At 33.8% G+C, this 59,551-nt stretch overlaps 4 protein-coding genes across 4 annotated transcripts; 3 read left to right on the top strand and 1 right to left on the bottom strand.

The window, feature by feature from the left end:
- The first annotated feature begins 11,421 nt into the window (after positions 1-11,421).
- Positions 11,422-16,643, top strand: LOC100815453 (laccase-7). The gene is made up of 6 exons (XM_003529085.5): positions 11,422-11,739; positions 12,446-12,597; positions 14,021-14,262; positions 14,364-14,489; positions 15,208-16,182; positions 16,302-16,643. The coding sequence occupies exons 1-6, from the start codon at positions 11,653-11,655 to the stop codon at positions 16,430-16,432; spliced, it is 1,713 nt and encodes a 570-aa protein (XP_003529133.1). The 5' UTR covers positions 11,422-11,652; the 3' UTR covers positions 16,433-16,643.
- A 1,791-nt stretch (positions 16,644-18,434) lies between these two features.
- Positions 18,435-21,246, top strand: FBP (fructose-1,6-bisphosphatase). The gene is made up of 4 exons (NM_001251340.2): positions 18,435-19,057; positions 19,479-19,703; positions 20,228-20,734; positions 20,834-21,246. The coding sequence occupies exons 1-4, from the start codon at positions 18,635-18,637 to the stop codon at positions 20,903-20,905; spliced, it is 1,227 nt and encodes a 408-aa protein (NP_001238269.2). The 5' UTR covers positions 18,435-18,634; the 3' UTR covers positions 20,906-21,246.
- LOC100790984 (uncharacterized) lies at positions 21,188-24,913 on the bottom strand. Its single transcript, XM_006583546.4, has 7 exons — positions 24,578-24,913; positions 24,008-24,260; positions 23,168-23,368; positions 22,425-23,079; positions 22,249-22,337; positions 22,116-22,175; positions 21,188-22,003 (listed from the first exon to the last, which is right to left on the bottom strand). Exons 1-7 carry the CDS (start codon positions 24,752-24,754, stop codon positions 21,987-21,989), a joined length of 1,452 nt encoding a protein of 483 aa, XP_006583609.1. The 5' UTR covers positions 24,755-24,913; the 3' UTR covers positions 21,188-21,986.
- Positions 24,914-45,362: 20,449 nt separating this feature from the next.
- Positions 45,363-45,794, top strand: LOC106799246 (proline-rich receptor-like protein kinase PERK2). Its single transcript, XM_014777439.1, has one exon. It carries the CDS (start codon positions 45,363-45,365, stop codon positions 45,792-45,794), a length of 432 nt encoding a protein of 143 aa, XP_014632925.1.
- Positions 45,795-59,551: the final 13,757 nt, after the last annotated feature.

Genomic DNA, 59,551 nt, shown 5'->3' on the forward strand with positions numbered 1-59,551 from the left:
ATTTCTTTAAAGATGATCAGTGAGATCCTTCGATAAAGATTAATCATTTATAAAAACAATAAATACTTTATACCAATAATATAATAAAAATGATTTATTTGATTTAATTTAAACTGAGTGCCTATTAGTCATTATTATGAAAGCCCTTAAATGGATGAACTTGCCTTTGTTTTTTTTACAAATGTTGGTGACACTTTTTAACATACTTTTTCATACTTTTTCAATACTCTTTCTAAAAAAAATATAGATCTCATGTTTTATCTAATAAATCTCTGTTTTTATTTTTTAATTTTTAATAAATTTTGATTAAATTAATTTGTAAGTCCTCAAACTATTTAGTAATTTTATTTTGGTCCTTAAATTTTTTTATCCATGAACTTGTATTTATTTATTAATTAAGTCCTCTTAATTAAAAAATAAATACAAGTTCAGGATGCAATTGATAAAATAATAATTTAAATATCTATTTAAAAATAAAAAATAGTAAATGAACCTAATTAAAAAATTGTGAGCATGTGCAGACAAGTATTCTCATTTTTGCATACCAGTGTCTTCAGGTTCTAAACTCAACATACTAGCTTGCATAGGTTAACAATTTTTAATTATGTCCCTAAATTATGATACTTTTTAATTAAAAGTTATTAAATAATTTAAGGGTCTACAAATTAATTTAACCATAATTTTTTAGTATTTGAGTATAGCAATAGGATCATAGGAAAATATTTTCCAAAATTAAAGTGTATATGATCTCTAACGGACTTGACTTTTCTGTTATCTTTTTTTCAACTGTCCCGCGTGCTGTTTCTTGAAAATCACACAATTTTAAATTGAATCATAAAATTAAATATTAATACAAATAAAGTGGACAGCACAGGAATAATAATTGGAGAAGGAACAACAGAAAAGTCAATTTCGATCTCTAATAGGAACACAAACCTTTACAACCAAATAGGAAGAATATTCTCTCATGACTCTAGCTTCTCATGCTTCCTCATATAGAAATATCTAAAGTTTTTTTCTAAATAGGTGAAAAAAAGTCTAAACACTACAATTAATTCATGTTCTTTTTTCTTTGACTAACTCTCGACTTTAATTAAGTGACGACTATGTCAATACAAAAAATATTTCATAATTTTTTTTATTCCTATTCTAATTAATTAAATCCAACAAGAATTAATTCAAGAGGTCTTTTAAATATCGTACTTATACTTGTTAAACTTTGTGAATAATTAATTATTTATATTTGATCCCTATCCATTAAGTGAATACTAAATAATTATCTAAGGATACCCGACCTCCAATGAAAAGGAGCATGGTATATAAAATTTCATCTCATAAGGACAACGGGGACTAGTATATGTTGAGACTAGGAATGAATCTACATGTTAACTAATGGGGTAATTTCCCCCAAAAATATTTTTTTTATTTAAATATATTAAATAAATATATTTTTGTGTTATAAAAAAATTAATATTACCCATAAGATAGTGTTTTTAAAAAAGAAGGGTGTAAAAAATTGTAAAACATAAAAGAGAAGATAAGTCATGGCTATAATTTTATCTATTTTATTCTTTTAATGTTTTTATTTTTTCTTATCCCTTTTTAAAAAAGCTTGTTGGAAAAATTTCTCTACACATAATAAAATTACCATGGGATCTTACATGAAGCACGCTGTAAAATTTTTATTTTTTTGGCTCTATATATAAACTAAATAACAATACAAAATTCAAATATTATCATATCCTGTTTTTTTAAAAAAAAAAACAAATCCCCAAAATAAGTTGAAAAAAATTAATAAAATATTTAAAATCTAGATAAAATCTTAAAGATTTGAAACATAACAAATTCAAAAAAACAAATCTCTTACAATTTTCATCTGTTGCATTTGTTTTGAAGTTTGAATTGTTATCCAACAAAGTTAATATTTTTTTTTTGTTTGAAAAAATATTAGAAATTTTTTGCTCTCACTGATTTTTTTTATCGTCCCGTGATGTCACAAATAATCGCAAACTCATCCCTGTCCTACCGTGTAACCTGCCTACGACTTATGACTATTCTTACGGACACCATTCAACTGGTATAATATTCCAAACTGTTTGATAAAGTCGTAGGTTCACCTACCAAAGAAGAAAAAGTCTCTAAAAACAAGTCTACCATGCATTCTCGTTTTCCTTTACTCTACCAGTATATATAGCTCCACGCACGACGTGGGCTACTCCCAAAACTTAACTCAAACGTGGATTATCATTATAAAATAAATTAACAAAGTTTAGAATACATTCTTTAACGCGGGAACACATTCTTCAAAGTATGTTTGATAAAACTTTTTGAAAAGTTTATAAAGTAATTTGATGAAAATTTATTTGGTACATGATCGTATTTCAGTAGTTTATAAAAAATAAATTAACTTATAAGTTACTAATTTCTTTCTCAATTTTATTCTCACGGAACTATTTTAATTTATTTTATCTTTTTATTTAATTTAAAAATCAGTTTACCTATTTTAATTTTCCTACAAACCCTAGACAGAAAATTTATTTTCTTAGTTATTAAGAGACTTGGAATTCTCATTTTCTATTATTTTTTTAATGTTAAATACATTTTTATTTTTTATTTTTATTTAAAACATTTGGTCACTAAGCAAAATTTGATAAAAATAAATAAAACTATAACCAAAAAAAATATTTTTTTAAAAAAATAATATTATTAATAAAAATTAAATATTTAAAAAATAATTTTAAACAATATAAGTGTATTTTATTTAATTATATTTTAAAAAATTATTTGAAAAAATATATATTAGTTTATTCAAAAACTGCTTGTAAACAATATGAGTAAAATCAATAAATCTTTATTATTTTTTATAATACAAATTATTTCCTTACTTTTAAAGATAAAAATTTATTAAAAATAATTTTAAATATTATAATATTAGAAATATAAATATGTTCTTTTATGTTATTTGACATTCATTAGTTAATTTTTTAATTAATTTTATGAAACACTTTCAATTAAATTAATTATCTGATAAGTTTTTAGTTTTTCAACTTGTAACTTATATCTATCTTATAATCTCAGCTAATTTTTCAAACACTTGCAAGAATTACCTTCGTGGTTTCGGCAATGTGATAGCTAGCTAGTGATGTTGGCAGCATGTTGGTGGAGGCAGTGAAACTGTGGCAACTAAGTAGTGGTGGTGGTGCAGTGTAGTAATTGAGTTGTGTTGATGGTTGTAGCATGATGGCAATGGAGGCACGATGCATATGGTGGTTGTGACATTGTAGTGGGAGCCTAATGATGAAGGTAATTGGGCGATCATGGGTAAACATTGGTGTAATAGGGCGGTAGGGGCATCACAATGGAAGCAATATAGATGATAGCAACACGATGTTACTCATATTTAGATTTAACTCAGACGATAAATTGATTTTAACCCATTAATGGCATAATTAATGACTAATCATTTTGAATCACCTTTTAACTTAACATTGATTTTCGCTTATTACTAAAAAAAATAGATTTTTAACATCGATTTTTATGAACATTCAACATAAATTTTAAATTGATGTTAAAATTACCGTCCTTAAAATATTATTTTTAATATCAATTATCAAAATTGATGTTAAAATTTACTATATAATATTGATTTTTCCCAAAATCGATGTGGTATAACAAAAAAAAAAAGCAACATTAATTTTACCAAAATCAATGTTATATAATACTTATAATATCATTTTGGAAAGAACCGATATTGTATAATATTTATAACATCTATTTTTTTAAAATTGATATTATTTTTGGGACTGTACAACATTGGTTTTACTAAAATTAATTTTATTTTTTTATATTTTATCTATTTTGTTAATATTATTCAAATATAAAAATTAAAAACAAAACTAATCCAAATAATATAGTATATTATATTCAAATTATTATTAAATAAAGAAACACTAAAAGTAATATAACAATAATCTCAATATACTGCCCTAATAAAGCGTAAGATACTCTCCATTTTGAAGGAATGGATACTGAGAAAGAGAATCGGGATAAAATTTCAGGAAACACTTCATATTTCGTGAAGGTCCAAAGAAAAACAGAATATAATTAAATTTTCTCTTCCTTCATATAAGGGCAATGCCACAGTTGTCCGATACAACAACCCAAAATTAAAACAAATGGAAGGGCTAGATTTTCTCACATGACATTCTTACAATATGAAAAACAGGAAGTTGTACACAGATCCTTCAAAATCTTTAATCACACTAAAACTAGTTCATCCACTAAGTTATACACTATCATCATTAATCATGCATTTTTTATATAAATAGCACGATGGTGTCAAGAACTTTAAACACATCAATTTTATTCACTATCAATGTAAAAGCTTAAACTCCTTATAATTATATGATTGCCCAATTCATAAAACTTGAAGCATTCACTATCAAAGAGTTATATAACATTTGCATTTCCAATAATATTCATTCTAGAAGCATTTTAAACCCAATAATATTCAAATATTCAATAGCATTTTGAACCTGCATAATAAAATTAATTGACAACATAACAAACTGAATAAAACAACACTGGTGCAGGATGCAGAATATCACAAGTTCAACACATACAATTCATGGGAAATATATTTAAATAACCATCATATTTGAAAGCAAGTTCCAGAAGCATGTTCAATGAATGTTACCGATAAAGGCTCTGATGGCTGTAGAGCACTAGATAAAAAATAAAAAATGCTTCCAAGTTGTAGAGTTTTGATTTGTAGACATAAGGACCGCAAAGGTGTTCTAAAAAGCTCTAACAATTGATAATCAGTAAAAGCATCATAAACACATATGAGATAAAGATGGTAGCATTCACCAGCCTGGACACGACCAGCCCTTACTCTTCTCTAAGAAAATAAACAAAAACTTTCTAAGTGACCAGTTGATGTGAACCTGACTAGGAGTAGATTGTTTGATACAGACTACAAAGATTTGGATGACACCACTTCCAGTGAAGGAAGATAAGTCAGGGTAGACGCCACTTCCGGTGAAGGAAGATAAGTCAGAGTAGACGCCACAAAGATTACTTTGATAAGTCTGAGATTGGTTCAATAAGGAACCCAGAGAGAAGCTCTCACCAAATTTTATCAAATGCCAAAAAAATTTTTTATTGAAAGCAAAAACCAATACTTATAGTGTATCTGAACAAAAAGATAAAAATAGACAAGAGTCTTCTAAACAGTTTGGGCCAAAATTACAATAAATAAAAATTATAAATAAAAAACATATTTAACTTGGGCCTTCAACAACAATTAATAGTCTTGATAGTGTCTCTGCCTCTGAGCCTTCATCCTTCTCCACTTGGGCCTTCGTCCTTCTCCAATTGGGCCTTTAGCCTGTATTTGGCCAGCTTCAGGATTCTCATCATTCCCTCCTTCTTGGAAAACATTTGCCCTCAAATGTCCAGGATCATCACCGAGTTCAAGTACCGCTTCCTTCCTTTTCTTGTTGGCTTGCTAGGCATAACTTTCATTCTTCTTTGCAATTTACACCTTCACTTGGTCATACAATCTTTTCACATACTCAACTTTGGCATGTGCATCCTTACGTTGAGTCTCTTGGAGATTGCTTTTGTAAGTTGGCCTGTTAGGCAATGAAGCTCCGGAAAGGAGATCAACTTGATGTTCTATGCCTCTTAAAGGTGGCAGTTCATGAGGAATCTCCTTAGGAAAGACATTTTTAAATTCCTGCAATAAGGGTTGAACACTAGGAGAAATAGAAATAGTAAACTCATTAGAATTATCAGTAAAAAATTTACTGTCTTTGCAATACTGTAGATAGAGTGGTTTATGAGCAGGTAACACTTTCCTCACTTCACTCGTCTCTGTAAAATAATTAAATTTTCTCTCATGTGTATCACTCTCTCTTATGTGTATCACTCTTTCCCTCAGGTGTATCACTCTTCTTTTTCATATTCCTCTGTGGTGCCTCACTATTTTCTTTCTCTTGTTCTCTCTTTTCTCTCATTCTGATTTGGTCATCACACACTTCTCTAAAGGATAGAGGTTTAAGAATAAACAAGGAAGATTTGACTATTCGCCTGTAGAGCTCTTCATTGTTACGGTTCAATAAACGTTGCATTTGTGTAGTCATCGCGTCCAGTAATAAGCGCTGAGATCCGTCCAGTTGATGATATACACCATCATTGTCACCAGCTTCTGCCATGATTAAGGAACAAAGAATTTTGCAGTAATTTAAAAAAAGATTCAGGACCTCACCACACTCTACTCTCGTGTTTCTCTCTTTGATGATAGTTCACTCGTGTTTGATGCTCTCAATATAGGCTTTTGTGTAATGTATTCCCTCTTTCCTTTTACCACTCGTGTTCACTCTTAAGTTCCTCGATGGACCAAATTAAACACACAAGGTAATATAAAATAAAAGGAAAGACAATATAATTATCACAGACTGAGTAACAGATTTGATTTGGAATAACAATTTGGACTTGATTTGGATAACAGATTGGATTTGATTTGGATAAAAAATCATATTTGATTTGGATAATATATTAGATTTGATTTGGATAATAGATTAGATTGGAATTGGATAACAAATTAGATTTAATTTGGATAACAGATATGATAACAAATAAGATAACAGATATGACAAGTAAACTTCAAATGCTCATAACTTTTGTTACGGTTGTCCGTTTGAGGCCCACTATATATCAAAACGCTCAGAATTTAGAGGAGAATCCAGATAAGGGGATTTGATACCCGATTTTCTGCCAAAAAAAACCTCTAACTTCCTCAATTTCGTGTTCAAAGATCAAACACCCACTTTCTTTCTTTTTTTTCTTTTTTTTTAATTTCTGCAACTTTTTTTTTTGCTTACTTGAAATAGAACTCAAACAGATTTTTTTTGACACAAAGTCTGAAAGATACAAGAACAAGAACAAGAATGACACAAACAAGAACACAACAAGACGCAAACAAGAAAACAAATAACAGAACAAGGACAAAACACGAACCTGGACAATTACAAAGAAAAATAATAGGATAGGATAAAGCCTGTATCAAGAGCCGAAGCTCTGATACCATATGATGTGAACCTGACTAGGAGCAGATCGCTTGATAAAGGCTACGAAGATTTGGATGACGCCACTTTCGGTGAAGGAAGATAAGTCAGGGTAGACGCCACAAGGATTACCTTGATAAGTCTGAGACTGGTTCAACAAGGAACCCAGAGAGAAGCTCTCACCAAATTTTATCAAATGCCAAAAAAATTTTTTATTGAATGCGAAAACCAATACTTATATTGTATCTGAACAAAAAGATAAAAATAGACATGGGCCTCCTAAACAGTTTTGGCCAAAATTATAATAAATAAAAATTATAACTAAAAAACATATTTAACTTGGGCCTTCAAATTAATCTGGGCCTTCAGCAACAATTAATAGTCTTGATAGTGTCTCTACCTCTAGGCCTTCATCCTTCTCCACTTGGGCCTATAGCCTGTATTTGGTCAGTTTCAAGATTCTCATCACCAGTCCCTTTAACACTACTAAAAAAATTGTTATTTATGACGTACGTTCAACAATGGTTGTTCCAAAACTGTCGTCGTTGAGTGTGCAGTGGCATGTTTGTAAATATCACTAACATTTCAATGACGGTTTTCGCGAAACCATAGTTGAATTTGGACAATTTTAAAAATTGAAAATGATCGTTTTTCTCTTCTTGTGTGCTCTCTTCTCTTCCTAATACCTTTTCTCCTCTCATTCATCTACATGTTTAGCGCGCTATGGTTAAACAAATCGTGTCTGTCCATTCCCCAATAAACCAAAATCAAATAAAAATCTCTCTCTCCACTTGTGCACTCTAATAAAGAGATAAAGCATATGTTTGTTTGAAAGAAGATAAGGATGACAGGGAAAATGGTGGTGACCAATAATGGCGGATGCAATACTGTTGGGAAGGGTCGGAGAGGTGTCGACGACGAAGATGAGCAGAACCTTGCGGTGATTAAATTGGTGGATCTGGTGGCTCAACACCCATGCTTGCCCATCGTGGTCTGCCATAGCACGTGCGACGACCTTGACTCTTTATGCTCCTTTCTCTCCGCTCTCCCCTTTCTTTCGTCCTCTACTCTAGTCTCTCTTAAACTCATTTTCTTCCTTGTAATTTCCACACTCTATATTATTTTCCTAATTCGCTCTTGTTTCCTCCGTTTCCGTTTTTCGTGTGTCACTATAGTGACTTTGGCGAAGATGAACGCGCATTTATCTTAGAGAAATTCTAACAGGTGACATCACGATGGTACTAGGCGACTAACGGTGGAGCACCAAATGAGGATGAGCGATCTCATATGATATTTGTAACTGATGCTTGCCTTCCTCTCTTTGCTTCTGGAGAATTTCCTTTGAACACTCATCTTCTCATTAACTATGAGTTATCGACAAAGAAGGTCTTCCTCTTTTCTCTTTTCCTTTTTAAATTTTAATTTTTTGAAGTTGATGTAAACCATGGAGTGTTATGTTTACTTCCTACAGAATGTTGGACCATGAATACATGAATAAATATATGAAAACTCCATTTAGAGTTCATTATGTAAGATAAATTGCATAGACTATTGAAACTCTCTCTCTTTGATTTTCTCACCCGAGTATTCATATCTTGGTTTTATGAGCTTGATTTTATTTTGGCCATTGTGCATTGGTAAGTGATCTATTTATGTTACTTTGCAGGAGCCTTCCATAACAATTCTCAGAAAATTGCTTAGGAAGGTTGAAATAAAAAAAATGCTTTATAAGTTTGAAATGTTTTTATTTTTGTGTGTATTTCTATTTATGATTCACTGTTTTCTAAACAATATGCAAAATGATTGGAATCTTGTGAAACAAGGGTGGGATGCTCAAGTTCTTGGTGAAGTCCCTTACAAGTATCCCTCTTCTTGCTTATTTTGTTCTTGATGGTGAATGAAGGGAACTATGTAATACATAAGAAGTCACTATGTTTATATTGTTGGCCCAACCTGGTGAACAAATGTTTCTCATTTAAGTCCTTCAAACTAGGCCACTGGGGTTAATAATTAATAAGATAACAACTTTGTTATTAACCTTTTCTATTATATTATTAGAATTTTCATTTTTTTATTATTTTATTAGAATTTTAATTTTTTTTAAAATAACATTCTAAGGCTGTTATTTGAAAACGTTTTAAAATTGTCAATTTTTTTTATTTTTTATATAAAAATAATAAGAATTCTAAAATGATTTTTAAAAAACCGCCTTAGAATCCTCATTTTTTTATAAAAAAAAAAGAGGATCCATAGACATTTTTCAACATAAAACCATCTTAGTAGGGTATCATTCTAAGACATTTATTTGTTGAAAAACTGTCTTAGAATGATAATTTTTCTAAGATAATTTTTTAAGAACTGTTGTCAAAAGTCTTGATTTTCCATGACGTTGACTTCAAAGACAGTTCAAAATCATCTTTGAATGTCTTAGAAAATCGTCGTTAAATGTGTTTTTTGCAATATTGCAAATGTTTAATAGAAAAGAATAATCTTGAGAAAGAAAACATTTTGAAGCTATACATTAATAACGTCATAAACTTCATAGCCATTACAGTTACATGTGAGCAACCATTCACAATCCAATTTCACAAGTCCATCAAAAGTTCTAGCATGGGCATCTAATTTCAATTTGACACACCACTACAATATAATATATATATATATATATATATATATATATATATATATATATACTAGATAGATTACAAAGCACTATACTACACAAAAGTATATATATTTTTAAAGAACCAGATAGAAAATGTGAAAAATAAAACCTTTAAGTTGGTCATTCTCGAAGAAGTCCTTCTCAAGAACGCGATCGAACATCTTGGCCAAGGTTTTGTTGGATTCAAGCAACGAGCCATTGGGTATGTTCTTGTAGAACCTTTCACAAGCTTCCTAGTTGAATCTGGCTGGGCTGCAAACCGTAGCGTAGATTGTGAGGCACAAAATGCAATACCAAAGTCCAAACACACATCGTTTGTTCAGGACCAGAATCAACGTCATCATCATCATTTCGATGGCGAAGTAGTTATGCATGCAAGTTTGGGGTTTGTTTGGGAAATTTTGGTGGCAATGGTGGTGCCCATGGTGGTGCAGTGGCAATGAGAGAGGGCCAAACAGAAGGGTAGGGGTTTGTTTGAGAGACTAGGCGAGGGTTTCAAATTGAACTCGAGACGATGTAAGGCATGCCAAAGTTATTATTATAAGAGACCCAACAATGTGAGTTTTATTTTAAAAAAAATGATGTTAACAACGCATTCCACAACATCAATTTTCAAAAACCGATGTTGACATTGTACTAGTAACATCAGTTTCTTGAAAATTGGTGTTCAGTCTCTGTTCGTAACATTAATTTTTTAAAAATCGATGTTAATTTTCTATTAGTAACATCGATTTTTTTAAAGTCAATGTTTAAAAAATTCATTTATTTACAAAAATGACACAACAAATAATTTAACATTGATTTTTCTTGTAACCTATGTTAAATTGATGATGTTGAATATATATTTTGTAATAGTGGCTAGTGCTAAGTACTACCTCCATCTTATAAGATTGATGTTTAAGATTTTTTTCACATAAATCAAAATAACAAATATTCTAAAAGAATTAACATTTTAGGGAACAATTTTATTAAAATATTTTGATCGTTTCTCTTAATTTCAATATTTAATTTTCCAAGATTAAATTATTTATTACATGATAAATTAAAATAAATGTATTAATATCTCATTAGTCATTATTTGTTAGGTAGCGTTGGACAGATGAATGCTATCGATACTATTAGCTTTGACCAACGCAACGGTGATTCTAATTTGAAATTAGCGATAGTTCACGCCAACGGCAAAATATTAGTTTTTTTCTTTAAATTTAGGAAAAAAATTGACCTTTGCGTTAATATAGCATTAGCCATTAGTGTTGGGGCTGATGTTTGAACAGTACAAGGCACATTTCTTGTACTAGAGTACATGGTAGGGGAATGAGATGATTAAGAAATAAATATGAGCCTTTAACACTTGAAGGAGTGTATAGTCAATCTTTAATTTTATTGCTTTTTTTAATAATATCAGTTTCATGATAGAGATGCTAATTGACGGCTTCCTAACTCGATTCCAACTTTTAATATCATATTTTTGACTTCATATGCTCTTTGTAAGAATGATATTGTCTAGCTGATCAAACGTTCATTTTTTTATTAACTTGACTTGCTGGCAAAGTGTGATCGATGCAACACCAATTTAACAACTGAATTTTCAACGAAGATATATATATATATATATATATATATATAAACCTAAAATCGTAGAAACAATAAACACCACTGACTCCATATATATATATATATATATAATACGACCCATAACCTTGCATGGAAAATAAGCACACAGAAACAAGTCTCTACATGTGTGGAGTCCTTGTTGTGGTGGTGTGCAGGAAAACAAATTCAACAGTTCATTGAATAACATAACCATCTAGGTGCACCTTCACACTTTCTCACTGAAGCTTTATAGAGTCATATAGGTTGATAATTCAGAGAAAAGCTTCTATCCTACTATTTCTTTGGATTCGCCACTTCATCAACATGAAGCTTTCTGTGTTCTGGTTTGCATGGGCTTTTTCTCTTCTAATTTCCATGGCTTCTGCTGCTACAGTAGAACACACTTTCATTGTAATGGCTAATACTTTACTTCTTTACTCTACTAGTTGTGGGTTGTGTTTGTTGTTTAATCTTTCTTTCTTTCTCTGTTTCTTTCTTCAAACGAAATTGTCTAACTTACCTCAAGTAAAGTTGAGGTTGAAAAATTCCATCTTAAATTTTTGGTATAATTTATATGTACAATCGGTCATTTTGAAGTATATAAATTTCTTTTTACCAATTGTTGCGCTACTAGAAACCGAGAAAAAAAAAGTAAAAAAATACTAAAAATATAGATATAATAGGTAATATTATATGATATAATAAATTAAGAAAAATAAAAAATTAGTTAATTAGGTGTTTGAAAATTTAGAATGTTAAACAATCATAGTTATTTTTTAATTTGTTATTGATAGGTCATCCTTACACAGACATGAATTTATTATTTTGTAATCAGTACGTATGACTTCTATATAACTATTTTTTTTTATAACTCAGTATATGAGCTTATTAATCCTTACCCAACTCATCACTCAACTACTCCCCAGGTCACCTACCTTAACCACTTGCAATAAGATATTAATGTCGACCCTTTCTCATGCACACTGTATGCTGTAACACATACTAGCTAGTAAGAAACTAATATAAAATTAAACATGTTTCTGATTTCTGCACACTACTTATAATTTAATACTGATCAATGTCAATTAATAATTTGTTGAAATTTCATGTGCTGCAGGTTCAAAACAAGGCTGTCACACGCTTGTGCAAAGAGCGAGTGATTGTCACAGTGAATGGACTTTACCCTGGACCAAGGATAGATGTCCGAGAAGGGGACGCTGTGGTTGTTCACGTAATCAACAAGTCACCCTACAATATCACTATTCATTGGTAAACATTTTTGGATAATTTCAATCAATTTTTTCCTCTCCTATTCCGTTTGCGCCGTGAATCAATAGTTCAGTCAATCCTTGATGGGAGAGATGATTAATTTTCGTAAACTTGAAATAATAAAATGAGAATAAACCTTTTAGTCCTTTCAAAAATTAGAGACACTATTAAGAGATTTTTGTCACCAAGTTAATCCTATAAATATACAAAATGATCAATATAATTATTTTATATATTATTACTTTATTTTTCCACGTACAAAGATAAATATGATAATGTTTATATCTTTAATGTGGTAAGCTGATTCTTGGAGCTAGAGGTTAATTTCTTATCAGAAAATTTTAGACGATTATACCCTTAATCATTGTAGTTGAAGCAAAAGATTTGCTCGTAGAAAAAGAAAAATAATTTTTGAGTTTCTTGCCTAAAGGTACCTTGGTCTGGTACTGATGTTCCGATGGCACCATTCTAATTTCAATAATTTGAGTCTGAGTGAAATGACTATGGTATTTCTTTGCTGCTTCCCGGTCGCCTGAACGTCGTTTTCAATAATATTAAGCATTGAATAATTGTCCATTTTCAATATTTTTTTTCAGCCTTGCAGATTTTTATTTCATCTCACCGTTTGTTTCTTTTATTAATTTTATTGAGTGACTAAGCTTTGGATTAACTTTTTAATTATTACCAAAATTATTTGTGAATATTTTATGTTATTTGACACCTAATGATATAAAGAAATAATAGAGAAAAGAGGAGTATTAGCTATGCATTTTCTACCACAATTTTTAACACATATTCTTTTGGTTAAAAATTGTTAAAATTATAAAATTGAGAGATTCATTAAACAGAAAGTTAGACTCATTGAAATTTGTTATATTTAATCAATTTCAACAAATAAAAATAAAGAGTGTGTTGTTAGTATTTTTTTGTGAAGAAAAAAATATAAATATTGTAAATGATATGATTTGAAAGAAAGATGGAGATAAATAATATATATTAACAGACTATTTCTAATTAAAAGGTGTTTAAATATAATTATTCTTATTCTTATTTGTTTAGAAGATGTGTTTAGCTAGAGATGTTGAAAAGTCAAAAGCGGTCCCATAAGGCTTCAAGAAAGATGGGCGGAGAGTTCAAAGACATATATTTCTTAGCAGCTTAGCTGTTAACAAAATTTTTCCAATTACCTAATTTCGTAATTATTTATTGGTCAAAGCAACATGTTTTCTTATTATTATTACTTCAGATAAATTGTATAATTCATCAAAAGTTAGTTGTACTCAAGGGTAACTACATAATTAACCGACAGCTTACATAAGTATTAGCTAGCATTGAAGGTTACGTTGTTCAATTTTCTTCTATGTGGTACGAAACTCAATTTTCTCTCATTAGCCATATAATTGATGAACGTAAATATATGTAGGCATGGAGTATTTCAGCTCTTTAGTGCATGGGCAGATGGTCCTGAATATATAACCCAATGCAATATTCGTCCTCAAAATAGTTATACCTATAAATTCAATGTTATACAACAAGAAGGTACATTGTGGTGGCATGCTCACTCAGGAGTTTTACGTGCCACGGTTCATGGTGCTTTCATCATTCACCCTCGTTCGGGTCTGTTTCCTTTTCCCAAACCCCACAAACAAGTACCAATAATATTAGGTAAGTGCAAATCTTTGAATATAATTATAAAATTTGTAATTACATGAAAATAAATTCCATGACAAGAAAATGATTTTTTGTATTTTTTAATTAAAATATAGGTGATTGGTATGACGGTAATATTGTGGATATTTATCAGCAAGTACTCCTTCTCGGGGATGTAAGGCCATCTGCTGCCTACACCATCAATGGTTTGCCTGGTGATCTCTACAATTGCTCTAGAAATCGTATGTTCCTATTTTTACCTTCTAATATAGTATATACTAACGCATAAATATACTCTTACAAATTAACTACTTTTCATTTGTGATTCCATTAATTTTAGAATATCTAAAGTTGACCACTTAAATTCAAATGCAAACATGTGTTGAACTCATAGCTTCAAAATTTGAAATCATGGTTTTGTTATGCTTATCCCTTTATGACTAATAGTGGACCATGTTTCAAGTTATTGCATTTTATTATAATGGCGGCCGTATTTATGTACAATTTTTATAATTGCAATTAACTATATATATGTAGCTGCACGCAAATGCAACTAACCCATGTGAGTTCAACTATAATTGTAATACAGTCTTAGATTTTAAATTGTACAATTGTTATTGCAATCCTAATATTGTTGAAAATTCGAGACAATTAATAAGACTGCATTTATAAAAAATTATTAAATGGTTCATGGACACTATTTTTATGATTTCAACCAATTTCTATATTACATATATATAAGTTTCATTAATTTACAAATAAAAATAACACTAGTTATGGTTGAGTTCTTTTTCAAAACCTTATTATATTAGTTATAATTACGGTAGTGAGCATCAATTTGAAACATTGACGTCTAACATCTAAACTCATTCAAACTGGTCCATCTATCTTTGGATGTGCATGATCGATCTTTTTAATAATATATTACATGTGCCTGATTAAATTTTTAATACAATTCAGAGATGTTCAAGCTAAAGGTAAAGCCAGGGAAGACCTACTTGCTAAGAATGATCAACGCTGCATTCAATAACAACCTTTTCGTCAAGATAGCCAACCACAGCTTCACAGTTGTTGCCATGGACGCTTCCTACATCGAACCCTATGTGACCGACATCATCACCATCGCCCCTGGCCAAACTGCTGACGTGCTCTTCAAAGCCGACCAACCCATAGGCTCATATTACATGGCAGCCTCTCCTTACGTTGTGGGCCAGCCAGAAGCCCTATTCGACACCACGACAACTCGCGGCATTGTCGCTTACGAAGGCTACACGACATCATTAAAAGACTCGAAGCCCATTGTGCCACTACTTCCACCCTTCAACGCCACACCAATTGCTCACAAATTTTTTAGCAACATCACGAGCTTGGTGGGGGCCCCACATTGGGCCCCGGTCCCACTTGAGGTGGACCAGCACATGTTCATCACCATTAACATTAACCTAGAAAGGTGTCCCAAGAATGGCACGTGTCAAGGTGTATTTGGACAGAAATTCTCCGCAAGCATGAACAATGAATCATTTGTGCACCCCGTTGGAAAAGGGTACTCTATGTTGGAAGCATCGTTTTATAATGTGAGTGGTGTGTATACTACTGATTTCCCTGACAAGCCTCCAATCATATTTGATTTCACAAACCCTAAAATTGCTTTGGATACGAAGTATTTGTTTACGCCGCCAAAATCGAACAAGGTGAAGAAACTCAAGTTCAATTCGACCGTGGAGGTTGTGTTTCAAAATACACAAATTATGAATGCGCAAAGCCACCCCATGCACCTTCATGGGTTTAGTTTCCATGTTTTGGCTCAAGATTTTGGGAATTTCAATTACACCAAAGATAAATACAAGTTTAATTTGGTGAATCCAATATTTCGCAACACGATTGCTGTGCCAGCTGGAGGATGGGCTGTTATAAGATTCAAAGCTAACAATCCAGGTAAAATTCGTGATCAAAATATCTTCATTATTTTTTAACATTAGTTAGATATTTAATTTTCTAATCTTAGAATTTGATTGAGATACATGGTACACTAATATCTTCAAAAAAATTTATAGGGATGTGGTTTGTGCATTGCCATGTGGATGATCATCAGTTATGGGGACTAGACATGGTTTTCGAGGTTGAGAATGGACCAACTCCTTCAACTTCTCTCCCTCCACCACCTGCTGATCTACCTAAATGTTAGCTATATATTTTCCTGGAGAATGCAATCACAAAATCACATGTCAATATTGATTTCCCCTCTTCTTTTTCAGTGTATTTAGTAAGCCATTTTTTAAAATTTCAAGCAATAAATTAATAATAGTTTCACTTAAACACAACATCAAGCAAGATAAGTAAACCAGAATTATCTGTAAATTCTTGCTATAATTAATAAAAGGAGCTTACTAAGCGCACTCTCCCGTGTCCACCGGCCAACTCTCCTCCTTTTCATTATACTATTTGTTTTTATTTTAATAATAAATATTTCATCTGGTGAAAGTGTATTCTTCATATTTTGGAGAAATAAAAAAGATGGATATATATATATATATGAGCTTAAACTATTTTGTAACCAATAATACTTGTCTATAATATACGCTTCAATTGCGCATCTTAAAATGTGATCGACATACGATACTTAAATCTAATTCAATTCTTAAAAAATTTGTAAGGTTTTCACATAGACTAATTTTTAGCCTAAAGGAGGTGTGTTCGATATCTTACATTAACCAAAATATATTATATAAATGATATGGAACCAATATCATTTTACAAACCGTTAGTGTAATATTCATAGTAACTCATTCTAAAATGATATTAAAAGTTATTCTAGTAAGTGTGATTAGTTGTATGGTGTACTCTTGGGTTATTATCCAGTCACTTGTAGATTTTCAATTCTATAAATTTTATGTTTAATGTCAAGTTTGCAACAAAATTGTGTTAAAAATCTCACATTAGAGATATGTCCAAAATATTAAAATGTATGTGAAAGATAACTTTTATCTTATAAGTTAATTTTGTAGAGTTAAATTAGACTCATAATTTATATTGGGTAAGAATCGGGATATTATTAGAAATCATATTGTTTTATTATCATCAGCATAAAAGTATTACTTTGATAAAATAAAATAAAAACAGTAATTTTCCAGTTTTTGTTAGCCACATTTTGATTTTATTTTACTTTAGAAAGAAATTCTCAATTGAATTTTGAAAATGACTCTATCCCACACTACCACACATATAATTTTTAACAATATTTTTTTGTCTTAACATTTAATAAAATATTATTAAAATCTTTTAACAACATTAAAAAAATGTCACCAAATATGAACTGATTAAATCACGTGATCCATGCAGAAGAAGCAACTTGAAAGTGCTGGAAGCAACAACCCATCACGTATCCAGACTATCTAACCCAAGACGGGCTTGACCAATGCGGAACAATAAATCCAAAACCAATTTTAAACTTTGATCCAAGGATTTGTTATTATAAACGATAAAATAACTAAAAAAAATTAAAATGTCACAAATTACCCGTCATATCATTATTTAACGGATAGACTTAATGGCAGAAATCAAAAACTAAACAAATAATAGCTTAAGGATCAAAACCGGTTAAATAAAAGTTTAAGATTTTGAAATGTATCTAATTTCATGTAAAATGACAATGATTACTTTATTTTATTAGTCTAATTTCTATTTTTCATTTTACTTTTATCAAACCAAAAAAAATACATTTTTAATTAAGACATATAAAAAGCCTGAAGGCTGTCCACAGAACCCACAATCAAGTCCATTTACCCCAATTTAAATAGGCTCAATAAATTGATTGAGTTAAAAAATTCCACAATTTAAATAGGCTCAAAAAATTAAAACTCAAACATTGCGGACTGCGAGTGATGCGGATCCCGGGTCCAAGCCCCAATGTTTGGCTTACGAGACACATGCTTGCAATTTCAATTTTTAAATAACAGGGTGCACTTCATCTAATGAAATTGCCACCATGTTAATATCCCAATTAGTAAAAATTACCTTATTTTTAATAAATAGTATATTTTACAACATTTTAATAAATTATTTAAAAATATATAATTTGGTTAAAACCCTTCCCAAGTCCCAACCTTAGCCGCAAAATCCACATTTGGATTCGTTCAGGCCACACGAGCAACAACAATACAAGTATATCCCTCGTGGCACTGCAATTCGAATCAGCAAGTAATCACAGTCACAAAAAGGAAAACTATACGAAGAAGATAAGTGTGGGACCAACAGTATCACAAACCATTCCCTGCCTCTCAATCTCTTTGCTCTCAGTGCCTTAGAACACAATCCATGTAACCACCACTAGCACCATACCACACTGCCAAAATCAACAAACCAAAAAGGTAAACTTTTTGCAACAACCATGGTTGCAATGGCAGCAGCAACAGCATCCACCCAGTTGATTTTCTCAAAGCCTTGTTCCCCTTCACGTCTATGCCCCTTCCAACTATGTGTCTTTGACACTAAACAAGTGCTATCAAGTGGCAGGAGAAGGCATGTGGGGGGTTCTGGAGTTAGGTGCATGGCTGTGGGGGAAGCAGCAACCACTGGGACAAAGAAGAGAAGTGGATATGAGCTTCAAACACTCACTAGCTGGTTGCTGAAGCAGGAGCAAGCTGGGGTGATTGATGCAGAACTCACTATTGTGCTGTCTAGCATTTCCATGGCATGCAAACAGATTGCTTCTTTGGTGCAAAGAGCTAACATTTCCAACCTCACTGGGGTTCAAGGTGCTGTCAATGTTCAAGGGGAAGACCAGAAAAAGCTTGATGTTGTTTCAAATGAGGTCAGTGTTGCAATTGTTGTACTTTACATGTTTATAGATCGTGGTTTGCAGATGATCAGTTCATGATTCGTGATTGGTCGTGATATGATCGTTAAGGAAAACAACAATCTCTAACTCAGTGGGTTGGAGGACACTCCTGGTGGCGTGGTGTCTGACCCACAACCAAAAGTGTTGCAATTACAATATTCCATGGTTTTTTTTCTAGAATTATATATATATGTAGTTGGTTCAATTCAGTGAGCAATTAATTTTTGTTTTTGCCCAAGTTAAAATTATGAAAACATGTATGATGTATCTTGAAGAACTAGATTACAAGGGATTGTTTGTCAAAGTTTGTAAACAAATTTATGGGCTGTTGAATGTGAAGGCTTAATTAGGTAACTATGGTTGACAAGCAAGGTATTGTTTTTGCATTTATCAGGTTTTCTCAAACTGCTTGAGGTCAAGTGGGAGGACAGGGATAATAGCATCAGAGGAGGAAGATGTGCCAGTGGCAGTAGAAGAGAGTTATTCTGGAAACTACATTGTGGTGTTTGACCCACTTGATGGGTCATCCAATATTGATGCTGCAGTGTCAACTGGGTCCATTTTTGGGATATACAGCCCCAATGATGAGTGTCTTGCTGACATTGATGATGACCCCACCGTAAGTCTTCCATGGTTTATTATTTCATTTCAGTTAATCAAAGGATTGACAACGGCTCAAATAAAATGAGCCTAGAAAATCTAGTTTCAAAGGTAAGGAGGATAATTAGGTTTGACTAAAAGAAAACTGAAAATCTTGGTTTAAAAATGTGACTAATAAGGTTTAAGAAAAAAAATGGCTGTGAATCAAGTAGAATATATACATCTTACTTTAGATAAAAGTAAATTGCCATTCTTCTAATTTTCATTTTAATCTCTGTAAGATGCTAAGATAATGTAATCAGAAAGTTACTGAAAAAAAATATATTGAAGGTTGACTCAACTAGTAAAATCAAGCATGTCAACATAAAGATATTGAATTGAATTCTTACTAGTGGTTCATAACACTAATTCAGACTTGTAAAATATTATCTCCACCCTCCCCCTTATACACTATCTTAAAAAGGAAGAGTTGAAAAAAAAAATTGCAAAAACAGATTGTTAGTGAAATTCAGCGCTTAATGTTATGCATATGCTAATTTGCAGCTTGACACAACAGAACAAAGATGTATTGTGAACGTGTGCCAACCTGGAAGCAACCTTCTTGCAGCTGGTTACTGCATGTATTCTAGCTCAATAATCTTTGTTCTCACACTTGGAAATGGAGTGTTTGTGTTTACATTGGACCCGATGTATGGCGAATTCGTTTTGACTCAGGAAAACCTCCAGATACCTAGAGCAGGCAAAATCTATGCATTCAATGAAGGTAATTATCAGTTGTGGGATGAGAAGCTAAAGAAATATATTGATGATCTCAAGGACCCAGGTCCAAGCGGCAAGCCTTATTCTGCAAGGTACATTGGTAGCTTGGTAGGAGATTTCCACAGGACACTGCTATATGGTGGCATTTACGGGTACCCCAGGGACAAGAAAAGCAAGAATGGGAAACTAAGGCTCCTGTATGAATGTGCTCCTATGAGCTTCATTGTAGAACAAGCTGGTGGAAAAGGGTCAGATGGCCATCAAAGAATACTCGACATTCAACCAACAGAGGTATGTATAGATGGACCTTGTATGTCTCTAAATGCTTTAGAAGTTAAGGATGAATGTTATAATGGATAGTTTTATTCATTCCTTAACCTTTATGGACAGATTCATCAACGTGTGCCACTGTACATTGGGAGCGTTGAAGAGGTAGAGAAGGTGGAAAAGTACTTGGCTTAAACGATAAGCTAATGCAAGAGGTTTACTTGTGTATGAAAACTATGCCCAATCAAAACTTCCAAAGCAATACAATCAGGTTTTAAGGAAGAATTCTTTTTATACCCCCCTCCCCCTCCGTCCTTTTGTGCAAAGAAAAAAGTGATGCCAACAATCTTCATATCAGTTTGAACAAGAATTTTGTATAACTTTGAACATGTTTCAAATTGGATATAATTTTGTTCATTCTGGCAATATTTCTGCCAAGAGAAGCAATCATGTCAGTAAATTTCAAACCCTTCTTTCTCACTGATACCAAATCATGTGAAATGGTTCTAGATGTTAACTAAATGACTGTTACTACCTATTACTTTCGATGAGAACTTCTGGAGGACTTAAGTATTTAACGCAATCAAACTCTGGGAAATTTTTTACTGTAAGACATTTGACATGAATTTAGATTTGAGCTTATCAGATATTACCAGATGAAACTTGAAATTTATGCACCGATGTATTAGCACTACAACTAAATTAAAGCAAGTGCTGACTGATTAGGGTCGAAGAGACAATATTTAAACTAATCAGGACCAATGACTAAATATATCATTTACCAATTGGTATCTTGTTTTCCCGCAAACTGTTAACAAATACAAAACTTGGATGTTTTAAAGTAAAATAATCACCATATCCATTTAAGATTCTTGAAAAAATTTAAATCCCAGCATGTCTAGTCTTTCCCTTGCCTCTTCCATTGAAAGTTTAACTGTCACCACATAGATCCAGAAATTGCTTAAATGACTTAGACTTCATTACAAGGCTGTTAACCATAATTGCCATCAAAATGTAACCCAACTAAGATTAATCCTTACAATAAACCAAAACAAGGGAGGAAGCTATCTACAATCATTTTTTAAGCTTGACCAAATAGGCTAAGCTTGTAAGGTATAAATGAATAGCAGGTTATCATTCTAAATTCAGTGCAACAGCAGAGAGCAATTCTTTGGAACAATAGATATAAACATCTCCTGCAGTGAGCTCACGTTAATAAGTCAGGCTGAGTCATTCTTCAAATTGTCATTTATGTACAATTTTCCCAATCCACAGACTACTGGCGGTTTTTCTCTGTTGGCATATTATAGCACAAATTAATACTGTTTGATCAACAAAGAAAATTTATACGAATGAAGACTTTTTTTGAAAAAAAATTACAGAATAATTGAAAAAATAAATTTACCAGGGCTTATAACTGTTATGTTTTTTGTGACAGATTTCATTGCAGTCATACAATCAGGGCCTGCAAAAATGAAAGCTTCTCAGTATATTATGGTTTAGCCTACAAAACTAAGATACAAAATAGGTTTCATTACCTAGTATTTTCATGTCTTTCTCACATAGAACTTCTGCCACAGTTGATAATTCAGGCGTAGCATGATTACCATTGCATTCATGAGATGAGCTGTTAAATAGTGGAAAATATTATTTTCAAATACAAGAGTTGGATCAATAACAAAGTAGGACTTGCGGCAGAAAACAGAAACAATACCCTGAAGCGTTATCCATTGAAGGACTTGGTGTTGGATGGCAAGAAAAATCCATGCCTTCACAAGAAAAGTCTAGATCATTTAACATTTCTGTGAAGGAGAAGTCCGTCCCTAAGGCATCAAAGTTAGGAAACTCAATGTCAAATATGTCCAATTCCTTTTCAGACTCAGATGTAGAAATCTCATTGGGCAATGGATTGTCCAATCTCCCAGGCACATCAGCAGCATCAAAGTTCAACCTGCTTCTAACATGATCCCTCTTACTTACCTTCTCTGAATTTGTCTTGACAGGAGAAATACAATGACTCATCTCTATGTAAGCCATCTGTTTTGCAGGGCTGACCATAACTCTCTTGGTGGAAATTACAGTGCAATGACTGGGTGTAACTGCACGGTTGCAAGTTGCAACTGAAGAAACCTCAGCAGGGGATATATGTGTATCACTGTGAGAAGATTTTGTTCTAGGAGGTGTCTTTGGAACTGGCGAATTACTTGGAACAGAAGTTGTAGACCGGTTGAATAAACATTTAGCAACATTGTATCCCTGAACCTGTGACTCCCTGGGTATGCATTTCTCTGATGAAGATTGAATGGTAGAAGGCTGAGCTACCATTGTATTATTGACAGCTTTATCAGATTGTTGCAGAGCATTTTGACCTGAAAATAGAGATAAGGCAAATGTATGTGATGATTTCATGAGATTAAACAATAATTATAACAGATGCACAAGTTGAGGTAACCATACCTTGAACAACAATTTTCCTACTGGATGATCTACCACGGGGTTTTTTAGCAGCTGAAGGAGCATCCACAGCTTTAGTATCCTTTCTCTTTCTGTCACAGACATTCAGCGTTGGTGTTGAGAAGTTTCCACCCTCAACATTTGAATTGCTAGATTGAGGCAATGGCGGTGCATTCGATTTGATTTGCACAGAAGTAGGATTACCTAATACAAAAGCAGCGACAATCACAATTGCAAACTAATGGAGGAACAGTTTGGAACAATTTCCAATCAAGCATGAAAATGAAGTACATCTTATTTTACACCTCATACTTCGTTGTACCATGCAAGTGTAAACTAATTTTCGTTCCAAAATTTCAACCATCTGACTTTTCACCTACTTAACCAAGCACATCCCGGGGACAAATTCCACTTCAATTGCAACTTAATGCAAAAAGGTTTTAATCAATTATGTTTAGTTTCAGAACTTGAGGCAGTTGATAATCATTTTTCAACATATTATCGAGTATGCTCATTCCTAGCTTAAACATGTATATGAAACATACTGAAACACCACCAAGTCAATCATAGTTCTTCACTCTCCTCTACTATAGATATCAATGATTCTCCATCACTCTTCAGGACCATAATCCAGGTAAGAAACCCAAATTGGAGGCTCCTAGCATGCATATACTATTTGTTGCCTTAATTTAATGTTTATAACATAATTTGAGAATTGATTAATTGGTCAACTTGGGAATTTCTGCATCAGAGAACTTATAAAATTCTCCAAGAAGAATAATTATCAAACATAGAACCTGCACATATATTAAGGGGAAAAAAGGGAAGGGGGAGAGGTTGTACCTGGTTGAGATTTGTAACCAAATGTCGGTTGAGGAACCGTTACAACTGCAGATTTTGCAGCAGATGCGGGTGCAGGGAGGTTTCCACTAGCATTGTAAGCAGTCATTACATTATGCATGCCTTGCAACAGCATCTGAACCCGGTTCTTCTCTTGTTCTACTGCAGCCCGTTCCTGATTCAACATCACTTTCTGCTCCTTCAAGCAGATATACTCATCCAACATCTCCCCCAAAGTCAACAAAGTCTTTGGTGCCTAAAAAAACCCCAAATTTTTTCATCAATACCCAAAACCTAAAATACCCACATGAATAAATCTTCAACTAAACGGAGGAAAACAAAAGTACTAAAAAATTAAGATAAAAAAATTACGATCCAGATGGTCAAATCTTCACAATAGCCGAGAAAGCCAAAAGGGTCGGGAAAAAAATTAAAAATGAGGGACGAAAAATCCAAACTTTAGGATGAGAATCAAAGACCCAGATGATGAAATCTGTATAAAAACCGATGAAAACAAAATGTGTGGAAGAAGATACACAAGCATGCAGCAAAAACAAAAGGGTGAAGGGATACCTCATGAATGGGTGAATGGGAGATGAGAGAAGAAGCTTCGTTTCTGAAGGTGGAGCGAGTGGAGGAGAAGTTGTTGTCGCAGAGGTATCTGTCGACGATGAAAGCGATCTGAGTAGGGGTGACCTTGCCCTTCCCGAACACCTCTGGCTTTCTGGCTTTGGATTGCTTCCCCGCCATTGCTGTTACACTCAAATCAGATCAGATGAATTGGCGCTGCGTTAAAAAGGGTGCGGCAAAGGACGCGCGAGTTTTTTTGAACTGGGGCCTGAAACTAGGAGTTTTGGCGGTAATAAGCAAAACGTTCTCTGCCACAGTCAAAAGTCAAAACCTTGGACTCGGTGAGGTTAATAATAATAATAATAAATGTTTTACAATTTGAGGCCTCCTCAAGGTGTTTTGAACTTGAAGTATGTATTCTCTCTGGTGAAAATTTCCAGTAGGAGAAAAATACATGCAAAAATATAAAATGGTTGAAAAAAATTATAAGTCATTCCTTTTTGTGTACTTCTCTTTCTTATTGTAAATTTTCAGTATTGGAGAGAATTTGCATACTTAAACAGTTAAACTTGTGGGTACTTATAAGACTACCATTTTTTAAAGGAAAAAAAAAACTTATTTTGACTAAACAAGGCCGGCTCAACATATTTTTAAACCTAAAGCTAATCTTGAAAGTGAGGCCGTTTTAAAATAAATAATTATTTTTAAAAAATATTTATTATATTTTATTAAAATAATTATATTTTTATCATTGAAAATTTATTTGTCGAGCTTTTAGAGATGTAAAATTATTTATAAAACTATTGTAATCAATTTCTTTAAACATTTATTTTTGATATTAAAGTCAATTATTCAATCTTTATTGAGATATTGTTGATCTTAAATAAAATTTTATTAATTTTAATTTTAGGGTAGAGAGTGTAAAAGTGACTTTTGGATTAATTTTAGTAATAATTGATATATTTAGAGAAAAACTTTTGATGTGTCCTGTTAGACCCTAATTTTATTCAAGTAAAAAAAAAGAAAACAAAAAAATGAAAAAATAAAGAAAAGAAAAAAAAATAGAGAAAAGGAAAAAGAGAGATAAAAAAGAAAAGAAAGAAGAAGAAAAAAGAAAACAAAAGGAAAAAGGACAAGAAAGGAAAGAAGAAAGAAGAAAAAAAAAAAGCAAACGTGCAAGAAAAAAACAAAAGAAAAATATAGTATGACTTATTGGGCTCTCAAGTAGAGACCATTAGGTCAAGAAAAAGCACAATGCATAAAAGGAAAAGAGAAAAGTGTGAGACAAGAGGCACCCAAGATAGAGCAACCAATCACGTTGCGTCATTTGGCCACACCGGAAGAGAAGTGAGAGGGGTCACTAGATATCCTCTCATTCTCTCACAATTCCCTCTCCCCTTCTTTTCTCCTATTATTTCTTCCTTCTATCTTCTTTCTTTTTTCCGTGATATTGCTTCATTTTGTGCTATCTCGTTAGTGGGCACCTTGGCCGCCGGCGAGTTTCTTGCAGATTGAATCCCTTTTTTTCATTTGTTATTGCGTTTTGTTTAGTTTTTTTCACACGTTCCGCATTCACCACTGTTTCTTCTTTATTCTTATTTTGTTTGCGCCACCATGCCTCTAGCAGCGCCTCTGCCGCCATCGCATCACCACTGTCCCTATGGCAGTCTCGCATAGCCTGCCAGTGGCACCGAGGGGAGTGCGCACCACTCTCCATGGTGGTTCCTCAGTTGTCGTGTCGTTTGGAGGCTAGGTCATCTAGGTTTTTCACAACCCTGATACCTAAATGCGGTTTGGGTCGGGTTGCTCTGACCCAGTTCCAACCTAACCCTAAAAAAACGTAAAAAAAAAATAATTATTGTTTAACTACCTTTTTAATACATACATCTATTTTTGTTTTGGGTGTAGCCCATTTTTGCAGTCTCTAATAAGATGGAAATGCTATTCACACTATGTTTTTCATACATGCACATTTTTATGTTTTGAGCTAGCCCATTTCTGCGAAGTATGAAATAAAATGAACACAACTATTTACACCTTTTTCTAAACATATGCACCATTTTCATTTTGGACCCAACCTTTTTTTTTATGTTCGAAACAAAATAAAATTTATGGTTACACCCCTTTTTTTATATTTGCACCCCTATCACTTAGGATGGTGACTAGGTCCGTCATATCAGCACTCTGTTTGTGTTGACTAACTCTAAGTCAACACTTTGACTTTGGAAAAAAATAATTATACATATTAGTAAATAATTTTTTATTTTATTGTATTTCTTTATCGTCTTTATCGTTTATTTTTCAATGTGATTTTTTTATCATTGCCTAACTAGTTAGTTTAATTAATAATGCATTGTAAATATCTCGTTATGCATCTTATTTTTCCCACGTTTCCATCCCACATCCTTAAGTACTAAGTATACTCCCCACTTCTATTCTATCACTTTATATTCTCCTTATATTTATTCGATTTCCTATCACTATGTCAATTATTTGTTTATTTCTTTTTACAAATCCGCATTAGCATTATTTAGTACACGCTTATGTTCTGTGCACTCCATGTTGGGTCTCTGACTTGCTTGGTGATGTTTCAATAACATGTGAGTAAATTTTGTGAATGACATGTTAGGTCTCTGACTTACTTGAATTCACAAATTTTACCATAAAACTAAAGTCTTTTATAAAAAAGATAACGTTCTTAAATGAATAATCTTTCAATGTTATATCCACTCCATGTTGGGTCCCTGACTTGGTTGGTAGTGTTTTAATAGAGTATGAGTAAATTTTGTGAATGTTATGCTAGATTTTTTACTTTTAACTTTATAAAGTTTATCACAAAATCAAAATCTTTCAAATAATAATAATAACAACAACAACAACAATAAAATCAACCTAAATGCAATCACTTTTTTACAAAAAACTTCATAAGTCTGATTTTCTCATTGTATCTGGGATAAGTAGGAATGAGAGCAAATCTCTTGTCGACCCAAAATAAAAACTAAAAACAATCTTTTTTTTAAATTAAAGAAAAATTTGATTTCCTTTTCTAAATAAAAAATAATATAACAAAATATAATTCAAGTTTTCAAGAGAAGATAAATAATTAAATCACTTTATTTTTAACACACTCGATTAAAGGCTGTTGTCTTCATGATGGATGTGTGGGTGTTAACACATTCCTCGTGCGTAAATGACTCTCCAATCCTTTTTCTCAAATCGTAGACCATTTCTTATCCTTTTTTATTTTTTCGATATTTTTCTTAAATAAACGTTAGTAACATCTTCTCAAGTTTTTTCTTTTTTAGAAAATAATTTATCAATTTTTTTATTTTAACGTCCCATCGTGACTCACATTAGGACATATCCAATTAAAAAATAACGTTAATATATATTGTAATTAATAAGTAATTAATTTTTTAAGTGACACAAAACTATAAAAGAGATTTGAGTATCACCGTACAAATATTGTAGATTTGCAGCATCACTCTCTGTTCTACAAGAAAATTGGCTCACTACATTAGAATAACATACATTACAAATTATATAAAATATTAATTGTATAAGATATTAATTTGGGGGCTAAAGCAAGAACTTGGGCTCCTTTATGCTTTAGCCGGCCCTATGACTAAATTTGGATTCGAATTCCAATTTTTATTAACTTGTAAAAACACTCAAGGTTAGATTTGAGCCCATTCCCAAACATGTTCGGCTGCTCATTGTGTATACTAATATGTTTAATTATTCATTTTACTTTTATTTTATAAAAAAAATGGTATGCGTAAGAATTAAAAGATGATGATTTTAGATATAGAAATTGAAAGATGATGATTTTAGATATAGAAATTGAAAGACCTCTTATAGTTAGTAATTGAACCTCTTATATATATATATATATATATATATATATATATAAATAAAATGAGAGGAAACATCTTATATAAAAAAAATTAAATCTAAATCATATAATTACATATCAAGAGTTAAGATTTAATATATAAATTTAAACAATCACATGAAATTAAATATTGATTATTCATATTTGATTATCCGAGTCAAATTGAATCTTCTTACTCTCGTAAGATACATTCCTCTCATATGATATGTCATATATTTTTTTTATCTTGGTTTAATTTATGTCCCTTATTTTGAAAAAAAAAATTATGTCAAAATTGTTGTCACAATCACCACCACCATCACTTTGATTACCAACATGATCGTTGCTTCCTCTCTGTTGCCTGATAGTGGTTGCCGATCAATGATAGCAATTGTGACGGAAACAACCAAGATGGTGGTAATGATCATGTTGATGATAAGATGATATAAGTTTGGGAAATTTCTATTTAGTAAATATTTTAGAGATTTTATTGTTAAATAAAGTTTTGATTTCAATTTAAAATATTTTAATCTTATTCTTTTATTTTAATCTAACAATTGAGATTGATTATTCTCATTTTCGCATAAAATAATCATTTTCATGTTATATATATGTATATATATATATATATATATATATATATATAATGTTTTAAAAAAAATTGAGACAAATATTCCATGAATTTATTCAAACTCGTTAAATAGAAATCGAACGAATTTATATTTTTTATCCTACCTTTTGTGAATCTAATTCCAAACTCATCTTGTCTTTTGTTAGAGTTTTGTGGTCTTAGTTTCTTGTCCCACATCGCTTGGTTTGTAAAACTTGTGTCTCATTAGTGCTATATATAGAGACACCTAAGCTTCAAATGTGTGCAAAAGTGTGCAAGTAATAAAAAGTTCTCTTAGTATGGCTGTGGACGTAGGCATATACATTGTGTGCTGAACCACGTCAAACTTCTTTGTGTCTTCTCTCTTTTCTCTTTATTCCTTTCTCTTCTTCTTATTGCTCTATACTAACAACTGGTATCAAGAGCTTTTGGTTACTCCACGATATTTCCTTAATTTATAGGAATTAGTGGGAGTCTTCTCAGTTTAGAGGAGGCAATGAAAGCAGTGGTAGCAATGGCATTAGAAGAGGGAAAGGTGAAGATCGAGAAGTTCGATGACAGAGATTTCAGCTTTTGAAAGATGCAGATATAGGATTATCTATATCAGAAGAAGTTGTATCAACCCTTATCAGGGGTTAAGCCAAACGACATGAAGAAAGAAGAATGGAACTTGCTAGATCGACTGGCTTTTGGTGTGATCAAATTGACATTAGTCAAGAACGCCGCGTTCAACATCGTAAATGAGAAGACTACTACAAACTTAATGAAGGCGTTATCAGATATGTATGAGAAGCCGTCGGCAACTGACAAAGTCTACTTGGTGTGTCGGTTGTTCAACCTCAAGATGGGAGAATGTATCTTTGTAACTGATCATATTAATGAATTTAATACTATTCTTGCCCAGTTGGAGTCAGTGCACATTAAATTTGAGGATGAGGTGAATGCATTGATTCTATTGTCATCACTACCGGATAGTTAGGCTGCAACTGTTGCTACAGTCAATAGTTCTACAAGGAAGAACACATTAAAACTTAAATGACATCCGTGACTTAATCTTAAGCGAAGATGTTCGTAAGAGAGATTCAGGAGAATCTTCTAGTCATGTTTCCAATTCAGCATTGAATACTGAAGGCAGGGGAAAGACTACCCAAAAGGGTCAGAATGCTCGAGCCAGATCAAAGTCAAGAGGGAAAGGTCAGACAAAATTTCAAAGTGACATTATATGCTGGAATTGTGACAAGAGAGGTCACTTTACCAATCAGTGCAAGGCACCAGAGAAGAACAAGACTCACAAAAACAAGAAGCACAATGATGATGAATCCATAAATGCAACAATTGATGAATTTGATGATGCATTAATTTGCAGCTTGGATAGTCCTGTTGATTCATGGATTATGGACTCAAGTGTGTCGTTCCACACTACTCCCTCTAAAGATTTATTATCTAAATATATTTCAGAAAGAATTGGGAAAGTTTACCTTGCAGATGGAAAATCTCTTGACATTGTCGGAAGAGGTGATATCAACATCAAGACCTCCAGTGGATCCCCATGGACATTGCACAATGTTAGACATATTCTTGCCTTAAAGAGAAATTTAATATCTATAGGAAAGTTAGATGATGAGGGGCATTACACAACTTTTGGAGATGAAGCTTGGAAGGTAAGAAAAGGTAATCTCGTTGTGGCTCGTGGAAAGAAGTGATGAGCTCCTTACATGATTGCAGATGAGGATATGGTAGTAGTTACTGAGACTGTCAATAATTCAACCCTGTGGCATCGAAGACTTGGACCCATTAGTAAAAAAGGAATGAAGCTTATGGTGGCAACAGGTAAGCTATCAAGCTTGAAGCATGTTGATGTTGGTGTTTGTGAACACTGTATCTTTGGAAAGCAAAAAAATGTTAGCTTCTCAAGGGCAGGGAAGACAACTAAAGTTGAAAAGCTAGAATTGGTGCACACAGATGTTTGGGGGCCAACCCCAGTGAAATTTGTTGGAAACTCACGCTATTATGTCACCTTTATCGACGACTCTACCAGAAAGGTATGGGTTTATTTTCTTAAAAATAAATTTGATGTATTTTTTGTGTTTAAAAGGTGAAAAACAGAAGTTGAAAATCATATAGATCTAAAGGTTAAAAGTTTGAAATCTGACAGTGGCGGGGAATATGATAGTCAGGAGTTTAAAGACTTTTGTTCAGAACATGAGATCAGAATGATCAAGACAATACCAGGAACACCTGAGCAAAACGGTGTTGCAGAATGGATGAATAGAACCTTGAACGAGAGCGAGGTGTATACGGATCCAATCTGGCTTGCCTAAAGCATTCTGGGCAGAAGCAATAAACACAGCAACATATCTCATCAATAGAGGACCATCAGTTCCTTTGAATTATCAGTTGCCCGAAGAAGTATAGTCTTCAAAGGAGGTAAAACTTTCACATTTGAGAATTTTTGGTTGTGTTTCATATATATTGACAGACTCTAATAGTAGAGATAAATTGGATCCGAAGGCGAGGAAGTGTTATTTTATTGGTTATGGATCTGACATGTATGACTACAGGTTTTGGGATGACCAAAACAAGAAAGTTATCAGAAGCAGAAATGTCATTTTTAATGAGAACTTATTTTATTAGGACAAATTTTCTACAGAATCTACATGTGCAGGTAAACTGTCAGAAATTACTGAGAAAGCAACACTTGAAGAAATTTTAGAAAGTGATGTAGCCAATAGAAACTAGATTATAGGCATAGAGGTTGAGTCAGAACCAAAACCATCAACTCCTCCAAGAAAATCTAATAGAATTTCAGTACCACCAGATAGGTATTCCCCTTCATTGCATTATTTGTTGTTAACTGATGCTGGTGAGTCAGAATGTTTCAGTGAGGCTACGCAGGGGAATGACTCTATTGAGTGGGAGCTAGCAATAAAAGATGAGATGACATCCCTTCATAAGAACAAGACGTGGTCTTTAATTAAATTACCCGAAGGAAAGAAAGCTTTACAGAATAAGTGAGTCTATAGGCTAAAAGAAGAATCTGACGATAGAAAAAGATACAAGGTGAGACTTGTGGTGAAAGGGTTTCAACAGAAACAAGGAATTGATTTCATAGAGATCTTCTCTCCAGTTGTAAAGATGACTACCATCAGACTTATTCTAAGTATTGTAGCTGCAGAGAATCTTCACTTGGAGTAATTAGATGTTAAAACTACATTCTTGCATGGGGATTTAGAGGAAGACATCTATATGACCTAACCAGAAGGTTTTGAAGTGCCAGGCAAGGAAAATCTTGTGTGCAAGCTTCATAAAAGTTTATATGGCTTGAAACAAGCACCGAGGCAGTGGTACAAGAAGCTTAATGAGTTTATGAGCAACTCAGGATTCAACAGATGTGACATAGACCATTTTATCAAGGAGTTGATAAATGATGGAGACTTATCTTTGCTGAAGATCTTAGGATAAGAGAATCCAACTGATATGTTGACTAAAGCTGTTACAACTGATAAGCTGAGGCTTTGCATTGCCTCGGTTGGCCTTCAAGGATAATTGAAGATGAAGGCACTACCCTAGGTAAAGAGTTGATGAACTTATTGCTTACAAGGAGCTGCTAGAGTTTGGAACTTAGACCCTAAGTGGGAGAATTTTAGAGTTTTTTGGTCTTAGTTCCTTGTCCCACATTGCTTGGTTTGTAAAACTTGTGTCTCATTAGTGTTATATATAGAGATACCTTGTAAGCTTCAAATGTGTGTAAAAGTGTGAAAGTAATAAAAAGTTCTTTTCCGTGGACGTAGGCACATACATTGTATGCTGAACCACGTTAAACTTTGTGTCTTCTCTCTTTTCTCTTTATTCCTTTCTCTTCTTCTTATTGTTGTATACTAACAACCACTTGTTAGGGAGATTCGAGGGGAGGAAACACATGTGGACCACGAGCCACCACATAAGGAAACTTGACATCACACTCTAACCCAAAAACCTGACACCACACTCTAACCCAAAACCTTAAGGCTCAGGTTTATGGGTCTTCTCCTCACTTATATGGTACTCAACCTTTGCACTTTTACCCGATGTGGGACTTTACCTCACACTTGTACTCCAACACATCTCCCCCTTAAATGTGAGTATCTTCCACATGGTAGTCTCCCCCTCGAGGAGAAGTCTTTATCATCCACGAGTATAGTCATTGTGGCTAACTGTGGTACTTGCACTACCGCTCCATCTGTGGGGCATGTTGTGCCGCCATCACTCGTTTGAGCCGGTCACCAAGTCGAACCATCGACTCTGATACCAACTGTTAGGGAGATTCGAGGAGAGGAAACACCAGGGAAATTTACACCTGTGGACCACGAGCCACCACGTAAGGAAACCTAACACCACACTCTAACCCAAAACCTTAAGGCTCTGGTTTATGGGTCTTCTCCTCACTTATATGGTACTCAAACTTTCCACTTTAATCTGATGTGAGACTTCACCTCACACTTGTACTCCAACACCTTTTGTAAAAGGAAGGAGAGAGTCAAACACACTTCTTATCCATCGTGTTTTCATGCCTATCCTTAATTCATTATTGTCCCCACAAACAAATCTATCTATGTGATCTTAATAAAAACATTTCCCTCCCAATTTCACCTCCAATTATATTATTTAAATAACTATATTTCACAATGAACACAGGTTGTCGAATTGTTCATTATAAATAATAAATAACAAAATTCTATTATCTTATAAAAGAATTGGGTCTGATAATTTCTTAATTTATTATTTATTTATATTGTAAACTCAACATGGTTAGTCATATAATTTTTTTAGCACTTTGTCAAACTTCCTTATATCTTTTGTCTTTCTTTTCCCCTTGAAAAATTAAAATAAGAATGTGTTGTTTTTTTATATAAAAACAATTATAATTGATATTTTTTTTGTTAAATTATAATTTTGATCTTCCTAATTTTTCAAATCCATGATTTTTGTTTCCCTAATTTGTAATTGTAATATTTGGTCTCCTAATTTTTATAAATCGTGATTTTGGATCCCCTGATAGATTATTAATTACTAATTATGACTAATAAAGCTATTAATAACTCACACATGCATCCACCCAAGTCACAGACACTACTTTTTCCAACTTGACACCCAAGTCAAAATAAACAAGAAACAAATTAACAAAGGTTAAACTTGCAAATGAAGCTTTTTAATCCTTCACCATGTTGGAAATCAAATGCGAAAGTGAACGGTGAAATTTGATATCGGGAGTGGAGACAAAAATTTATAGAGAAGAGGAACAAAATGCTTTGGACACACTGAGGAAAGGGGGATAAATGTTCTACCCTGAATGAGCCTATTGTTGGATTGATTGGCAAGTGTACCAATACGTCCCAAGTAGTAAAGTTAAAATGGAAGTCCGAGTGTTGAATCCATAGGGACTTTGTTTATACTTAGGAAGATGAATATTTTATTAATAAAAGAACTTAAAGAAAATTGTTTTGAAAAGTTATAAGAAAAACAATAATTTAAATTGACAGAAAATTAAATCAAACAAAAGGAAAAATTAAACAAGAATTTAAATTAATTAATTAAAGACAGAAAAAGATGAGAAAATTCAATATTATTGTAGAAGAAAATTCAGAAGATGAAAATATTGAAAACTTAGGGTGTGTTTGGTTTGCATTTTCACTTTACAGAAAATTAAATCAAACAAAAGGAAAAATTAAACAAGAATTTAAATTAATTAATTAAAGACAGAAAAGATGAGAAAATTCAATATTATTGTAGAAGAAAATTCAGAAGATGAGAATATTGAAAACTTAGGATGTGTTTAGTTTGCATTTTCATTTTTTGTTTTCATTTTCTGAAAACTGTTTTCATTTTCAAAAGATTAGAATTCTGAAAACATGTTTGGTTTGACTTCTTGTTTTCTGTTTTCAGGAAATAAAAACACCGAAAATTTATGATATATTGACTTTTTGTCTTCTTGTATTTTTAGGTTTGCTTAAAATTAAATTCTTTGTCATCGCGTTTTCATTTTACCCAAAATGAGATTTCTGTTTTCAACTAAAAATGCTGAAAATGAGACTTTCTTGTTTTCATTTTCTGCTTCGTTTGGAAAAATATTTTCACTGAAAATATTTTCAAAAATCCTACCAAACACATTTTCATCACCATTTTCTATTTTCAGTGAAAATGAAAACTAGAAACAACCAAACCAAACACCCCCTTAGTCTTCCAGAGCTACTCCTGGATGTAATGTTAGTGATTCTTCTCTATTTATAATTATTTCCAATTTACACCTGCATCTACTAGTATACTCTAACTTTGGTCTCCCTTGTGAAAGAACCTAATTTATCTATTTTCTCTTCCAAATCCCTTTGGAGAGCTAAAATGGTAAATTGCATTAAGAATAGAGATGTATAACATACTAAATAAATATCAACCTATCCATAGTGATGACTTTATTTAGATACTCTTTCCCAGTTCTATTAGAAAATAGTGTTTCCCAACACTACCCCTAAAACTTACCATGAAAATGGGTGATCAAGCCACAAACAATAATATTAAGCGCAAGAAAAAATAATGCAAAATATAATATTCACAAATTTATAAGAAGATAAATTACATAGTTGGTTGCCAAGTTCCCAACAAAGGGTGTTTAGCCTTTCATTGTCATGAAGGTTTTACAATTGCAAGAGAGAAATATTTAGTAAATGGGGAAAATATAAGAAATGGAGTAGAAGGAAAGAATGACTCTCAATGTTTGCTTCTCCTTCTTCTAACATTTGTTGGAATATCTGCCAGTCTTTTCCTTTTTCTCTCTTCTTCTTTTATAGGTGCAGATTAGTGGACTTCTTGCACTAAACCCACCTTTAATTTCCTTAATTATTATGTTTTCCTTAATTATCCTTACTTTCCTTAATTAGTCTTTTTTCCCTTAATTAATCATGTTTTCCTCAATTAGTCTTCTTTCCTTAATTAACCTTGTTTTTCTCAATTAGCTTGCTTTTCTTAATTAGCTATGCTTTCCTTAATCAACTCGCTTTCCTTAATCAGTTTTATGTTACTCACTAAGCATCATAAATTCATCACTTTTAATATTTTCTGCGCAAAAACTTAAATAATATTAATTTAACAATTATTTACTCAAAAAGGAAAAATTAGGAGAGAAAAATTACAAATTCCTATATAATTTAACTCCAAAATATATTCATAATAAGCAGTTATAAGAGCCAAATCTCCCTTTTCATTTGATTTTTTTCCTTTTCTTTTCACTTTTTCTCAAACATTAAATAATAAACTAATATATTTTATATCATATAAGCGAGTGTTGAATGGATGGTTTTATTGTTAGGCAGTCTATCTATCATTACTCCAAAAATGTTTTAAGACTCATTGTAATGTTAGACTTTGCTTACTTTGATTAATGATGTGATGTCAAATATAAATTTTTCCTGAGCTACTAATTTGTCTAAAAATTCACTTTCAAAGGAAAGAAACATTCCAAATTCAATATTAAAAGTTAGTGTCTTATTCATAAAAATAAAAAAAGAAAAGCAGCATTTTTAAAGCTTTCGTAGAAGTGAGTCTATGTACATTCAACTTTCCATACGCATAAAGTCTTTGAGATAAGGAAGGCAACTTCTTTGAAGTTTGATGCCATGCCGCATTGTAACTTTGGCAATGATTGAGTCACAAAATAGTAGGTATAATCTTATATATAACCCTGAGTTCATTCTATCAAAAAACACAGACAAGAATGAAGAGTAGTAGTGTGTGCATGTTTTCAGTGATCTTGGTATTACTGGAAGTGTTGTTTTGTGAAGAGTGTTGGAAGCATCAAGCATGAGAGAGAAGCTCTGCTTCCTATCAATAGTGCCTACTTTGACAACAATTTACCTTGGGTAAACAACAACATCACCAACTATTGCGAATGGGATAGAGTCGAGTGTAATGCCACCACAAGTCGAGTGGCCAAACTTGATCTTTCTCATGCGAGTGATCCTCATGTTGGATTCAGCTGGTGTCTAAATTACTCCCATTTTCTTGTGTTTGAAGATATCAGGAATCTCAACTTGTCAAGCAATCTCATATCGGGTTGCATCGAAAAACAAGGTCATTTAATATCATAAAGTTGACAAATGAATCATTCTTCTACTATGATATCAAATTGTCAAGGACAACATGCTTACCTCGGCGAATGAAAAGCCAACCTCAAATTTTTTTTCACAAAATTTGATTCTACCCAAATATATTCTTAAAGGTTTTAGCCTCAAACATGGTGTGATACCCTCTACCTCGTCATATTATAAATAAGAAAAATATATAAAAATGCATAATTTAATTAAACCAATTTTATAAAAATTACATACACAAATTCATGTGGGTAAAAGGTCACATTCGCTTCACTATTATCAAATAAAACTAATTATAAACATATCCGACTCAAAACAAATTTGTCAAAGTTTACAAAAGAAATCTTGTGAAATAGTGAAATAAAGTAAAGTAAAATAACATCATGTACTGACATAAAAAATCATGCCCCAATGTCACATCCTATCTAAGCATTGTGTCACTGCGTCCTCTAGCACGAGGTTCTTTGAAGTCATTTACCTAATTATCTACTCTCACGAACATAAGGTTCAAGATCATCATAGGATCCAAACACAAACAACACACAGGAAGTGAATTATCACATTTCTAAATAAAATATAGATAAACAAAGACATAATCAAAATAAATTATAGAGTTATTTATAACATAGCTCAACTTACCACGTCACTTCACCACTATATCACTTACAAATTCTTTTTTCAATCACTAATCACATTACACATGAATCACACACTCGAGTCAATACGTAACAACACTCATCAATTTCATAATAAACAATTCACATGCATTATGCAACAATTATACTAAGACTCAAGCTTATATGCAATGTGCTACCATGTCAGTAAAAAATAACATTGGAGCACTTAAGAGTACATAACAAGACATGCCACATAATGGGTATGTTAGGTCACTCTCACTAAGTAAAATCATAAGGTGACCAGTCAAGGTCACTTTGTTTTGTGAGAATGTTTCAACCATATGAGATCAACATAGGTTTAAAGGAGCACTCAAACTGAGTGTCTTTAACACTAAGGCCTAGACTCTGAAGAATCCGTTAGGACCTCACCTTCCTGATTAAGGTCCAACTCCTAAAACAATTTTTGCACATAAACAATGCTCATGAATTATACAATACACACGATCTCAGTCATGTTTGAAACATGTTTAACACATTATGCTACACTTTAACACTTTAGGTTCCTAACTTGGGACCCTATATTTTTCCTTTAACACTTCGCGCATAAACATTTTTCTCAAGGTAAATACTAGTCAGGTTATTGTACAATTCACAGCTCACAACACAAGTATTGTCACATCAAGCGTTAATCACACACTTATTCAAAACCATATCCCATGTCCACCATTTAACATCTCACAATGTCACAATCCACCATCACATGTTTATGTGTATCTCAAAAATTAACACATGTTCAACTTTGCACTTATACTCAATCTCAACAACAATAATATAATCTCATTATAGCAATTTATCATGTCTCATAAATCATATACACATTACACAATAGTAATATTTGCATAACACAAGACATATATATATATATATATATATATTAAATTAAACTATATTATTTTCAATTAAAAGGAGTTTCTACAATAATTAAATTAAAATTATATCAAAAGAAATTACTACTAGGCATTAACTTTGCAACTTTCTTTAATTTATTGTTTTATTATTACAATGTATATATAACATGTTGATCATCATCGTGGGAAGACACAAAACAAAGACAATAATTTTTATAAAATAAGCAATTAAAGAGAAGATTATTTAGAGTACAATTCACATTAATTAGAAAAAAAATAATTTTTAGGATTCAGACTCAATACAAGAACACATCAATTTCACAATAATTTCTCACCAAGACATCAATGGTCCTTCAAACATCTATAATTCATAATTATAATTGTAAAGATAGAATCAAAATTTGTAGAAACACCCCTAAAACTCATTCCAATTGATCATTTAAGGATCCCTACACATGTTCTCACTACTTTCCAATTGTGAATAACTCATCTCTTACCTCTAAATGGACTCACTTGTGTAATCCGACAGTGATGGAGGAATCTTTAGAGTTTTCCTAAGATTCTCCAAGCTTTTCTTCTAGTTGCTTTGCTAGGATTTTCAAGCGTTGGAGAAGGAGAAAGGATTAGAGCCTTTATTGCACTATCTTCATGTGATAAGCATTTCTCCATCCACAGATATTAATTTACAAATCCCAATGGTGAAGACGTACCAAAATGAATTCCATATATGGTGTTCAACTTTCACGATAATCTAACAGTTAATTAGTCCAAGATCTTAGTTTTATTGAGATAAATTTAGGTGTATGCAAGAAAAATAAAGAGCTCTATGCGAGGGATATTCCCTTCACCACATACATTATTTTATAAATCTCAACGGTAAGTATGTTCAAAAATGAGTTCCAAACTTAGGGTTCAAATTTCACAATGATCCAATGATTAACGAGTCTGAAATTGTTGTTTTACTGAAAAAATGAGGGTTTTGGAAGAAGGATGAGGGAAAACGAATTTGAGAGAAATAGAGTATAGAAATGTATTCTCAATGTAAAAATTGACCTAATATATCTATTTGTAGCTAGGATACTCTCATAATAATATTTACTCTTTTTTATTTTTATTATTTTATAAACAAGAATCCTATTTTATTTACTATTAAATGAATAAATAAAATATTATTTTTATTTTCCTTCAAACCATTATTTTAATTAATAAAATTATTTCTCCTTATTTATTTAATTATAAAAATCCCATAATTTTTTAAAACTATATTTATTTTTAAATAAAATCATTTTTAATTTATTTTAAAAAAATGGATGTTACAACTAGAATCATTATGAGTTTAATGGGTAGAAAGTCCTATCCTATATTATCCAAGGCACCAATAACAAGCTAATAATAATACTTAATTCTACTATTTTAATAGAATTTTCTTGAATAATTCTAGGCTGTGTTAGCTGAACAAATAAGGTAATTTGCATACCTGAATCACGGTGTTCATGAATCGTGATCTATTACAGACCAACTTGTAACTAACAACAATGAGTTACTAGTATCGTGCCTGCATGAATCTATCTTAGTATAGTGTTTTTTTGTGTGTAAAATTTATAAGTACATAAGACTTATGCTAGCTCAAACTATAAATTCTTCTTATTTATATTGAACACCTGGAAGACCTAGACAAGCATTACCTTAGATATTGATGACTATATCAAAACCAAATCCTCTCCTACAATGGATTTACACGAAAACTATTTTTCTTATGCTCATAACATTAATTAACATCATAGTTGGTATGCACACATAATAAAACTCTCATTTTCCATAGGAAAACTAATTAATAATTATAAACCTTGAACAATAGCTATCCACGGATACTCCAATCTTTTTAATATGAACATAAAAATAAAATACCTGACAAAAATTCGAGGAAAATTGGAAAAATCAATTTTAGAAACAAAAGAAGAAGATTAGAAAATTATGGTAAGACTCCGAGAGAACAAAAGAAAATATTCTGAATCTCTGTCACCCTAAAAGCTTTTTCCCCCCTTCTATCTTGGCCACTTTCTTACCAAAGTAGGTGAAAACAAAAAATAATGTGCAAAAATGAGTAACACTTGGAAGCGCCCCTTAGAGTGACTCCTTCCACTATAGGACAAATGGTCATCACCAAACAAATCCTTCCATGGGAGCTTTTCTCTTACTAGACCTTCTTGATAATTTGTTTCAAAAACTATCTACACCACTATAAAAAAGGGCTTCAACGATGGTCCAAAGTGAGATACAACGACGTTTTTCGCCCATTTTAGAATGTAACGTCGTCAAAGGTTACAAATTACAACGACGTGTCTGAAAGCACCGTCTTAAAAAGTAAGCAACTTTCAAGGACGGTGCTTACCTCAACACCGTCTTTGAATGTCAACATTCTAAGACGGTGCTTACATCAACACTGTCTTTGAATGCCCACTTTCAAAGACGTTGTTGAGGTAAGCACCGTCTTTAAATGATGACTTTCAAAGATGTTGCTGATGTAAACACCGTCCTTGAATTCAATATTATTTTTAATTATTGATATTTTTTTGGTTCATATCCCATCAGAAAAAATATAAATAATTAAAAATAACATATATTAGTATATACTAATTATGTTAATATATTATTTGGTCTCAAATGCAACTCAAATATGTACAAAAAATTGAAAACTACTGTACCAAAAAACATGCAACTCAATTATTCATGTGAACCAGAAATAACTAATTCAATGATTCTCATTAGGCGATTAATTTGTGTGACTGAAATGGATTATGTTACATTACTCCACGTAAAATGTGGCAAATAAATATTGTAAATGACTAGAAATAGAAAATTACTACATCCTATCATCCAATTCATTAGTATGATATTGTAGCACAATGAATTCATATTAATTTACATTAACTGAACATATAAATTAAATATTTTTTTTAAAAGGTTGAATTAAATTGAGAATTGAAGAAATAGTTATAAATTTAAGGCCGGATTGTAAAAATTCATAAAGTAATACAATTAAATGCAAGAGTATCACCTCTTTACAAGGCAAAGACTACCTTCTTTCTTTCTTTCCTTTGCTGGTACCACTTCATTTGATGTTACTATGTACCTAACCAAACTCAAATGCTTTTAAGAGAGGTATGAATAGTCAAAATAAGGTTCTAAGATTTTTTTATACAAGATATATAAAGTTAAATTCTCAAACAATCTAAAATATTAATGTATTTTGCTTATTATTTATTATTGAACTAAAAAATGACCAGCACCTGTATGAATAATTGATTATTACTACAAAAAGTTCAAATGTGTTTATAAGCAAGAACAAATCACAAATCACACTTTCCCACAACATACATGTTAACAGTAAAAATAATTGATTATTACTACAAACAATATGCAAATTACCAGTGAAACATGTATTAATGCTTCATCAAGTGGAGCAGAGAAGTTACCAAACCGGTTAATACCCTTCCTATCACCAAGAGCCAGCAGCAAAGCCTGAAGATGTGGTAATGAAACCTCTTAGTTTTAATTGTGCTTAAACTCTATAATAAATTTATAGTATAATAATATAAATAATATTAACTAGAAAAAAATGAACTCCGTGAATGTCAAAAGGAATACTAGGCATTTATAGTATAATATAAATAATCTTTTCGTGTCCATTAATATTTAACAATGTCAAGCGCCAACAAATATAGAAAGCTATAGAAAAATAACAAAAAATGAAATAAAAGGAAAGGAACAACTAGTATACGTACTTGGAGACACCCATTAATATTCAACAACTTAATTTATGCTAGAAACAATGGTGTCACTAACAGATATTACCAAACTTACATGTCTCCTCCTTCACAATAGCCAGTTATAATGCATATGTAGTCATCCTACAGAACATGAAAATTCAATAAGAAAAAGAAAGACTGAATTTTACAGTCTTTTCCTTCTCCACCCAAGCATCTTTGTACTCCACAATATATGGGTAATGTAGTTTTGCTATTAGGTCCATCTGAAACGCACAGAGAGAAAGAGAGACAATATCACCATTTTTTTTCAGAACTAAGAACGTAAGAAAACAGTCATTCAAAACCATGAAGGAGAACCTCAACAATGAAGTCAGTGAAACCACTATTAATATATTACATTTGTAGAAAAAATAGCTTCATAATTCAGATGGAATTAACTTCAAATAAAATGCCACATCACATGGTGATCATAGCATTTTGTAAGAATACTAAATTCATAAAACCAAATGTCTTCTACTTTGGAGTAGAAGTCTGATCAATACCTCAAAAGACATTGATGAGAAGCAGAGGACCTACAAGATTTCAATAAGCAAAATTAAATTCATTAAGAGTTCATGCTGCATGATTCCAGCAATTACATTCACACAGAACACACACACACACAAAGGAAACAATGCACAACCTCTTGTTTTCAATCTTGTGTAGAACAAGAAAAGTTGCACCAAGTGCTCCTCAAGACAAAAAAAATAGTGAAGCACTGAAGCAGCAGATCCTGATTTGCCGAGAACCCAATCCAGGAAACGTTTGATTCTTTATTTTAAGGCAAAGTCTTGCTGTTGTAAGCGTGAATTTCAGCTACCAACACTTTTTTGCTTCCTGCAAATGCTGTAAATGAACACGAAACCTATAGCTTCAATAACATTAATTATTATTAAACTTACTTGGGTGATTATTGAATGAACTTCAGCAACCATGAAGGGGTTTCAACTATCAACTTTCCACTACTATGATAATGACATTAAACTTAGCTTCTCAGGAGAGTGAAGAGAAGGCGACATTGGAATATACCAAAAAATTGAGAGTTTGATGACTTACCGTAAAAAAGTTGAGACAGAGGAAGAATTTTTTTTTTACAAAAAAATCTGGGAAACGAAACCTTGTTGTGGATCTAACAAACTCGGAATTGAATCCTGGATTCACCAAAAAAGAACAAAACGAGAAAGAATGATCAATTAATAAACGAAAATGATAGCGGATAAAAGAGGAAAGCAAGAATTGAGAAGGGGAAAAGGGTGATGAAACCCTAACCCTAGTGGAATTGGGATCGAGTTGAGGAGGAAGAGGAGAGAGAAATCGAAGCCAAAAGAAAGAGAAGGATGTTTCGTTTGTATGTGTGGTACCAACGAACTCCGTTTACTGAGAATTGAGGCAACGTCGGAAATGAAGAGAAGAGAAAGAGGTAGAGAGAGGGAAGAGAAAGACTCAGAGAAGAGGCAAAGAGAGGGAAGACAAAAAGGCGGAGAAGAGGCAGAGAGAGAGGGAAGAAGCGTGACCAGTGGGCTGCCCGATGCGAGAGAGACAAAGTCACAATAACAAGAAAAAACTAATTAACAACTGTAATGAGAGAGAAAAAGCAAAAAAAAAGTGTAAATATATAAGGAATTACGACGGTTTTTTAAATAACCGTTTTTGTTATTAATAAATTTATTATAATATTATTCCGGATATTTTTTAAAACGGTTTTTGTGGACCGTCGTAGTTGACACGTTGTAATAAATGTTTTCTTTAGTAGTGCTAGTTTAGGGGAAAAGTCTATCTCGGCACACGCCCAACCAACAGTAAGGGTGTTGAATAGTGAACACGAAGAGACAACAAAGAACTAAGAAGGTATCAACATCGTACGTGAACTAAATTTTCACCACTAACAACAATTCACAATTGTTTTAACCATGCACTTAAAATTCAGTACGTGGAAGCTCCTAAATAGTATTATATTAATCATACTCCTTTGTTTCAATTCTGGAAGTTTGGTGTCAGAAGTTTCACATTATTAATTCTGTGAGTTGGGTCTTAAACTTCTGACCCCAAATGTACGTTATAATTGTTGACATTGACTAAAAGAGGAAATTTTGAAGAGTTGAACATGGCATAATGTTTGTGTCTTCTTGAATTTTTTATAATTTTATCTCAAATATAATCTGTTAGGAAGGGCCAAAGGAAGATGATAGCATATCAGAAGTAATATCAGAAATGGAAGCCGGAACCACAATAGCCAGCACAGGTGCAGAAAGTAGATAAGCCCAAGAGAAAGATTACAAAGCCAACGTACCTTAGGGACTTCATATAGGGAAATTGGCTATGATGATAGCATAATCTTGCTAGAATAAGTTGTTTGCCATCAAGGGACAAAGATAACAAATCTTTTATTTGTAATATTCCTGCATAGCAAAAGGACAAATTTAGTTATTAGGAAAGTATTATAAATAGCCTTGTAAATAAAGCAAGATCATAAATGAAAATACCGAATTATTCCCTCTAGTCTTCTTCTTCTTTGGAGGTGTTGGCCCTAAAAGCCAGTCTGTGTAAGCTTATTCTATCATTTTGGTGCTTTTGTTGAGAGCCCACTCTAGCCACTGCAACCCACACCACCTACCGAATCACCCCTTCCCACGCCATCCTTTCCACACAGCCACCCACCAGCAACCATTTCTGTAGCATCCATCCCCTTCGTTTCCCCACACCCCTCATCTTTTTTTACATCCAGCTCAATCTCTTGGGATTGATTTTAAGAGCACCCACAAATGTTTGTTATGCCTGTTTGGTATCAAGGGAACTTTTCCTTCATTTCAGCAACCACCTTTGTCCCTTCCATTTTAGCACCCACCTCGAATGGCGGATGTCGAACCTTCTCCAGCGGGCGTGGACCGCCTCGAGGCCGCCATTGCCAAACTTGTTGCAGCTCAACTCCGCCTTGAATCCACATTGGAAGCCCTTCTTCTAAAACTGCCTCTGAGAACCAACCACCACTACCCATCTTCTTTCTCTGTGCAGTCACCACCGTCGACTTTGCCTTCTAAGCTAACTGTGCCTCCATGCCCCGTACCAATGCAACACAACCAATCACCCTTGCCGACTCCGCTGCCCACGCCAACTTTGTCACCCATGCCGACTCCGTCGCCCATGCCGCCGTCCATGCCGACTTCACCTCCACCCCCCGCACTCATACAGTCGCATCCCACACCCTTGCCGACTCCGCTTCCCATTGTGCTCGTTCCCCTCCTTGCTAACAACAACCCCCACGCGTCCTCTGACCGTCGCTAGATCACCATTTCCCAAGTCCGCAAGGAGTACCCCAACCACTACAAGGAGCTCGACCACTCTTTCCTCTTTTACGCTACTATCGACACTGCAAAATGACTCTACTTCCGCAACACTAATCTTCATTCACTCATTCATTCACAAATTTCTATTTGGGATCCCGGTTCGAATTTGAAGTCATAGTTTGAAGCCCAACACCTTGAGGACAAGGTGTTTTTGATGGGGCTAGGAATGTTAGAAAGGGCCGAAGGAAGATGATAGCATATAAGAAGTAATACTAGAAATGGAAAGCCAATGTATCTTAAGGACTTCATATAGGGAAATTGGTTGTGCTGGTAGCATAATCTTGCTAGAATAAGTTACTGCCATCAGGGGACAAAGATAACAAATCTGATATTTGTAAAATTCCTGCATAGCAAAAGGACAAATTCAATTATTAGGAAAGTATTATAAATAGTCTTGTAAATAAAACAAGATCATCAATGAAAATACAGAATTATTCCCTCTAGTCTTCTTCTTTTTTGGAGGTGTTGGCCCTCGAAGCCAGTCTGTACAAGCTTATTCTATCATAACCCCTTTCTGGAAATACATTTCCGGTGGTGTGAACGCCTTGCTCCTGCCCCTCTCCTTTGTGTGTGCTCACCCCATGAATAAGCTTGTTCTTGACCTTTCACCAAAGCTCTATAAATATCACCCTTGAAAGTTGCATTCAGTGCAATTCATAGTTCATGCCTCTTATGCAAACAAGCATGAGGAAACTACATAGTTCAACATAAACTCAGGCTCAGCTACTTGGAGATTCTATTATAATTGCAAATTTATTTCTAGTTCAATAAAATTTTCTAATTTAAATAAATAAAATCATCCACTGAAGTTAAATATATGGATATCGATTACAAGTATAGCTCTCTTTCAGGAGTACATTTGCTGATAAAAAAACATTAAGATCCTAGCTAATAACCTAAAACATTTTTAGGAGTTCTTTGAAAAATTAACCTGATATTACTGGTCTACATGCGGTGTTCATCAATGGTCTGCCATATTTTCAACGTGGTTAAATTTCCTCATAATCATAGATATATCGAAAGTGTTTGAGGTGAATATATTATATATTCAGTAAAGAAAGGAAAAGCAATACGCGTGGTTAACTTTCTTGAGGCACAGAAAGTCTTTGAGGTGAATATATTATAGGTAATAAAGAAAGTAAAAGCAAACATTTTGGAAGATTCAGCAGAAACTAGCTAGTCTACACGCGGTGAACTTTTCTCACACATAAAAAAAGGGAAATCAACTTTGATAATTAACCATTGAGTCACAAATAGTATATAGCTGCAAATGTGCAGTCTTATATAAGTAAACCCGTAATCATTCTAGCAAAAAAATGCCAAGATGACAATGAAGAGTAGTGTATGCGTGTTTTTAGTGATTTTTGTTTTATTGGAAATGTTGTATTGTGAAGGGTGTTGGAAGCATAAGAGAGAAGCTCTCCTTGCTATCATAATGCCAACTTACGCAACAGTTTAGCTTGGGTAGACAACACCGACCGTTGCAAAGGGTTGAGTGTAACTCCCCCACAGGGCGAGTGGCAAAACTTGATCTTTCTTATACTGATGATTTTGATTTTGGACGTCTAAATTACTCTCATTTTCATGTGTTTAAAGACATGAAGAATCTCAACTTGACAAACAATTATATATCTAGTTGCGTCGAAATAGAAGGTTGTTTCTATATCCCTATCTTTTATTTTATGGAATAAAAATGAACATATATATCTGTATTAATTGAGTTTGATGCATATGATTAGTATACATATATTTTATGTTACTCGATCTGTTGTCTTGCAGGGGTGGGACTAAATCTGGAGGTCCTGGATTTGAGTCGTAATGATTTTACCTACAATATTTTACCATGTGTGTCCGAGGCTTCATCTATTAAGGTTCTATGCTTACAATACAACTTGCTCAATGCAATTTCATACCAAGGTCAATATGATATGTGCATCTTTTTTAAAAAAAAAATGAAAAACAAATAATGCAACTTGGAAAATATTGATAATTTTAGTCACATAATACAACTACACGTGAATGGTCAAGATTATTTTAATTAATTTATATCTTAATAATTTATTTGAAGTTGCATTAAAAATAACATGACATTAGTAGTAATTCCAATCTGAGTAACATTATCATCCATGCATCACAAGTGGATTTGAATAATTGTAAAAATTGTATTAGTTTGTAAAAGCTGGTTGTTTCCGTTTTATTAATATCTTGTATTCTTTCTCAGCATAACTTGCATTTGTTTTTGTTGGAGAAATATTGATTTCTTCAGGGGGAAGAACTAACACATTGTTCATTCTAGGTTTATTCTCCAAGTTCATAAATCTTGAGGTCCTTGACATGAGCAGCTGCCACATCGGCGATAATGGTATTCCATCTGCTTTGAGTGGCATTTCCTCCTTCAAGTCCTTAAATTTAGCATACTGTTACTTGAATTCGCGATCACTTCATAGTAATTAATGCCACCTTTGCACTTTATATACATTATTTTAATTCCTTGATTAGTTAAAAACTTAAAATAACTATGATCAGTGTATATATGAGTAGGTATATCTAAACTAAGGACATTACAGAACCTTGACTTGACTACCAACAATTTGAACGACAATACCTTACAGTCTTTAGGTTGGGTTTCATCTTACGTTAATTTATCAAAATGTTATGTTCAATATGACTCTTATAAGAATATGCTATGCCATCATCTAACAACTACTTATAATTATTAAACAGAAGAAGAAGAATTTGCACGGTCAACTAATCTGCAGTTCCTTGGACTAAGTAGAAATGGTTTCGTTAAAAAAGTTTTTTCTTCTCTAAAAGAGCTTCGACATCTCAAATCTCTTAATTTAAGCAGCAACCTATTGGAAGGATTGTTGAACATTAGTTATCGGTACTTTTAATTATCATGGATATGTTTCAGATGCGACTCTACTTTGGAAACATGGGTTCCAAAATTTTAATTACAAATGCTCAGTTTATCTTCAACGACTGAGCCCCATTCTCTCCCCCTTCCAAGCTTTCTTTATTACCAATACAATTTGACTTATCTTGATTTCTGATACAACAGATACTAGGGTCTACAAGAAGCAAGAGCTACAAGGTCCAAAAGGAAGAGTGTACCACTAGCCTACTTGAAGGATTATGTGCAGAATGACTAGCAGAATCAAAAGTGCTAGGATAATAAGATTGTAGGTTGTTATAAAGAATAATATTGTTATCATTATGTTAGGATATTTTTTGTTTGTCTTTATCCTTTCTGTTAGTGTTGTCGGGAGCTTGTCCCAGAGCATTTAGCACTATCACTATTAGAAATTACACTTTCAACATCGGTTATTTAGAACATTCTACATCGGTTCTAAAACCGATTTTGAAAGTGCCGATGTTGAATGTATAAATGTTAACATCGGTTTTGTAAAACTGATGTTAACATAAATATGATAACATCAGTTTTCTAAATACCCGATGTTAAACACAATGAATTACAGCAAAAAAAGTGTACGCATGATGAACGTTGACATCGATTTTGCAGTAAAACCGATGTTAATATTGTATATTAACATCGGTTTTCTAGAAAAACCGATGTTAATGTAATTTATTAACATTGGTTTCCTATGAAAACCGATGTTAATATATTACATTAACATCGGTTTTTCTAGAAAACCGATGTCAACGTTGATGATGCATACACTTATTGGGTGTAGTTCTTTGTGTATAACATCGGTTATGTGTAGATAACCGATATTAATATACAAACGTTAACATCGGTTATTTATAAATAACAAATGTTAATATATAAGCATTGACATTGGTTATTAACAGATAACCGATGTTAACATACAAACGCTGACATTGGTTATATAGAAATAACCGATGTTAATATACAAACGTTAACATCAATTTTGTATTACAACCGATGTTAAGGTGCATGTGGACATCGGTTTTTGTAAATAACCGATGTTGTTTACTATATTAACATCGGTTTTTGTTAATAACCGATGTTGTTTTCAAGTTTTTTTTATATAAACTTTCTGTTTTTACAATAAACCCAAAATTGTACCTGTAAAATTCAATTTCAGACCCAATTCACAGCAAATAAACATTTTATTCTGGTTTCAACCAGTTTTAATCATAATAAACATCGAATAATTCATTTATCATAAAGAACAATCAACAAATGAATTCAATGTTCAAATTACATAGGAAATGTCAAAAATGTTAAACCAAAGTAAACTAAGCTAAAGTTAATGTCCCGAAATCCTAAGTCTGATCTCTAACTCGGAGATAATACTGTGCCCACTGGATCCGCAATGCCTTTAATCTCTCTGGCTCCAATGGTCAAGGATCGTTAAAATACTGCATGATGAAATAAATCATAATAATTTAATAATGTAATACAAATTATAAAAAAAATTGAATTTGTTTGAAATAAACGTACCGCTTCCCAGTTATTCCTATAAGTTCCTAAAATGATGGTGGACATCCAGTGCATGACATAGTAACCGCACTCAGTACTTCCTTTTTTTCTATTACACTAAATACATAATGAAATTTGGATATTAATTAAACTAGTGTACAGACACATAAGAAATATATATAAGTGGAAGTTTTATGTAAATGACGTACCTTGACGACAATCCACCTATCAAGAGCCTTTGATTTAGGTTGTGGAGCATCATCAAGACCTTTTAAAGCACTGTTCTAGATGAGTAACAATTAAAAATTGGTGTTGTACATTGAGGTATTTCAATGCAAATGTATTGAAAAGAACACTAACCTATTAATAATCCCCTTAAGGTAGTTGTCTGGCCTATTATGCAATGAACAAAACCAGACAACTAGGTGTTCCTTGGGCAGGATGACCACCATCTGCCAGTGTCCGCTGCAGTGGAGACGAATATGGGTTAGTATATTAGTAAACATTAATTAAATTCAGTTATTTTGTGTGACTTACCCATTTAGGTAGGCTCCAAGATAGACATCGCGTTTTGAACTATGCATCCAACTCTTTATGTAACTTTCAGACTCAAACTGCGATTGCCCAGACCTCTGAATGGACTGTGGCTCGAGGAATCCATTGATATCAGAATTCCCATCTCGCATACATGTTTCAGTGAGATGCATGTTTATGTTAATTAAAAGTAATATAAAATGACTTACAGAATCCACAACTGTAACACTGATATGCTGAGACATTAACCACCGTGTGCGATTTCAGAGAGGTATTCGTGCTTTATGTAGAGCGGGAAATCTGGATTAAAGATCTCGAACACGGTGGCATCCCATGTAACCTGATAAGGCCTCAAGAAAAGCTCTGGGATGGTCAATGTCATCAGATAAAGCAGATCATCGACTTCCGGATCGGGCTTTGGAGGTGGTTTTGCCAGAGAGACAGCTACCTGTTCATTAAACAAAGTTAAATGGCATAATTTGAGGCACACTGAATGAATTAATTTAAAAATAAGAAACATATAGTAAGAGTAAAGTACCTACTGTGATAAAGACTTGACCAGATGTGTCGGCCAAGCAAGGAAGGTGTGAAGTGTTTGCCCCACTAAGGAAACCTCATCAGTGGGTACAGGAATTGGAGCATCTGCATCTGTAACCTCCTCCACACCCACCTTTACTTGTCCAGGCAACAAAGGAGTGTTATGAACAACAGTGGATCCCTCATAAACTCTCCCAAGGGCAACCAGGCGGACAAGATCTGCTTCGATGTACAAGCCGCACCTATCTGAGTCACCCGTCTCAGGATCGTTTCCTGAGGGACCAACACAACTCCCCTTTATGCTCACTCGAGAACCGGAGGGACCAACCAGAGGCTCGGGAGGTAGTGCAAGTCCTTGAGATTGCATCTGCGACTGAATCTGGGACTGCATCTGGTTGAAGGATGCCATGAGATGCCACGTCACACTCTTTGTGATGGACTCCTCTAGCTGGTCCCTGATTTGTTGGGTCAGCTGCTGCAATTCTTCAGGAGGCAGGGAGGAAGAGTTGTGGGACGTCCGTGGAGCCGATCCAAAGTATTGCTTGATGGTGACACCGGCTTCAGCAGCACGGACACGTCCAGGGTGCTCTGGACGTCCAATAGCAGCGGCAAGAACATCCTGACGTCCATGGGGGACGAAGGATCCCTGTGCCGCCTGATCCTCAAAGGAATCCTGCACAGAAAACACACAGTTGTACATGGCATTCACAAAATATTGAAATATAATTCTAATGGTTAGTTGAAAATGACTTACGATTTTCGCAATGATTTCCTTTACGGCCTCAGTTGTCATCTCCCCTGTTTTCTTCGTGCGGGCCATCTTCCACTTCATGTGGCGTCTGACCGGGGATGGAGGGTCGATGATGCCATCAACGCTTCTTGACTGTGCAGCTTCCTCCAGCTTCTTCCAGCTTCTTCTTGGTCTTCTCAACCAGGAGCTTCTGCTCCAAATAGTCATAACCCCCACGAGACAGAACGTGGGGGGCAGTGTTCTGCTTCTGGATGGCCTGTGCCTTTTTGCGCACATCCTGGAAAAATAAAACAATAATGTTTCAAATGGCTAGAATAAAGTATAACAAGTTAATGTTTTTTGGAAAACAACTTAAATGGAAAGGAACATACCTCCCAAGAAGGGTCTCTGTGAGTCTGGCAAAACTGGGCCCATTTTTCCTTGCTAATGCCGTATTTCTCACACACAGTGTCCTCCCCACCGTCCTGATAGGCTGCAAGGACCCACTTCCTCGTGAGGTCTGATTTAAACTGCCTCCATCTCTCCCCCACGGTCTGAAGTAACTTCCTTTTCGTCCTACTGTCAAAAGCCTCTAGGATTTCAAATTCCGCCTGACAACATCAAATAAAGTTTATTTGTTACAATAATGTATTTTTTCGCTTTTAATTAAACAAAATCAAATAAGAAAAAGAAAATACCTAAATATCCTCCCAAATCAGGTCCTTCTGAGCAGTAGGGACCTCCTTCCAGTTCTCGTAGGTGACGTCCACCTTATCACATGCCACAATCCCCAAATATGTTTTTAATTTCTTCCTGTGGGGACTGTCGGCCTTGCCGGTAGTAGGATCTACATGGACCACTGGTCTCTCAGCACTAGGTGGTCTAGTAGACAACGATCGTAGACGTGAGGCTTTGCGTGTCCACTTCACGGCAGACGGTGAAGCCGATGCGTTCGAAGGAGAAGAAGGAGGAGGAGGAGGGGAGGCAGGTGGAGAAGCCATGATCCTTTATATGAGAGGTTTGCTTTGTATCTTGGGATAGTGTTCCCTCAGTCCAGGCAGCTGGTGGTTTGCTCTGTATGTGGAACAACTCAGCTTTTCATGTGGAAAGGAGGGTTAAAGGAAGAAATTTCCTAATGCTGGATGGGAGGTGGGTGATACAAAATCAGAGGCTTTACATAGTTAATGTCTATGCCCCTTGTGATCTAGTTGGGAAAATAGCCTTGTGGGGGGAGTTAAGGCAACTTAAAGTGTCTAATCCTAATGGTTTATGGTGCTTCCATGGGGATTTTAACAGCATGAGGAGCCAGGAGGAAAGAATTGGCTCATCCCAAAGGATGGCTGACACTTCTGACATTTCAGATTTCAATGAGTGGATATCTGATATGGAACTTCAAGAAATTAAAGGCTTTGGTGGCAGGTTTACCTGGTTTAGGCCCAATGGTACTATCAAGAGCAGACTTGATAGATTTCTGGTTCCAGATCAATGGATATCTCTATGGCCTGATACCTCTCAGCATATCCTTCAAAGGGACTACTCAGACCACTGTCCAGTAATCTTGAAAACAAGGATGGTGGATTGGGGTCCCAAGCCTTTTCGGGTTGTGGACTGGTGGCTCAATCAAAAAGGGTACCAAAGAATGGTCAGGGAGGCATGGATCAATGATCAGTAGGGTGGTTGGGGGGAATTGCTCTTAAAAATAATATCAGGAATCTAAAATATACTATAAAACAGTGGAGTATAGTTAATGGGGATATCAATGCTAGCAAGATTCAGAATTTGAGGCAGAGCTAAATGACTTGGAAACCATATCTGGTGATAGAACGTTGTCCGAAGATGAGGTTAAGGCCAAGAAATCCATCCAGCAAGATTTGTGGGATGCTTCAAATGCATATGAATCCCTGTTGAGACAGAAATCTAGGGCTAAGTGGATAAAGAAACGTGATAGCAACTCAGCCTATTTCCACAAAGTTATAAATTTAAGAAGAAACTTCAATGCTTTTCAGGGAATCTTCATTGATGGTGTATGGGTTCAGCAGCCTAATTTAGTCAAGAATGAAGTTCTCAAATTCTTTCTCCATAGATTTACTGAAGATAAATTGTTCAGACCTTCTCTGGATGAGGTATATTTCCCTATGATTGATCAAAGGCAAAGGGACGGGATGATGACCCCTTTTTCAGACCAAGAGCTTAAAGATGTTGTTTGGAGTTGTGGTGGAGACAAATATCCGGGGACAGATGGCTTTAATTTCAATTTTATTAAGGAATTTTGGGGGGTTTTGAAACATGAATTCAGGAGATTTGTGGATGAATTCTATATTCATGGCAACTTCCCTAGAGGCAGCAATGCCTCCTTCTTGGCTCTTATTCCTAAAACAACCCATCCACAGTCTTTAAATGACTATAGACCTATTTCTCTCATTGGTTGCATGTATAAAGTAATAGCCAAGCTTTTGGCAAATAGGCTGAGGAGTGTGTTATCTGGGATAATTGATGAAAGGCAATTAGCTTTCATAAAGGACAGACATATCCTTCATGAAATTCTGATCTTTAATGAGGTGGTTGAGGAAGCTTTGAAGAGAAAGAAGCCAGTTATGGTTTTCAAAGTGGATTTCGAAAAGGCCTATGATTCTGTATCTTGGTCTTTTTTAGATTACATGTTGATAAGGTTAGGCTTTTGTCTTAAATGGAGAAAATGGATTGCTGCCTGCCTCCAATCATCCACCATTTCAATCCTAGTTAATGGAAGCCCTACAAAGGAATTTGCCCTCACTAGAGGTTTGAGGCAAGGGGACCCTTTAGCCCCTTTGCTTTTTAATATAGTGGATGAAGGTCTCACCGATATGATGAGAGAGGCCCTTCATAAAACTACCCCTATAGAAGCTATCTGGTTGGGAAGCAAAAAGAGCCTACTAATATCCTTCAATATGCTGATGATACAGTCTTTGTTAGTGAGTTAGCAACAAAAACCACTTCTCAAGTAGAACAACAACTACAACATATGACAAAGCACGCAGAAATGCTACAAGGATTACAAAGTTGATCACTCAAAGGAAGAAGCTGAGGACAGAAATAGTGAGAATAACAATGATTGGGGGTACAAAATCAGCAGTTTCAGGAACATAGGTTGGCTAACAAGAATGGACAAGTTACTGAAGTTTCCAAAGTTGATCACTCAAAGGCAGAACCTCAGGAGAGAAATAGTGAGAATAACAATGAGTGGGGTACAAAGTCATTGCTAAAGGAGAGAAAGGCAGAACTTGATCACTCAAAGGCAGAAGCTAAAGGAGCCACTTTCTCTCCAAAGTCACTTTTCTGCTCCCAACTTACTGAATATGCTTTTGCATAAGACAATATGATAGATATATAGCTTTTTTATCAGTCTACAGGCTACACCTTATAGTTCAAACAATTTCTAACAAATTATTCCTTTTAATTTATGGCATACACTTAATAACTTATTAGGAATGGACTCTATCTTATTTTACTGTTTTTTTATTCTTTTTTAACTGGAACAAAACAATCCTAAAAGCATGAAATGACTTATGTGAGGTGGCTAGCAGTTGCTGTCAGATAGAACATGTGCTTGTGCTTTAAGTGGTTTGATGATATATATAAGTCAGCCAAAGTGTAAGGTGGCCATTAAAATGGCAACTAAGGAGAGGAAGACCCGGAGAAGGGTAACAAATTCATATCAAGACAATTATTGTTTCCAAATAATACTTTGGTCTTAGAACCTTGCACTTAAACTATATATGGCTTAATCCTTCTAATTAGCACCTTAACAAATTTTCATAAAGACATACATTTAACTAGAAATTTCAGATCGGGTATATGGTAAAAAAACCAGCAATTTCAAACACATTCTCAAGTAAGTAAGATTGAACAGATGTAAAAAATATCAATGAAAACTCATAGCTTCAAGTGAGATTATACAAACTTCTGAAGTCTCTGTCAGCTTGAAGCTTCAAGGACTTTAACACGTACCTGCTAGTTGTATTTGGTTGTAGTGTTTTAAAACAAGTTTTAATACATGGTTTAGACATATACATGTATATATAAAAAGTAGTAACAATGTGCTTTACCTGGACTTGATATAATGAAACAGCTTCCACAAGAACACCAATGGACAAACCAACTTCAACTACAACAAAGTAATTCAGCTTCACCTGGAGTTCATATAATGAGTAATGGCATTAGAAGAACTCAAAGCCAAACCAAGTTCAAGTATAACTAACTAATTCGGCTTTTTCTCAACCAAACTATGTCAAACTACTTGTTGGCTATTAAAAGTGTTAGTTATTCATGTGACAGGCATACTATTATAGTTTCTATTCATCATTAAGATTCACAAAGAAAATATAGTGTTCTCATAGCAATACCACACAGAGAGAGGGGTGCAGATAGCAGCCACAGGCCCACAATCAGACCAACTTTGCCTTGCTATTATCTTGTCGGGAGTTTGTTATAGCTAATAGGATAATTTCACAAATTCTATTAGTGATATTTCCATTTTGTTATATTCTTGTCCCCCACTATCAAGTGTATTAGCCATTATAAATACCATGAATGAATGAAATAAAGCAAGCATAAAAAAATGTTATCAGTATAGTCTCATAGCAGTAGCAGTAGAAATTAGCTAAGTATAGAAATCCGTTCATATAATTTTCTTTCTCCAATGATTGCTATCAGCTGAACAAACAGATTTGTTAGAGCACAAAGGTATGAACACCAGATTTTGGGATTTCAAGATTGCTCCCTTATGATGTAAGCCATGTCTCCATAGCTCCACAAGGGTCTGTAGGGTATCTTGACCCTCAATAATTCGAATTATACATGCATTGGATAGTTGACCCTCAATCAATCACACCAAATTCTGTTCCTTCAAGCTCCTATCCCACCAAATACTAGGAATCAATGGGGATATTAAAAACATCAGGCAGAAGTTAAACATCAGGCAAAAGGCTATGAACAATAAGGCCAAACAACTTGAACAGCCATTATCCCAAAAAGCTATAAGGTATGAAGCATGGAAACAAAAACTAGAGCATGAAAGAAACGAGTACACAACAACAGTGAAGGAAGAAAGTAGATGCTTCCAAGCAACAACTCAACAAAATAAGGCAATATTTTGACACAGCTTTCCAAGCAAGACTACCTGCATTCTAAACCCTAGTAGTAGTAACTAATTAAGAAACTAACTAACAATCTGTAAGAACAAAGAGCACAAAGACCACGTATGCGGAAACACAAAGTTACAATGAAGACATGAAGCTTACCTCGAACACAACAGCGACAATGCCGACGAGATTGTACCTCAGGTGAAATGTACCTCAGCTCACCACAAAGACCACGTACTACCAGTCAAATGTACCTCAGGTGACCACCACTTCGCCAATCCTTGCACCAGAAACCAAAAAAGGTCCTTAGCTTAACCACGAGTTCCAGAAACAGACCTAGCACGGTCACGGTCTTCAGTTCAATAGAACAACACAGGTAGACGAAACGTACCTGTCACAGTCTTCAGTGCAATGGAGAACAAAAAGCTTCAATGTTAATAGTGCAATGAAGAAGAGAGCGCGAAAGGGTACACAGAGAAGAAGAGAGCGTGAGAGGGTAAATGGAGAATAAGGGAGCGCGAGCGAAATAAGTGGCGTCAAATATAATTTAAAATGTAAGTTCAACATCGGTTTTCAATAAAACACTGATGTTAACAAATTGATGTCAACGTTAACATCGGTTTTATTCAAAAAACCGATGTTAAGGAATACACATTATTTACAATTATGCCACCGCGTTTACGTTAACATCGATTTTGTCAAAAACCGATGTTAATCCGCCGATGTTAAATCTAGTTTTTCTAGTAGTGTATATATAGGAATGACCTTTCCATTGAGAAGGCAGAGAAATAAAATCAAAACATTCATTTCCTTCTTGTCTTCTGGAGATTTGTCTTGGTCCTCGAATTCCAAGGCTTAACATTGGTGCTTTCATTGTTTAATGGCTAAAGCAACTCGCTCCAAATTCACTATGGATCGTCTTGAAGATGCCATTGTGAAACTCACCTCTTACCAACTTTCCATGTCAACCAAAATTGGCGATCTCATTCATCGTATGACCTAATTAGAAACCACCCAACACAGCCAACACTCACTAGCTTCATCTACCGCCAGCCCTTCTACTTTTACACCTTCGAAATCTCCACATCGTTTGAAGCTCGAAGTTTCATGCTTCGACGGCTCCGATCCGACTGGGTGGATCTTCAAGATCACTCAGTTCTTTGAATATCATGCCACCCCGGACCACAAACGAGTCACTATTGCCTTTTTTACATGGACGGGCCAGCCTTAGCTTTATTCCAGTGGATGTCCTGAAATGCTCAGTTGACTTCCTGATCTACCTTTCTCCACGCTCTTAAAACTCGGTTTGCCTCATCAACTTATGAGGATCCTACGGGACTACTTTTTAAGCTCACTCAACGTGCTTCTATTAATGAGTACTTATCGGAGTTTGAATCCCTCGCAAATCGAATTATCAGACTTCTAGCGCCATTTTTGCTTAGTTGTTTTGTCTTGGGGCTCAGCCCATAGATCTGTCGCGAGATACAAGCCTTGTAGTCGGTATCGTTGATTCATGCGGTTTCTCTAACTCACTTACAGGAGGGAAATTTTTTTGATGCCTGTTAACGGTTTGTCAAGTGCACCAAATGTCCAAGTAGTAAAACTTGGAAGTCCAAGTGTCGATTTCCACATGGACTTTGTTTTGTACTTGTATTGTATAGTTTTCAATTTATAAGAGATGAGAATGTTAGAACCTAGCATGCCTTTTTTGCCTAAGATGTATGGTTTTTAGATTTTTATCAATTAGATAAATTTATCCTACCCACATCTGTTAAAATACTTGTCCCTGATGTCTCACGATGACAAGCATATTTTACCTATCCATATCTCCCAAATGTCTTTGCATAGACTCAACAGGTAAAATGCATGAAGCTTTAGTTCTAGATGTGTGCTTTAATGCATGGGCATAACGTTATCATCCTATGTCTAGCAATGATTTCATTATGATATCTTTTCCTTTTAGTTCTATTAGAATTTATCCTCTGTCGAGCGCCTAACTCCTAAAATTGATGCATGCATGTCTTCTTTATATCTTTATTAAGAGTTATCCTCTGTCAAGAATCTAACCCTTAACATAATATAAAGATGAGTAATGCATGAAATATAAATAGAAAAAGACAATAGGATAGAAAACACTTGTTGCATTGATAAATATGGAGTACATCATACATCTCTTGGCTTTTTAGGTCTGTCAGACCCTAACTAGGGGGTTTAGCCTCTCATAGCCATGAGGGCCTTACATTGAAAGAGGGGTATAAAACTTGGTGGAAGAGAAGGGATGGAAGAAGGGAATAGAGAAAATGATGAGAGAGGGGAAAGGATTCCCTAAGGAAGAGTTCTCAGGCTTTGGGTATGTATGAGAGTGC

The sequence above is a fragment of the Glycine max genome, chromosome 7, assembly GCF_000004515.6.
Source record: "Glycine max cultivar Williams 82 chromosome 7, Glycine_max_v4.0, whole genome shotgun sequence".
Classification (NCBI taxonomy): Eukaryota; Viridiplantae; Streptophyta; class Magnoliopsida; order Fabales; family Fabaceae; genus Glycine; species Glycine max.

What these genes read in the sequence shown, in the direction of transcription:
- LOC100815453 (XM_003529085.5), top strand. Translation starts at nt 11,653, where the DNA reads ATGAAGCTTTCTGTGTTCTGGTTTGCATGGGCTTTTTCTCTTCTAATT. An exon ending in CAGTAGAACACACTTTCATT is followed by an intron (nt 11,740 to 12,445) that starts GTAATGGCTAAT and finishes CATGTGCTGCAG; the next exon opens with GTTCAAAACAAGGCTGTCAC. An exon ending in ACAAGTACCAATAATATTAG is followed by an intron (nt 14,263 to 14,363) that starts GTAAGTGCAAAT and finishes ATTAAAATATAG; the next exon opens with GTGATTGGTATGACGGTAAT.
- FBP (NM_001251340.2), top strand. Translation starts at nt 18,635, where the DNA reads ATGGTTGCAATGGCAGCAGCAACAGCATCCACCCAGTTGATTTTCTCA. An exon ending in ACATTGATGATGACCCCACC is followed by an intron (nt 19,704 to 20,227) that starts GTAAGTCTTCCA and finishes GCTAATTTGCAG; the next exon opens with CTTGACACAACAGAACAAAG. An exon ending in TCGACATTCAACCAACAGAG is followed by an intron (nt 20,735 to 20,833) that starts GTATGTATAGAT and finishes CTTTATGGACAG; the next exon opens with ATTCATCAACGTGTGCCACT.
- LOC100790984 (XM_006583546.4), bottom strand. Translation starts at nt 24,754, where the DNA reads ATGGCGGGGAAGCAATCCAAAGCCAGAAAGCCAGAGGTGTTCGGGAAG. An exon ending in CCCATTCACCCATTCATGAG is followed by an intron (nt 24,261 to 24,577) that starts GTATCCCTTCAC and finishes GGGTTTTTTTAG; the next exon opens with GCACCAAAGACTTTGTTGAC. An exon ending in TCAATGGATAACGCTTCAGG is followed by an intron (nt 22,338 to 22,424) that starts GTATTGTTTCTG and finishes ACTATTTAACAG; the next exon opens with CTCATCTCATGAATGCAATG.
- LOC106799246 (XM_014777439.1), top strand. Translation starts at nt 45,363, where the DNA reads ATGGCGGATGTCGAACCTTCTCCAGCGGGCGTGGACCGCCTCGAGGCC.